Source organism: Eretmochelys imbricata, chromosome 10 (assembly GCF_965152235.1).
Source record: "Eretmochelys imbricata isolate rEreImb1 chromosome 10, rEreImb1.hap1, whole genome shotgun sequence".
Lineage (NCBI taxonomy): Eukaryota > Metazoa > Chordata > Testudines > Cheloniidae > Eretmochelys > Eretmochelys imbricata.
Genome location: NC_135581.1, coordinates 37,550,401 through 37,622,279, shown reverse-complemented (window position 1 = coordinate 37,622,279; position 71,879 = coordinate 37,550,401). Strand labels below are relative to the sequence as shown.

Here is a 71,879-nt window from a genome sequence, read left to right as displayed (position 1 = left end):
CATGCTCCCTCCCCCTGACCATTGCTTCCGCTCCAGCCTCCGAGGAGCCCCTGGACTCGTCCATCAACCCGGCCGCAGAAGGCACCCCGCTGATGGCTGCTGAGCCTGTTCAGGCAATGGCCAGTGCCATGCAGCCGGGACCTGAGCCACCAGGGGCATCCCTCTTTGGTGTGGAGCCATCAACCTCCTTCCCGGTCGGGGGCTCTACAGAAGACAGTCCACCTCCTGATGCTGTGGCTGCCAACCCCACCATAGAGCCTGCGCTCGGCATTGCTGAGTGCCCTCTCCCCACCCCCCAAACCCTTGAGCCTGACGGGGAGGTGCCACCACCCAGACTTTCACCTCTGTCCCTGCCCTTGTCCTTGATCCCAACCCTACCCTCTCCCTATCCCCTCCACTTCGCTCAATGTTATTGCCGCCCCGGGGCTGTCTCCTTCCCTTTTCCAGCAAATGACCCCCAGGGAGTGGCCTTTGTGTTTCCCTGTCCCAACCCTCTAGGTGCTGCTATCTTCCCTCTGCCGCCCACTATTGCCCCAGGGTTTGAGACAGGCTGCGTGGCACCAGCCCATCGGGCGCCCTGTCGGGGGTCTGCACCTTGCCTGCCCATCTCGGTGGGCCACAGGGCTGTGCCAGGGGCCCTGTCATGGGATGACCAGGAGACAGTAACCCCACCCCTCCAAGTGCTGCAAGAGGAGCTGTGGGAGTTTTTAGAAGACGTCCATGGCTCCCGCACAAGGTACAGCTTGCTCTGCAGCAATGGGGGGACTTTCATCAGATCCTCTGGGCCGCAAGGGCCCTTATGGGGGAGGGTAAAAAGACCGGGAAGCAGGCCGCCGCAGACTACTAGCTGGTCCGCGGCTTCTATGACTCGTTACTCACCTACGGGGTAGGTCACGGTTTGCTGCATGGCCCAATGGGGGCCGCGAGTGTCCCTACTGGCGAGGATCCCCCCCAGCCCTCCTCATGGCACCCATCATCATCGCACCATTGAACACCCGGGGCTGTAGGATGGGTCTCTGCAGGTCCCAGGTGCTCTCCTTTCTTCAGGGGGCGGTACTCTGTGGTTTTCCTGCAGGAGACCCATACGAATCTGGCAGCCGAAGACAGCTGGCAGCTGGACTGGGGGGACAGGGTGTCCTTTAGCCATCTCACAGTTCATATAGCTGGAGTGGGGACCCTGTTGGCCTATGGACCGAGGTGCTGGGGGTCGCCAAGGCTGTGCCGGGCCACCTGCTGCACCTCTGGGTCTGTATGGAGGGGCTCGTGGTCAACCTCGTTAACGTCTCTGCCCTGACATTGGGCCCGGAGTGGCTGCGATTCTATCAGTAGGCGTTTACCTTCCTCAGCACCTTGGATCTTCACGAGTGCCTGGTCCTGGGCGGGGACTTTAACACCACCCTCGAGGAGCTGGACCACTCGGGGACCGAGCAGTGCCGGACCGCCGCAGACGTCCTCCGGGAGATAGTCGAACATCACTCCCTGGTGGACGTCTCGCGCGACCACCACCAGGATGACATTTCAACTTTCAACGCGCCACTCCTGGTTGGACCACATTTATTTATCACGCTTCCACCTTTCATGAGCCCACTCCTCCAGCATCCGGCTGGCCCCATTTTTTGACCATCATTTAGCCACCGTGACGGCCTCCCTCTGTGCGGAGAGGCCGGGGCCGGCCTATTGGCATTTCAGCAACGGCTTGTTAGAGGATGTGGGTTTTGTGATGTCCTTACAGGAGTTCTGGCTGGTCTGGTGAGGGCCTTTCCCTCAGCGCAGCAGCGTGCCTTTCCCTCAGCGCAGCGGTGGTGGGACCTGGGGAAGGTGCATGCCCGGCTGTTCTGCTGTAACTACACCCAGGGCGCCAGTTGACGGAGGGATGCGGCGATAGAGCAGTTGGAACAGGAGGTTTTAGAGCTGGAGAGGCATCTGGCCACCAGCCCAGAGGATCCGCCCCTCTGCAGAGCGTGCCGGGAGAAGCGGGAGGAGCTCCGGGCCCTCGAGGACCATCGGGCCAAGGGTGCCTTTGTTCGATACTGCATCCACCTCCTTTGGGAGATGGATCGCGGCTCCCACTTCTTCTACGCCCTGGAGAAAAAGAGGGGGACCAAGAAACATGTCACCCGCCTTCTGGCAGAAGACGGCACCCCCCTCACGGATCCGGTGGAGATGTGCGGGAGAGCGAAAATCTTCTATGCAAGCCTTTTCTCCCCGGATCCGACCGATCCTAATGCTTGCAGAGTGCTCTGGGAGGAGCTCCCTATGGTCAGCACGGGCGACTGAGACCGGCGAGAGCTGCCTCTCACTCTGGCTGAGTTCTCAGAAGCCCTCTGTCGCACGCCCACCAATAAATCTCCAGGCATGGATGGGGTGACCGTGGAGTTCTACCGCGTGTTCTGGGATGTCCTCAGCCCAGACCTAGTCACTGTCTGGGCCGAGTCTTTGCAGAGCGGGGTCCTCCCTCTTTCGTGCAGGCGAGCCGTGCTTGCCTTATTGCCAAAGAAGGGGGACCTCCAAGATTTACGAAATTGGTATCCCATCTCGCTCCTCAGCATGGACTACAAAGTCGTAGCAAAAGCCATCTCGCTGCGGCTAGGGTCCGTGCTGGTGGACGTGGTCCACCCAGACCAGACCTACACCGTCCCCGGGCCACAGCATCTTTGACAACCTACATCTGGTCCAGGACCATTTGAAACTTGGGTATAGGGATGGTCTGTTGTTCACCCTCCTGTCCTTGGATCAGGAGAAGGCGTTTGACAGGGTGGATCACGGGTATCTCCTGAGCACTCTGTGAGAGTTTGGCTTCGGATCCCAGTTTGTGGATTTTCTCCTGGTGCTGTACGCCTCCACAGAGTGTGTGGTCAGGCTCAACTGGACCCTGACCGAACCAGTCAGCTTCGGGCGAGGAGTATGGCAGGGGTGCCCCCTCTTGGGCCAGCTGTATGCTCTGGCGATCAAGCCCTTTCTCTGTCTCCTCCGCAGGAGGTTGACGGGGTTGGTGTTGCGGGAGCCAGAGCTGCGGCTGGTCGTGTCGGCATACGCTGATGATGTGCTCCTCTTGGTCCAGGACCTGGGCGACTTGGCGCGGGTGGAGGCTTGCCAGGCCATTTATTCGGCAGCCTCCTCCGCCCGGGTCAAGAGCTCTGGCCTGGTGGTCGGGGACGGCTGGCAGGTGAGCTCCCTCCCACCCGCGCTTCAAGCCATCCGATGGAGCGCGGGTCCGCTGCTCTATCTCGGCGTTTACCTTTCTGCCATGCATCCCTCTCCACCAGAGAACTGGCATGATTTAGAGGGCAGGGTGATAGAGTGGCTCCGGAAACGGACAGGACTACTCTGATGCCTCTCCCTTCGAGGGAGAGCACTGGTGCTTAATCAGCTAGTCCTGCCCATGCTCTGGTACCAGCTCAACACCCTAGTTCCGGCCCCGGGTTTCCTGGCCAACCTCCGGACATTGATTGTGCAGTTCTTTTGGTTAGGACTGCACTGGGTCCCTGCAGGGGTTCTCCATCTACCCCTGGAGGAGGGAGGGCAGGCCCTGAAGTTTCTGCACACTCAAGTCCATGTCTTCCGCCTCCAGGCCCTGCAGAGGCTCTTTTATGGTGCAGGTAGTCCGGCGTGGAGCATACTGGTGCACGCCTTCCTGCACCACTTCCGAGGGCTGCGATACGAGTGGCAGCTCCTTTATCTCCATCTGAGAGGTCTTCCGCGAGACCTCTCCAGGCTGCCGGTCTTTTACCAGGACATCCTACGGACCTGGAAACTGCTTTCAACGACCAGGTCCATGGTGGCCACCGAAGGGGCAGATCTCCTCACGGAGCCCCTGCTACACAACCCCCAGCTTTGCGTGCAGGTGGTGGAGTCCCCCTTGGTGCACCAAAGGTTGGTCCTGGGAGAAATCACAAGAGTCGGAGACCTCCTGGACTACGACCGGGGAGACTGGCTGGATCCCCTGATGCTTGCTCAGCGCGTGGGGCTCTCCAGACCTCGTACTCACTGGCACGTACTTCAGGAGGTGAGAGCCGCTTTACCGCCCACTGCTCGGGTTTACCTCGACCTCCTGCCCCTCCCACCCTCCACCCCAGGCTCGCCATACGTTTTCATTGGGCCCCTGCCCTGTGGACCCAACCAACCCCTCCCCCCCTTCACCGTGAACAAGCTTCACGAGCTGCAGCCAGTCTGCTTCCAGACTGCGCTAAGGAAACATCTATACACTCTTGTGCGCCACACCCTTCATGCCCTCATCCTCGTGTCCCGCCCCGATACAAAATGGCGGGAACTTCTGCCACCTTTGGAGGGCGAGGAGCCCCAGTGGGCCAGCCTATATTCCACATTGGTCCCGAGGCCTGCCAGAGATATCAGTTGGTGGCTCCTTCACCCCTACCCCAGACACCTGCCCCTTTTGAGGCGTAAGGGAAACCCTGGCACACATATATTTGGAGTGTGCCAGGCTGCAGCCCCTATTCTGGCTCCTCATGAATATTTTATTATGTTTTTGGTTGCACTTTACCCCTCACCTTCTTCTTTATGCACTCCCTATCCGTGACCCCACAAAGTCATGGGATCTCCTGGTCAACCTCCTCCTGGCCCTACCTAAAATGGCCATCTATAAAACCAGAGTGAGGAGGTTGGCCGATGGAGTCTCCTGTGACTGTGTGGCCTATTTCCAATCCTCCATGTGTTCACGTATGTGGGCAGAGTTCCTCTGGACGGCATCCACTGACTCCCTTGATGCCTTTGAGGAGCAGTGGACACAGTCTGGGGTTCTCTGCTCAGTGTCCCCATCCGGTTCCCTTCGTTTGACCCTTTGACCAAACTCCTGTCCCTGTTATTTCATTAGTTGTCCCCCGGATTTATTTGGTGTCCAGGTCCTGTGGATCCCGCTCTTAGGTGGGCGGGGGGGAACTTTAGCAGTGGATCCCAATAGGATCACTCTCCTGTAGCCATCTGGCCTGACCCTGTCACACCTGATATTCTATGATTCTATGAAAACAATGAGCTCAGCGATCATTCCTATTGCAGAGAAGCACTGTAAGCATTACACAGTCAGTAGAGCATCAGGGGTATTGAACGAGGGCCTGGTCTACACTACACAGCGTTGTTAGTAAAAGGCAGCTTTTTCAGCAAAACAGTGGAGGTGTACACACTGCAATGCCATTTTTGGTGACAAAACTTTTCAGTTTTGGCAACAAAATAAAACCATCTCGACGACAGACATACAGCTTTTTGTGCAAAAGTTTTGTCAACAAAGTGCCAGTGTAGCCACCGTGCTTGATTTTATCGCTTTAATTGGCCTCCGGAAGGTGTCCCACAATGCCCATCCTGACCGTTCTGGTCAGAAATTCTAACTCTGCTGCCCTGCAGCCAGGTAAACAACCTTCCGCCTCTCCCCTTTTAAAGCCCCAGGAATTTTTGAAATTCTACTTCCTGTTTGCTCGGTGTAGAGAACTCACTTTGCATCTTCCCAGCTGACCAAGGCGGCTCCATGCAGCAGATGCTCTCCAGCTTGGACCACTGCAGAGCTCTTGGATCTGCTCAGTATTTGGGGAGAGGAAGCTGTGCAGTCCCAGCTGCACTCCAGCCAGAGGAATTTCAATACCTACAGGCAGATTTCTCAAGGCTTGTGTGAAAAGGGCTATGATCAGGACACGGTGCAGTGCAGAGAAAAGGAGCTGCAGAAGGTCTACCAGAAGGCAAGGGAGGCCAACCATCGCTCTAGTGCTGTGCTGAAGACCTGCTGTTTCTATAAGGAATTGGATGCTATCCTCGGCAGTGACTCCACCTCCATTGCCAAAAGCCCTGTGCATACTTCAGCAGGGCTGGAGCTGGTGGAAAGCAAACATAACTCAGAGACCGAAGTCCTTGACAAAGAGGTAGAGTTAGGGGATGATGTGGAGGCCATGGCAGGATTGCCTGGTGGTGTGTCCAGTCAAGAGCTGTTCTCCACTCCAGGGGTGTCTACCCAGTCTTGGCAGTTGCACTCTGGCAAGCGAGAAGCAGGAGAGGATACCCCTGGTACATGGTTTTGCTTTGTGAAGTGCAGAGGTGGGTTGAAGGCGTAGAAATGTACAAGGCTGGCTGTGTTTCTGTGTGTTGGACATTTCCCTGTGCGGGTAACCAGTACGAGATTTTACAGGAATCCTACAGAGAGATCTCTAGGAAACTTTCCTGGAGGTACTTGGCAATCCTCTACTGAAGGGTCGGGTCTCTGGCAGAGCTGCTTTGTTCCTTCCCTTATTGAAAGAAACTTTACCACACCATTCTGCAATCACTTGTGCAGGGACCAAAGCAGCACACAGTTGAGCAGCATAGGGACAGGGTTGGAAGTGAAAATGCATCCTTGCTTACTCTCAGGAGTGACATAGCTGCTACAATGACCCCCGCCTGTGGAAAAGGGTGGGAAAATTTAGAATATTGTCCCACTGCCCCGCAATGCTTTCATATTGCTTTTCTCCCCATGTAGAATGCCTCCCGCCTTGAGGTAAACTCACCATGCTTGGGGTGTTCGCTGACATGTGTGCTTGTCAAGGGTCAGTGAGAAAGTGAATGGTATGTTATTAGAGGTGTTTTTTACTGTACTGTTTCAATGCTGTGTATGTACTTAATCATACTTCTGTGTATTGTTCCTTGTGATTCTGCAGATGTGGCCTTCAGAGACACCCTCTACACACTGTGGGAGCACCTCTTCCAGCTAAGAAAATGCCTGAGTCAGAGCAAGGAGGACATGTTCTGGGAGCTGCTGCAATACTCAGATGCAGAAAAGAGGGAACACATGGAATGAAGGGAAATTGAAAGGCAAGACAGAAAAGAAAATGAGGCCTTTGTTAAGAATGCCACTGAGAGGATGATTAAAGTTATGGAGGAGCAAACTCAAATGCTGAAGTCCCTCATAACATTCTAGACTGAGCAGATCTGTGCCCGCTCTCCCCTTCAGCACATTCAGAACTCTTTCCCATGTGACCCCCCCAAACTTGATGCATTCCTTTCTCCTTTCCAGGACTTCTCGCTTTCCTGTTCACTCCACCCCCATGGACACCTTTTCAAATGATAGCTGGACTTACGCACAGCTCTGAAAGTGAGCCCTTTCCTGGTACCTCAAGCATATGCATGTGTGTGGTGATGCAATAAAAGCAGTTTTTGAATGATAAGTAATCTTTATTTGTTTCCTACAAATTGTGATAGCAGGTGGCAGAAAGACATACACAAGCAGTTTAATCATTTGCTTACTGGAATCCTAGATCACAAAAATCACAAGTGCTTCCTAGCAAAATTTGATTTCATTAAGCACTGCAGTCCCAAGCATAGTAATATAAAATACTGGTTTTCATTTTCAAAGTGTTGCCTCAAAACCTCCTTGATTTGAATTGACCCCTGTTGTGCCCCTCTAATAGCTCTGGTATCTGTCTGCTCAAAATCAGCAGCCAGGTGGTCTGTCTCAGCAATCCACCCCTGAGCAAAGTTTTCACCCTTACCTTCATAAATATTGTGCAATATACAACATGCAGCTATGACCACAGAAATATTAGCCTAACTGAGGTCTAACCTGTCATAAAAGCATTGCCAGCATGCCTTTAATCTGCCAAACACACATTTCAGGGTCATCCTGAACCTATTCAGCCTATTGTTGAAGTGCTCCCTACTGCTATCCAGGTTTCCTATGCAAGCCATGGAATTCATGAGCCATGGAATTAAGGGGTATGTCAGGTCTCCCAGGATCACTATGGGCATTTCAACATCCCCGACTTTAATCTTCTGGTTTGGAAAGAAAGTCCCTGCTTCCAGCTTTCTGTACAGGCCGGTGTTCCTGAAGATGCGTGCATCATGCATGTTCCTGGACCACCCCGCATTGACATCAGTGAAACGCCTACAGTGATCCACAAGTGCCTGCAACACCATGGAGAATTACCCCTTCCTATTGATGTACTCCGTTGCAAGGTGGTCCGATGCCAAAATTGCAATGTGTGTGCCATCTACCACCCCTCCACAGTTCGGGAAGCCCATTTCTAAAAAGCCATCCACTATTTCATGCACATTTCCCAGAGTCACGGTCCTTCATAGCAGGATGTGATTATTGGTCCTGAACACTTGCATTAAAGCGGCCCCAACGGTTGCCTTCCCGACTTCAAACTGATTCGCAACCGACCAGTAGCAATCTGGAGTTGCCAGCTTCCACACAGTGATTGCCAAGTGCTTCTCCACCAAGAGGGCAGCTCTCATTTTGGTGTCCTTGTGCCGCAGTGCTCGGGCAAGCTCCACAGAGTTTCAGGAAGGTGGCTTTCCTCATTTGAAAGTTCTGTAGCCACTGCTCATCATCCTATACCTGCATGATGATATGATCCCACCGCTCAGTGCTAGTTTCCCAAGCCCAAAAGTGACAGTCCACCATGTGCAGCTGTTCTATGAATCCAAAAAGTAATCTAATGTTGCTCTTATTCATGTCAGACAGCATATCAGGCAACCGTGAATACTGTTGAGTTAGGAATGTCATAATTAACTGCACTGCCATCTGTGATGTGTTAATGAGAGTTAGAAATGGAGAGCAATGCAGGATCCATCCTTTCACATAGAGAAGACAGGGCAAACAGAAAACAAGGACCGTTGAAAATGCAGGAAATTGAAGATGGAAAAACATGGAATGCTGGGATGGAAAGCAATGCATCATGGGACATTGAGCCCGGACCCATGATGTGCTGCAATCCACTCTGCCTTCCCACAAGACCTAGCCACAGAAGGTGGTAAACTGAAGTGTGGGATAGCTTCTCACGGTGCACTGCTCTCACTGTCGATGCTAGTGCCCCAAGTGTGGACACGCTCTGCCGACAGAAGGAGCATAGTATGAACATGCAATACCGATTTGCTTATAGTGCTTTTTGATCGTTGACAAAACTTTTACTGACAAAACTCTGTAGTGTAGACAAGGCCTAGGATGCAGGGATGAGACACAATGCTAATGTTGGGAATGGCATTGGAGCTTGGGTGTTAGTGAGAACTCACAGCTCCCCCAATGCCTCTCTCAGTGGGCCAGTATCCACTCCCGCCACTGTTAGTATCTATAATTGTCAGGGTAGCTGCAGCCTGGAAAGCTTTTGTGGGTTCTGTGATATGGGGAATAAGTGATTAATAGACACCCTGTTGTCTGAATCATCTCAGAGTCAGCTGACTGCCATGATTTAAATTGACAGAGGCAATCTTTCTAGCGAAGGAACGAACCACACACTCCTTTACTGTGTTTAGTGTGCTGTAGCATTGCTCCTGACAAACACTCTGAAGTTACAGTGGCTCTGCTAAGGAACACAAGGGAGCACACATCAGCTCCAGCTCTTATCCAGCAGGAGGCAGTGTGAAGGTTGGTAAGTAGCACTGATTGTGCTACAGTCCACAATTACTCCAGGCTCCCCCCTAGGAGTAATTCTTGGGAATCGGGTAGGACAGCTGGGTCTGGAGCAATTCTGATGCTCAGTTGGCAAGAGCAAATGGGACAAATGCCCAGTTTTGGAAAAAGAAAAAAGAAAAAAAAAAAGGACAGGGCTTAAAAAGGGGACTGTCCCAGCCAACACGGAACGTATGGTCATCCTACTTTTTAAAGATCTCGTCAGTTGGGTCAGATATCATTATTACCTGAATTACAAGCGTGAAGATCTCTTAAAAGAAGCAGGTAATCAGAGTCTGACTTTAAAGCGCACTATACTCTCTCTTCAGGCAAAGTGTTTGCTACATGGAGTTAACACCCTGAAATGCACGCACGCAGCAGTGATAAGGAAGTACGGAGTCCCCTGTTCCACTGTCTTCGAATGGCTCCTCCTCCTATACATTTTTAGTGTGGGGGAGAGGCTGTTTCTCTTTAAAACACATCTGAGGATGAAGCCGGTATAAGGAAGAGCTTTTGTGGGCTCCGTGATATGGGGAATAAGTGATTAATATACTCCCTGTTGTCTGAATCACCTCAGAGTCAGCCGATTGCCATGACTCAAATTGACAGAGGCGATCTTTCAATGAAGGAACAAACCACACTATCCTTTACTATGTGTTGGGTGTGCTGTAACATTGCTCCTATCTAACACTCTGAAGTTACGGTGTCTCTGTTGAGGAGTCACACGCATCTGGAGTACTGTATCCAATTTTGGGCCCCACACTACAAGAAGGATGTGGAAAAATTGGGAGAAGTCCAGCAGAAGGCAACAAAAATGATTAGGGGGCTGGAGCACATGATTTATGAGCAGAGGCGGAGGGAATTTGGGGGGGAAGGGATAGCTCAGTGGTTTGAGCATTGGCCTGCTAAACCCAGAGTTTTGAGTTCAATCCTTGAGGGGGTCATTTAGGGATCTGGGGCAAAAATTGGGGATGGTTCCTGCTTTGAGCAGGGGGTTGGACTAGATGACCTCCTGCAGTCCCTTCCAACTCTGATATTCTATGATTCTATGAACTGGGATTATTTAGTCTGCAGAAGAGAAGAATGAGGGGGGATTTGATAGCTGCTTTCAACTACCTGAAAGGGGGTTCCAAAGAGGATGGAGCTAGACTGTTCTCAGTGGTACCAGATGATAGAACAAGGAGTAATGGTTTCAAGCTGCAGTGGGGGAGTGTGACTGTGCGAGACTCACCCCTGCGGTGCCTCCTGCTGGTATCTCAGGGCATTAGCTCTTCCAGCCTCCAGAGCGCCCTCTCGTGGCCGGTGTCTCGCTGCTGCTGGCCCCCATGTCCCTCCTGGACCCCAGTGCCCTTTTCCCTGGGATGCTGCCCCCTGGCAGTGCCCCCACAGTCTCTGGGTCTCCCCCTCCCAGGGGAACTCCCAACCCCCTATTCCCACCTCGCCTCAATCTTTGGGCAACTACCAGTCACCATCTAGCCCCCGTTCACTGGGGCAGACTGCAGTATATAAGCCACTCATCACCAGCAAGGGGGGTTTGGACCTGCTGCGTCTGCCTACCCATGGACTGCGCCCTGCAACCCCAATACCCCTTTTGACCTTCCACTAGGCCTGCAGCCTAGGGGGTTTCCAGGCTGGAGCTCCCCAGCTCCTCTGGCCTTCCCCCAGCCCTGCTCTACCTTAGGTACCCAGGTACGCTCCCCACCAGCCAGGCCTTTCTCCCTCTAAAGGCAGAGAGAGAGAGAGACTCTGCTCCTGGCCCACTGCCCTCTTATAAGGGCCAGCTGAGTGCTGATTGGGGCATGGCCACAGCTGAGGCTGCTTCCCCCCCATCAGCCTGGGAGCTGCTTGCCCCCAGCCACAGCCCTCTCCTGGGCTGTTTTAAGCCCCTCAGGGCAGGAGCAGGGTGACCACCCCACTACAGGGAGGTTGAGGTTGGATATTAGGAAAAACTTTTTCACTAGAAGGGTGGTGAAGCATTGGAATGGGTTACCTAGGGAGGTGGTGGAATTTCCTTCGTCAGAGGTTTTTAAGATCAGGCTTGACAAAGCCCTGGCTGGGATGATTTAGTTGGGGATTGGTCCTGCTTTGAGCAGGTGGTTGGACTAGATGACCTGAGGTCCCGTCCAACCCTAATATTCTATATTGTATAACTTCCCAACTGTGTAAATTTCAGTGACCATGACAAGATCACCCAGGCAGGTGCTGAGTAAATGGCTCCGCCTACTCCTGCCAATGGATCTCAAAACCTGACCTGAGACATGCCAGCGATTTTTGTCCTGGGGTCTCCCTTGAGCAGAGTCTGACAAACATGTCCATTTTGCAGTATGGGTGGGCCATGCTGAGGTTAAACTCATTCCACTTGTGATCTAAACAGGATTCCAATGCAGATGTCCAGTAAGTTCAGTTCATTACCACACTGCATAGCCAGACCTCAGGTGAGTATAAGTAGAGATTTACAAGCCTGCATCTCACAGTGGTGGAATGAGACACGTTTGATGCATTTTGTATGCTGTAGCAACTAGTTCCAGGGAGAAGGGGTTAACACATGAGAGGACAAGGACAGGTCTTTGCTACAGAGGCCATTGTGCAGCAGCCGTGAGAGGCTGACCTACAGGAGAAATGCACTGTACCTGAGCAGCAGCCAGCAGGGAAGCACTGCCATCAGCTCCTTCTGCCAAGTTGATCAAAATGACACTGGTACTGGCTGGACGAGAGCAGACCCAGCTCTGAAGGTTTGGAGTTTGATTTGTTTATGGTGTGGAGGGCCCAAGTACACATAGGAAGGAAGAACACCGTGATCCCAGGCACACTGGGCTGCTGTCTGGCTTCATGAAGTCAGCTTCACCACCCCACCCCACTCACGTGAGAGAGCAAGTCAGGGCCAGTTGGAATTACCCTCTTGTTCTCTAGCAGGGAGGAGAGGGAGGAGTGGCGGGTGCTGTTAAGCTTGAGAGGATGATTCAGACAGAGAAAATGAGCAGGAAAAGCCAAGAAGAAGAGAGCAGCAGTGCCATGAACTGCACCTAGCACCACTAGTGTTTACACTTTCAAGGACCAGGTACTGGAATATGAGGAAGCCCCTGTGGCTAAGCCTTGTTTAGATTGTAATAGCACTACAGTTCCACCAGTAGTAGCCAGGGTGGGAGCGCCAGCACACATCAGGTGCTAGCCTGCGTCACGGACCTGCTCTGGCCGAGTTCAGGTGGCATGGCACATCTGCTGCCTTGGCTAGGCTAGGGCTCCCACACTGGGTTAGCCATGATGGGACTTATCCAGGAAAAGGACTAGTGTACAGACAGCGTTGGAGCCTTGTCTACATTAGCAGAACTAACCCGAGCAATGGGCACTGAGCAGTTTGGTCCTGGGTTACATTTGCAATTAGTGTTCAGAGCTGGTTCAAATTTCTCCCACTGAGGACATCAGTTGTCAGCAACCAGTAATTCTGCACATGAAGCCAAGGTCCTAGAGTCCTGGTTGGCACCGCTGTGAGGAAGTGCAGACTAATGCACCCAGTTCAGCCCTCTGCATGGTTTGAAAACTTGCTAAGAGCCAGCTGCAGGGGGAAGAAACAAGCAAAGAACTGTCAACAGCCACCCACCTGCTAGCTCACCTAGAAAAGATACGGAGAGGGAGTGAGCTCTGGAATGGGACTAAAACCCCGGCTGGGATGTGTACAAAGGCAAACAGCTTTTCTGCCGCCCTTTAGAAGAGCCTACCATAACCCTTGATTTGCCAGTGGGAAGATTAGTTTTTGTTAGCTGATATTATGAAATGGTGCCAGAATCAATGTCCTACCGCTGTGTGTGACAGAGCTCGCAGCTTCCAAGGACAGTGGGTGTGGGGTGGACGAAGGTGGGTACAACTAGCATGAAATCTGCATGTGCCCTTCTAAAAGCTATCCTGTTACTGCACATCCAACCTAACACAGAGGACCTCTTGTCTCTTCAGGAGAGCTCGTTCATCTCCATTATACTCAGTTACATGTTAGCATTCCTTGGAGACATCACACTTGCCTTCCACAGCACAGGGCTTCTTCCATGAACCCCTACAGGCACAGGCAAGTACAGATCCATCATAGGAGAGCGAACTTCCAATTTCTGACACTACCAGTCAAGCATGCAACCTCCTCCCAGCTCCCAAACAGTACAGCTTTAACTCTTACAGCTACTTGCACATAAAGCTCTGTAGCACTCTCAGTTGCTCCAAAGCCCAAGATTAGACTTTCTGGGCAAGTTGACCCCAGGTCACTGATCTGTAAAAGCCCCAGCCCTAAAGGACTTTAGGTTTGGGACATTTCCTGCTACCCAGCACTAGCTTCTTGTGATACCAGAATGACACTTACCTCCTTAGCTAACCTCAGAGAAACCCCTATTCCTACTGAGACCTCATTAGCCACTGATACATTTACAGTAGCATTACTGTTTACTAAATAGGGCTTTTTGGCTAGTAGAAGCAGTTTTTCTTTTAGCTGGTATCTGTCACAGGTAACTTGCTCATCTAATTTGAGATCAGCTGAAGAGTAGCCTCTAGTGGCCAGACCCTACCTTTACAGTAAACATTCTCCATAGCATTCTTACTCATCGCTGAACAGAGATAGGCAGGAGCAGGGCGCTACAGAGACGCTTGTTTCAGTGATCCCTTACAGTCAGACAGTCCCACTCCTGCTCTTCACAATACATTTAAAGTGCAGCTTTACTCTAAGAAATGACTGTGTAAAAATGGCACTCTAAGGCTCCATGCTGTCTCTAATCGCTATATAAAATGCACTGTGAGCACTGTTTTTTCTAACTGCCAGCTCCAGAGACTCACCCTTAGTTCAGAGTTTCAAGTGAGCTTTCTCTGTCTCATGCATCAGCACCAGTGACTGGAGGTTCTGCAAGCCAAATTATGTCATAAGTGACACCGGTGCAAAACACTATCCAGTGATTCCAGTTGCACCTGTGCAAACAGACTGAAGACTAAAAGCTCTAGATGGCACTGATTGAGAACAATCTGAAGACAATGGGGCTGCCCAGGTGTTAATGAGGGCACAATGTGTTGTGTAGATCATCACTTAGTGGTGATGACACGAGATACTCAGAGGGCAGCTGGACTCAAACCTCATCCAGGAAATGTAACTGAACTGGCAACTGGTGCTGAACACTGTTTAACCACAAGTGCAGCCAAGGATAAACCACCTGGAAAGAGGGAGAGGAAGGATGGTCTTGTGATTAACACGCCTGACTGGGACTTGGGAGATCTGGGCTCAATTCTCTGCTCTGCCACAGACTCCCTATGTGACTTGGCCAAGTCACTTAATCTCTGTCCCTCAGTTTCCAATCTGTTAAATGGAGACACCAACTCTTCCTTGTAGCTTTTGAAGGTGGTTATGTCTCATGATGCAGAGCAAGTGCCTACTACAAAATCTGGCTTTAGAACGAGAAATCTGTACCAGACAGCTTTGCTGAAAGCGTAAAGCCAACAGCTTGTATGTTTAAATTTTATTTTAATACTTCAACACAAATTCTGTGCAGTCACATAAACATTCAACACTGACATGAATGGAGGGCATAGTTACATGACCTGGAAAGTCACAATTAGACAGCACTGCAATCACCTGGAGAAAAATGTCACTCAGGATATAATTTGCATTCATATCACCTACAAACAGACTGGTACAAAATTCATCTCAAACCAAGAGTTGGCTAAGAAGACAGAGCTGTTATCACACAGTGATGAGACTGTATCTGAGCCCTCTATGCATTTTGTGCCTGGGGCGGGATTCCAGATGTGGATTGCAGCAGCTAACTTTTCCCTCTGCCCCAGCTTCAGGTGAGGTCTTGGTCCCTGCCCATTTGTGATATCAGAGCATAGCTCTGATGACACAAAGGCAGTGTAAACTCAGATTCCCCAGGATTTAAAACCAAAAATAGAAAGAGGTGAATCAGTAGGTACTGTTTTCAAACATACCAATGCTGGGATTAGCAGCTGATTTGATATGCAAGAAAATTATTTTTTGGGGGCTAAAAGATACTTCTGCTGATATAAGTTTAACCCTTTCAGTAACATTCAGTCTATATTCTCCACAGAAGAGAATGTAACCCTCAAGGAGGCTCCTTGTCTGTCACCTCTCTGGTGAGGGACAGAAGATGGAAGGTGACTATCACAAAAAGTGCATGATTATCAGAGAGCAATTAGCTTTCCAGAGACACAGCCACCCTGGGTAGCGTAACTGTTGGTTTCTGTGCTGTAAGTAGGTCAGAGGCTATTTACAGTGAGTTCAGCCCATTTTCAGATGCCTAGGGGAGGTGGGTGGTTGTTCTAGTCTTCTCTGGCCTTCCCCATCCCCAGAAAGCGTCTGTCTAATAGAAAGTTACAACTCAGAAATGGGTTCCCAGGAAGCTAGAGATGCTCTTAAAGAGCAGCGGCTACATCTCAACAGCCAGAACCGTAGCTCCACACCAACAGCATAAATCGAAGGGCACTGATAACACACAATACCACCACCAAAGGGACATGTCGTCAAAGGCTGTTCAGAGTTACAGTAAAGTAACTCATCATACTACACCCTTCCCAGCTGGAGCCCTGATCTCTGAGAAGCCACCCACTCTAGCAGTCTTCTCAAAAACTGGTCTATGTACCCAACCCCAAGAGTTCTGCATGTAACATATACAACACCGCTCACTGATTTACATGAACCTGGATGGATTTCTCTTTAACATCAATTTTTAATCACAGACAGAAGATGCATCTTTGCCACTGGAGAGGAAGGGACAGGTCCTCAGCTCATAGCACCACAGCTCTGAGCTGCCTTAGGCTCACAAAGAAATATTATACACAAACATTTACATATAAAAGGAGCATTAGTTTTTATGGAATAACTACAAAAGGAGAATACAAAAGACAGCTTTGTATAATACAATTCCTCTTGCATGTTTGTTGTGGCTTCTTGGTCAGGTTGGGTTATCCCGGTGCCGGACCTGCATACACTAAATTGGTCTTCTGGGATTTTATTTCTCAAGTACTCACCCTAATGAGATCTTTTAGCACCACATCCTGGTTAAAAAAACTGCTTCTGCAATACATTCCTCCTAAGAGTCCTATGAACACAGATGGCAGTCAGTAGAGGTGTCACTAGTTTCCCCACCCACCTGGGCAAGGGGAGAAGTTACTTCTAGCACAGCTTCACTGACTCGTCATCCATTGCTTCCAGAAGTGGGATTCAGGCAGTGGAACCCTTTTGCACACGGAACATCCTGTAACATCAATTCCCCTTCCCTGCAACTTCCCCTCCCCCAATTACCCTGGTGAGGTAGTGTTTGTTCCAAGTCTAAGAGTATCCTCCCCTTCTCTCAAATTGCAAGGCTTATGCCTAGACATGGACTGCCTCATGAGAAGCTACTCACCAGACTCCCATTACCCAATGTGGTGAGCTCCTTTAAGAAGGAAGTGAAGACTCTGCTATGGTCACCTGCAGAAACAGGATAACAGGCCATCTGCATAGGTTGTGTGAAGTGTGATCCCCAGCCCAGGCAGACATTTGCACTTGCTCAGCTCCAGTGCATGTGCTAAAAATAGCAGTGTGAACACTGTGGGAGAGGTGACGGCTCGGGGTAGCCACTCAAATCCAAGCCTGCCCGAGCCCGCAGGTCTGAACCTGGGGTAGATAGCCTGACCTGCAGCCACAACATCCACACTGTTATTATCAGTGCACTAGATTGAGCTGAGCTACCCCAAGTCTGTCTACTTGTGCTGGAAATCACCTCCCAGCTGCAGCGTAGAAATACCCTCGGGACTTCTTTGTGGGCCCTCCATGGTGGAAGCATTAAGGGCATCTGCTACTTGTACACAACGCAATCCTGGCAAAGGTCAAAACTGAGTTTTCATTGCTGCTAAGAGGCAGATGCCCAAATGCCAGTGACTTTCAGTAGGATTTGGGTGCCTACCTCCCAGAGGGTTCTTTGAAAAACCAGCCTAGTATTCTAAAGCTGAGTTTGCTGTTGTCTTCTATTCAAGCAGTTTTCTGGGGTTACATTTCCACCCTAGCAGTCTCGGGGGAGGATTCTGTAGATGCTATTTGAGGAGTGGGGCAGGAGTGGGAGAGGTTGGGGAAGGCAAGAAAACCAGAATGTCTCTGGATGTGTTTTGCAGACAGACTTAAGAATTGCTTGAATGTGAAAGTCTCCCACTCTTGCCAACCCAGAGCTCAAGGGACAAGTGATATTTTAATTACATGAAAATTACGGCTAAGAACAAACTGTACACAAGCTGGAAGAATGAGGCAGAGGGGAGAACATATTTGAGAGCCCCCCCTCCCCCCAAGGTACTCAGTGCATTTTCTGAATGAATCCTTTGCCCAAGGAAATTGATAAGATGCCATTAAGCACCAAAAGGGGATGGGAAGTGGGAGGGGGCACAGTCCAGGCTCTTTGGGGAGGCACAGCCTTTCACACCCGGCCCTCCACACAGTTTTGGAACCCTGATGTGGACATCAGGCCAAAAATATTGCCCACCCCTGATCTAGGGCCAGAACCCTGCCTGGAATGGGGAATTAGCTCCTCAGACCAGTTATGTTATAAGCCATCTGGGATGGAAACTCCTGCTGACTGATCTTAAGGGGGCACTGAAATGAACTGTTTTTTACTAGCTGAGCCAGTTGCTAATACTGACATTTAAGAACCTGAATGGTGCAACTATGGGGGTGAACATGCGCCCTAAGGCTAGTGCACACTATCACTTGGAAGATAAAAGGGTCTTAGTTCAATCAATTCAAATCTGGAAACTGATCTTTTAAGCAGAGGCAAACTTCATTCACCTCCCATGTGCTTCCACCATGTGCTGAACACAATATTGCAAAGTCCACAGCATGTCAGACGGTATGGGCTGTCAGTCAATGGCATCTATACTCACAGGCACAGGGAGGCCTTTTCAAGGTGAGCAGCAAAACAAGCTGGAACCAAAGCTGCTTAAGATTCTAACAGAATATTTGTTCAGATTTAACACTGACAAATGCATATTTTTCAGCCAGAATATGAGAGTCTGCTCCTGCAGCCATTACTCAGTAAGGTCAGGGCCCAGGATTCTGGGTTAGCCACATGACAGCTGCCCTCTCCAAACACATTCGACGCACTGCAAGGATACACAGGGCAAGGACAATGAGTGCTTGTGGCGTTACTAGCTCTTGCAGGAGTAAGTGATGTTGCTCTGCACCAACAAGAGAAAGATTCTGATTACAAACAGACTGTTTGATGTTCATCTATCATTTTAAAAGGGTGCATCCACAATCCGTTACTGACCTGGGTTCTTATGGAAGGGCTTCCAACAATGGCATCACAAGAAGCTGTTCATCTTCCAGGCTAACCTTTGCCAGTGGGTTCTTGAGAGGCAGTGCCCTGCCAAAGTCACACAACTGTCTGCCAGTCCCTTTAGATGTGGCCCGGGCAAGTAAGTCTTAGCCAGCCTCATCTGAGCCAGTGGATTCTGAGGAGATCTTGGCCAGCCTAGTTAAGAGTTGGGCCACTGATTTTTCACTGCATATTTTGATCTCCCTTTATAAAAGAAATGCACCTTAAAAAAAGGTAATATTCAAGATTCTCTATTTTAATGCAATTGGTGTCACTATATACCTGGTGAGGAAACAGTGCTCTCTCTTCCCTCCATCTGGCTGCAGAACTCCCCCTCACTAGTGATCACTCTGCTGAAGTACTCAGAGGAATCTCTCTAACACGTGCTCACACTGATCCTCCGTTGAGATGCACAGACTAAGCCAGGAAAGGACAAGTCTCAAAACTGGACTGCTAACTTCGTGTGTCAAGCGATGGGAAATCATTTCCAGTCACGAAGCGTGTCTGCGGAGAAATGCTGCCAGAACTGTCAGGCAAGAAGAAAGGACTATTTAACCTGTCCAACTTATACCATGAGGCATTACTGGCAAAGCATGGCTGCATTTTACACTGAGAGAGCACTAGTCTCTCCAGTCAATAGGCAGATTCAAGTGCTATAGAAACAGCAACCCCTAGAGCCTGTCTGGGGAACTAGTACATTCCCAGACACAAGACTGAATTGATAGATGAGATCATTTTCTATCTCTGTAGGTACTCTCCCCTCCGCCCACCCTTATCTGCTTCTCTTTGGAGAAGGCATTGTGTTTCTGCATCCAATTGCTAATTTTCTGCCTGGCCTGTTATCACTACTGGTGCAAAATCTCATGTCAGCTACCAGGAACCATGAAGAAGGGGAAGAGTTTGTGCCCTGCATATAGCCTGTTGGCTTTTAGCTGCCTGAGTCGTGAGTCATAATATTACAATTGGAAGTCATGATTCTGATATGTAATAGGAATGTAAACAGAAAGTCAGCCTTTGAGGAAGTGCTTTCCCAGACTGGATGCTTCCTACAGAGGGGCAGACTTTGTAAGCAGATTAAGAACACTAGCTTTCAGATGTGGGGAAAGACAACTATTAGTCTTTGTTCCTTTCAGAAGCTTTGCTGACTTGCTCAGGAAAGGGTGCTGAAAATGGATACATGGATCTGCCTGATGGGTGGACCCATATGCAAAGTCTACTTATAGAAAGCCATTGATTTCATAAACCAATATTCTGTGTCAAATATTTTATAAACCAATATTCTTCCCCTGCAAGTGGCAAACTGATGTCATTGGCACAAGCCAGGCATTGTACAAGCCACACACAGCTCTGCCAATATACCTGCATCCTGATGAGCAACACGCTGCTGTTTCAGTCCTGGCCTCAGAGACTGATTGCATATGGATACACATCCACTCAGGACTAGAATGAGATACCCACATTTCCACTTGTTACTTAAATCAGGATTTGAACCCAGTTTGCCAGAGGTAAAAGGAATTAACCAGATGCACCACCTAGCACTTTACATGTTACATATAAGGAGAAACAGTAAACAACTAAGCCCTGCATTTAGCATGCTCCTTAATAGCTAAGCTAGGAGCCTAGTGGAATTTTTGTGCTAGCTTGGCTTTTGCATTAGTATTTGTCTTGAGAATTTTGAGATGTTTGACAGGCTCATTGTTTTGATGATGGTTATCGCCTCAGGCATTCATGGTGTCCTTGAAGCCCCACACCTCCATGGCAGAGATCTGGAAGCTTTCAGAGCACAGTGGCTGATTATTGAAAGTATTGCAGTGGCTGGTTCTCCCATGGTTCAGGTCTGCATCAAGGTAGAGGGCCTGGCCATCACCACCTCCTACAGAGAAAGGAAGAACAAAAATGTTACATTGCTTTTGTGTTTCTCAGGATGTGAAACTTACAGCTACACAGAGAAGGGGTCTGATGGCCTTTACCTCCAGGGACAGCTGGAATATAGGAAGACCCACCACGATGTTCAGCTGCTGTCTTTTAGAACGAAGGACACTTGTTTCTATGCATGGATTCTAATGAAGCTAGCAGAACTGCAAGTGACCATTTTGGCAAATTCATGGAAGACAACCCAGGCAGAAAGAAAAGGAGTACTTGTGGCACCTACTCCTGTTCTTTTTGTGGATACAAACTAGCATGACTGCTACTCTGAACCCAGGCAGACTGACTCCACACCTGCTTGACTTCATTGATTTTTTTATTTTCATGTTTTTAAAAAAGAAGGCTCCAGTAAGTTACTAACTGGTTATCTGAACTTGAATTAAACAGAACAAGTGACAAATCAAGATAGAATCCCTCGGACAACTTAATGAGCAATATCAAACTGGGGAGCGGGACAAAGCAGGGTACTAAAAGGGACTGGTACAATCTTCTAGATCATTGTAAAAGATATCCCAAAGTTTACTGCATGTTGATCAGATCTGTGAGAGACCAGACTGACAGAATATTGCACAGATCTTAGAGGGACAAGAAATTCAGTTAAATTAATTTAGACCAATGAAAAACATACTTGTTGGGATGGAGATGACAAAGACTCCCAGTCAAAACAAAATGAAGGGTGTTGTCTGAAGAGCAGTTACACAAGAAAGGCAGTTAGATAAGGCAAAACACACTTGAGGGGTCACTCCAGTGGAAATCCTGTTCTGTGTCAGAGACCGGACTAGACAGTAATTCCCACATACAAATCTGATGCACTAAGATGGATGTAACTAGTACCGCCTCCCTTAATAACAGAACTTTGTGATGAGCCACAATACACCATCACTGGTCTCCAGTTGTCATGTGCTCTCTAGCTTTCAACTCAGCTCGTGTTGTATTGTGAGCTGGTTGAGTTTGGAGCAGCCCACCCCACAGTGGACTATAATGCACATTACTAAATAGGAATCAGTAGGCACTAGATATTAAAGCTGAAGTCTTGATCTGGTAACCATCAGACTAGATGCTCTCAAAGCAGGTCTCTTTCAACCCTGTTATCAGACTTTAGTAGATGCACTTTAAAACTGTGGCTGTCAGAAAAACTGTTCTGGGGAAAACTTCTCAGTACATAACTGTTGCCTGCATTTCCAATCATAACTGACTACTTTATTAGCCAATAGGCTTTTGCCACAGTTAGCAGCACTGTAGACGCACTCCAGTTGCAGCAGAGCAAGCTGCTGTATTGTAGTTCACCTCGTGCTTCAACACCAGTTCATTGCCAGCTAAGTCCATATTCCAGAATTATTCGCAATCACGTGTGCAGCAGACCATAGGTGAAGCTGTGCCTGCAGCATCTAGTCCTTACAATGTTTTCTCTTTACAAGTGCGATATCCAAGTTTTGATACAAAATTTGGCAGAGCAGGATGTTTTCACAGTCACTTTTCTCATTCTAGCTACAGTAGGAATGACATAAATGCTAAAAACAGCTTGATTGATTTTTTGCTGCGATAGGCAGGAAGACTGGCAGGATAATTGCATGGATCCTGCACAGACTTACCTATGATGATGCATTCATTGCTGCCAGCCATGAACATGGAAGCAGTTTTGGAAGGCAAGTTGAAGTGACGAGCAGCTAGGAAGGGGGAAAGACGATCCGAGGAGTCCGAGGGGATGCTGCTGGAGGACAGGACAGTGGAAACCTGCGTGGACTTAGCCCCTGGCTCAGAAGCAGTCACGGCCAGTTCGGGGTGCTTGATTATCACCCACTCATAGCGTTCCACTTCTGGCTGCAACTAGGTGAGAGGAGAAGAGAAGACAGCCAGGAATCAATTGGTGAGCATCCATTCCACTGAGGGTTCTGAATACGAAGCAGCCCTGGAGCTGCTCAGACACTGCCAGTACCGCTGGTGAGTGATTCAGACTAACCCTTTGGCATAATGGACAGGAATGGTGCCAGAAAGACCTCTGCCTTGTAGAGGATTGAGAATAAGACTTGGTAATACGTGGTGGTTTCTGAATTACCTTACTACATATGGCATGCATCCACGCCCAGGTCTTGTGAGAATCATTCTGTACTCAGGAGAAAGGCCCTCCCCATAAAATTGAATAGGAAATCTCCTACCCTTTCATAAGGAATTCCATAGACTTTAAGGCCAGAAGGGCATGGGCTGGATCACAAGCTTGTCAGCCCATATATTCCACTCTAAATGGAAAAGGGGTGTTACTGATTAGCTATTAAAATCCAGTCATCTCCATTCAATATTGAGGCAAAACTGCGATTACTACTTACCCTGAATACAAAGCACTCTCCAGTCCCAAAGAAACTCAGTTTATTCCCTCCTCGCCTGCGCTCGCTCCAGTCAGTTGACAAATAAGCGCCACAGACCTAGAGCAAAGGTCACAGTCAGGAGGCTTGTCACCAGTTACTACTAATAAGAAACAGGGTATTTTAAATTCACTGATACCAAAAGGTTTTGGAGCCCACAACTCAAGGTCTAATGTAGTTTAATGTTGAAAGTCTCAAGATCAGTGGATTAAGAGGGCACAAGTAATTTAGACCTAAAGCTAGATCTAGATTCTGATCAGCTAGGGAATGGCCTGCAGATTCTAAATTTTAAAAATTATTTTACATCCACCACTTCTGAGAGGAAGGATGGTCCAGTGGATAGGGTGCTAGCCCTGAACTCTGGAGAACAAGGGTCAATTCCCTGCTCTGCCACAGACTTCCTGTGTGACTCACTTAGCCTCTCTGTGCCCCAGTTCCCAATCTGTACAATGGAGATAATAACCCAGCCTAGCCCCACAGGGATGTTGTGAGGTGCTCAGATACTATGGTGATGGTGGGTGGGCATGTAAGTACCACAGGAAGAAGCATCACAGACAGACCTAGTAACAAGAAAATGAAATTGTGGTAGCCAAATAGCCACTTCCTTGTTTTGGTACCAAAAGCATCAACACTCATATCAGAGACATGAGACTGTTGACTATGCAGCAGCTGCGAACAGGCAATAATCCCAGAGAACTACAAGCATGTCTGCTGCCTTCAACAATCTCGTCCACACTAGCAAGATTTCCCACTGCCAACAATGGGCATCAGGGACAGGTGCAGATGAATTGGTGCTGAGCCCAGTTTAACCTCTAAGATAGCCCAGGACATACACCACTCTAGACTGTCAGAAAGCCTGGTTTCACACATTCAGCACAATTCATGCTAGGTTAGGCATGCAGTTACATCTCCTACAGTACCTACTGGTGCTGGAACCCTTTTAGTAGTGGGGGTGCTGACAGCCAGCCCCCTTACCCCTGTCCACACACCCCTAGCTAGGGCTGAGAGCAGTACCGTGTTTCTGGGAGGGGGAGACCCAGACAGGGGTAAGGGGGTAAAGACTGGGGGCAGGCATGGGGCCTGCAGCCAGGACCCCGCATGCGGGGCCAGCAGCAGAGCCCCAGCTGCGGGGCCAGCGGTCAGGACCATGGGAGCAGAGCCTGGGAGCTGGGGGTGTGGGGGGGTGAGGGGCTCCAGGCACGCGGCCAGCACCACATGAGCAGAGGCCCAGATGCAGAGCCCTGGGAGCACGGCCAGTGGCCAGGACCCAAGCCCCAGACGCAGGGCTAGGGAGCGGAGTCCATGGCACGAGGCCCCAGGTGTGGGGCCCTGGTGCGGAGCCCCAGACACGGAGCCCCAGGCACAGGGCCAGCGCCTGGGACCCTGCAGCACCCCCCACATGCCTAGTTCCCGTGCCTATGTCAGCACCAGCAGAACTTCTCCCACTGCTGACACCCATTAGCAATGAGTAGCTTTGCTAGCATAGAAAAGGCTAGGAGATAACAAAAAGGTGGCCTGATACTGGAATTTGCTCCACTAGAAGCAAGAAAAAAAAACAACACAATATCTGAAGGGAAGAGCAGAAATTAGTAAATTATTTTTTCAAGCTTCTAAGAGGCAATTATAAACATGGAAAGTAAAAAACAGAAAATAGACAGTGTTCTTTTAGACTGTTAACATTTCTCCCCTTCCTTCCTCTTCTTCCTTATTTTCTAAGGGATCATACAACAGATCATTATTTGCTCTCTTCATGAAGAGGCCAGCAGCAGCTGCACAACTAGAGTTAATAGCACTCTATAGGCCAAGAGGCAAATAAAGTTTACGATGGCAGATGCACTCTTTCCCCTTCCTCTGGATACCATGGGCACATCAGCCACTTACCTAGCCACTGTGGCCTGAGGATTAGAATCATAGAATATCAGGGTTGGAAGGGACCCCTGAAGGTCATCTAGTCCAACCCCCTGCTCGAAGCAGGACCAATTCCCAGTTAAATCATCCCAGCCAGGGCTTTGTCAAGCCTGACCTTAAAAACTTCCAAGGAAGGAGATTCCACCACCTCCCTAGGCAACGCATTCCAGTGTTTCACCACCCTCTTAGTGAAAAAGTTTTTCCTAATATCCAATCTAAACCTCCCCCGCTGCAACTTGAGGCCATTATTCCTCGTTCTGTCATCTGCTACCATTGAGAACAGTCTAGAGCCATCCTCTTTGGAACCCCCTTTCAGGTAGTTGAAAGCAGCTATCAAATCCCCCCTCATTCTTCTCTTCTGCAGGCTAAACAATCCCAGCTCCCTCAGCCTCTCCTCATAAGTCATGTGTTCTAGACCCCTAATCATTTTTGTTGCCCTTCGCTGGACTCTCTCCAATTTATCCACATCCTTCTTGTAGTGTGGGGCCCAAAACTGGACACAGTACTCCAGATGAGGCCTCACCAATGTGCCAACAATGGGCCAAATTCTGCTTTAATTTACTTGCATACAAACCCAATGAACCCAATGAAACTGACCCCTGCAGGCTGCAATGGCACTATATGTGAGCAACAAAGCACAATGAGGCCTCCACTGCTGCAGGAGTTTGGTGTAGCCACCCAGCAAGGACATAACCAGAGAGAGAAACGCACAGGCTGCCTGCAGCAGGAGCTGAATATTGCAATGGAATTTTAAAAGCCACACAGTATTTAGCAGCAGGCCCTCACTCTCTGTCACCAGAGGACCTCTATTCCTGTGCAGTGGCTCATCTCAGAGCTCTAAGAAATTTCACTGCTATTGTGCATTTGGTTTTATCACAACCACAGGATTAGCACTAATTTTTTTTTTGGTGTAATAGGAAATCCAGTACTGCTTTCCCTTTTGAGCACTGCTACTGTACCAGGTTATCCTTAACCAAAAGGAAAATGCCTTCTCTGGATCACGAATGTCCAGTTCAGCACAATCCCACAGGCTCTCACTTCAGTCCTCATCCTAGCAGGGCATGTACATAATAAAATGGATGTCAGGGGTCTCTGTGGAAGTTACTGCAATCTGGTACCATTGCCACCATTACATATGGACTACAACAAAGGGGATGCCAGACCTGGACCCCGCTTAAAGTATTTAATCTGGTATAAAGTTTACTGGAGGTCCCTCATGGCTAGTGAACACCACACCGAGTACCTAAGTCAAAAGCATATGGCCATAAGAAATGAATTTCTACACCATCCCCTTTTTCATTGTTTCATAAATTGTGTAGGGCAGGATGGATTTTAGGCAATCAGGTGGTATGTGGCATCATCATTTCCTCAGTTACCTTTTACCCTACTTACCTCTTTGGCTGTTGTCTTGATCACAAGGAGAGTTGGTTCATGTCCTTCGCTGTGAGAATAGAACCTGGTATGTGAAGAGATGGCTCCTTAAGCAAACATCGCACTGCTTACATTAACTGTTGTATGTGACCTGCAGTGCCCGCACTACCTTCCAGCCTAAGATTTGTTTGCTGGCATGAGGTACAATGATTGCTCGGCACTGACTGCACCACTGCCAGGGTCTCCAATAATACAAGGCAGAGGATAGCAGCAACCTGAAAAAGACTACGGGCCTGATTCTCCACTGCCTTGCTCCTTGCAGAGACACCTGAGCAGAGAGGGGGGAAGACACTACCGAATCGGAAGAGCATCATTTTACAACCATTTTGCGCAGGGGTAAATGGCTATGCAAGGTACCAGACAGCAGAGAATCAGGTCGTGTGTGTTGGTGTCATGGTGCATGAAGACTTTGCTGCCTCCACAGGCAAATGCTGAGGCTCATTCCTCTCACTGATGTCTGTCACTCTCACAGGCACTCTGTGCTGGGGCAGAAGATGAAGGAACCCACTTATTTGTTTCTCTTGGTAATTCACTCTTGGTAGCTTCACCTCCCATCCCATTTATTTGTCATTTCTGTGAACAATACAGGATCAGATCAAGGATAATGCCTTTCATCTGATGACAAGTTATTGCTATAACAAATTCACTTGTCTTGGGAACAGAGCAAGACTGACATATTTTGACTGTTAATTTTTAGGCTGTACCATTTTAACACATTTCAGGGATAAAAGCAACTTCACAGAAGACAGCTGGGGAAAGTGGTTTTTGCTAGGCTATGTCTCATCCTGCATATTTTTAAGTGTCTCTTTCCTTTTGCAGCAACCTCTGCTTATTGTTATCATGTGAAATGAGAAGCTTTCAGAGACCCAGTGTGCATTGGTCTGAAGGGACTTTCGGGCTCATCTATCAAGGGATTCATTCCAATGAAGTGAGCTGTAGTTCACGAAAGCTTATGCTCAAATAAATTTGTTAGTCTCTAAGATGCCACAAGTACTCCTTTTCTTTTTGCGAATACAGACTAACATGGCTGCTACTCTGAAACCTGTAAGAGCTTTGTGAGTGACTGGTCATCATCAAACCAGCCAGCCACAGCAGTTAAAATTTCACACTAACAGGCTTAACATGATTTAAATATTTTCATTAGGGACATGGATAATGAGTGGAGAGTGGGGCTTATACAATTCGCAGATGATACCAAGCTGAGAGGGGTGGGAAACTCACAGATTAACTCATGATGCCCATGGAGCCTGTGCCCAGGGCCCACAGCCAATTTGGGGGCACTGCAGGAGCATCGTAACCTGTGTAGAACCTGTAACAGAACTATGGCCCTGCCCCTTGCTCCTCCTGTTCCCCCTTGAGGTGGTGTCCCCTGGCCAGTCTAGAAGCCGAAGCTGGGCCATGGTAAGAGCTGCCCAGGGAGCCTAGGCTGCGGTGGGGAGCCCCAGACCCTCCGCCTGCCCTGGGGGGGGTGTCGGGGTGCCCGAGAGCAACCCCTGGCCCTTGTCCCTGCCCCCCAAGGGCCCCAATAAATGTTAATCCACCTTTGGGTGGGAAGCATGTTGGAGGATAGGATTGGAATTCAAAACAACCTTATGAAATTAGATATTTGGTCTGAGATCATAGAACTGGAAGGGACCTCGAGAGATCATCTAGTCCAGGCTCCTGCACTCAAGGCAGGACTAAGTATTATCAACAAGATGAAATTCAATAAAGAGAAGTACAAAGTACTACACTTAGGAAGGGAAAAAAAAAGCAAATGTACGACTACAAAATGGGGAATCATTGGCTAGGAGATAGTATTGCTGAAAAGGATCTGGGGGATATAGTGGATCACAACTGAATACAAGTCAACAACGTGATACAGCTGGGAAAACAGCTAATATTATCCTGGGTTGTATTAACATGAGTGTTGTATATAAGATATGGGAGGTAATTGTCCCACTCTACTTGGCAGGGATGAGGCCTCAGCTGGAGTGCTGTCTCCAGTTCTGGGCACTACACTTTTGGAAAGATGGGGACAAATTGAAGAGAGTCGACAGGAGAGGAACAAAACTAATAAAAGGTTTAGAAAACCTGACTCATGAGGAAAGGTTAAAAACCTGGGCATGTTTAGTCTTAAGAAGAGAAGACTGAGGAGGACTGATAAGAGTCTTCACATATGTTAAGGGCTATTCTAAAGAGGACAGTGATCAATTGTTCTCCATTTCCACTGAAGCTAGAACAGGAAGTAAATTGGCTTAATCTGAAGCAAGGGAGATTTAAATTAAATATTAGGAAGAATATCTAACTACAAGCATACTTAAGCTCTGGAACAGGCCTCCAAGGCAGTGTGTGGAATCCCCATCATTGGAGATTTTTAAAAACAGGTTGGACAAACACCTGTCAGCGTTGGTCTATCAAGGGAGACTATGCTAGGCTGGGGAAGACACTTAAGGAAATAGAGGCTCAGGTGATCTTTAGTGGGATTCTGCCTCTTCCTAGAGAAGGGCAACAAAGGTGTGACAAGATTATGACTATCAACAGATGGCTTAGGCAGCGGTGCTATAAGGAGGGCTTTGGGATGTATGGCCACTGGGAGGTGTTCATGGACAGAGAACAGTTCTCTCGGGATGGACTTCATCTGAGTAGGGAAGGAAATAGACTTCTAGAATGGAGGCTGGCACAACTGATTAAGAGAGCTTTAAACTAGGAATTTGGGGGAGATGTCCAGGTAATCTCCATGCCGGATTTTAGCATTGAGAGGGAAGAAAACAAAGTAAGAAAGGATACAGCTGTGGGTAGGAGAATGGACATAAGGAAGGAAGGGCAGTGTGGATACCAGTCTAATAGGTTATACTGGCTGTAAGATGACCGTGCCTAATCGGGTACAGAATGTGAGCGAGGCCAAACAGCAAAAATTAAAATGTTTGTACACCAATGCAAGGAGCCTAGGTAACAAAATGGAGGAACTAGAGCTACTGGTGCAGGAAGTGAAACCAGATATTATAGGGATAGCAGAAACATGGTGGAATAGTAGTCATGACTGGACTACAGGTATTGAAGGGTATGTGCTGTTTAGGAAAGACAGAAACAAAGGTAAAAGTGGTGGCGCAGCATTGTATATCAATGATGAGGTAGAATGTAAAGAAATAAGAAGCGATGGAATGGATAAGACAGAGTCCGTCTGGGCAAAAATCACATTGGGGAAGAAAACTACTAGAGCTTCCCCTGTGATAGTGCTTGGGGTGTGCTATAGACCACTGGGATCTAATTTGGATATGGATAGAACCCTCTTTAATGTTTTTAATGAAGTAAATACTAATGGAAACTGCGTGATCATGGGAGACTTTAACTTCCCAGATATAGACTGGAGGACAAGTGCTAGTAATAATAATAGGGCTCAGATTTTCCTGGATGTGATAGCTGATGGATTCTTTCATCAAGTAGTTGCTGAACCAATTAGAGAGGATGTCATTTTAGATTTGGTTTTGGTGAGCAGTGAGGATCTCATAGAAGAAATGGTTGTAGGGGACAATCTTGGTTCAAGCGATCATGAGCTAATTCAGTTCAAACTGAACGGAAGGATAAACAAAACTAAACCTGCGACTAGGTTTTTGATTTCAAAAGGGCTGACTTTCAAAAATTAAGGAGATTAGTTAGGGAAGTGGATTGGACTGAAGAATTTATGGATCTAAAGGGAGAGGAGGCCTGGGATTACTTTAAATCAAAGCTGCAGAAGCTATCGGAAGCCTGCATCCCAAGAAAGGGGAAAAAATTCATAGGCAGGACTTGTAGACCAAGCTGGATGAGCAAGCATCTCAGAGAGGTGATTAAGAAAAAGCAGAAAGCATACAGGGAGTGGAAGATGGGAGGGACAAGCAAAGAAAGCTACCTCATTGAGGTCAGAACATGTAAGGATAAAGTGAGACAGGCTAAAAGTCAAGTAGATTTGAACCTTGCAAAGGGAATTAAAACCAATAGTAAAAGGTTCTATAGCCATATAAATAAGAAGAAAACAAAGAAAGAAGAAGTGGGACCGCTAAATACTGAGGATGGAGTGGAGGTTAAGGATGATCTAGGCATGGCCCAATATCTAAACAAATACTTTGCCTCAGTCTTTAATAAAGCTAAAGAGGATCTTAGGGATAATGGTTGCATGACAAATGGCAGTGAGGATATGGAGGTAGATATTACCATATCTGAGGTAGAAGCGAAACTCAAACAGCTTAATGGGACTAAATTGGGGGGCCCAGATAATCTTCATCCAAGAATATTAAAGGAATTGGCACATGAAGTTGCAAGCCCATTAGCAAGAATTTTTAGTGAATCTGTAAACTCAGGGGTTGTACCGTATGATTGGAGAATTGCTAACATAGTTCCTATTTTTAAGAAAGGAAAAAAAAGTGATCCGGGTAACTACAGGCCTGTTAGTTTGACATCTGTAGTATGTAAGGTCTTGGAAAAAATTTTGAAGGAGAAAGTAGTTAAGGACATTGAGGTCAATGGTAAATGGGACAAAATACAACATGGTTTTACAAAAGGTAGATCGTGCCAAACCAACCTGATCTCCTTCTTTGAGAAAGTAACAGATTTTTTAGACAAAGGAAATGCAGTGGATCTAATTTACCTAGATTTCAGTAAGGCGTTTGATACTGTGCCACATGGGGAATTATTAGTTAAATTGGAAAAGATGGGGATCAATATGAAAATTGAAAGGTGGATAAGGAATTGGTTAACAGGGAGATTACAGTGGGTCCTACTGAAAGGTGAACTGTCAGGCTGGAGGGAGGTTACCAGTGGAGTTCCTCAGGCATCAGTTTTGGGACCAATCTTAATCTTTTTATTACTGACCTCGGCACAAAAAGTGGGAGCGTGCTAATAAAGTTTGCGGATGATACAAAGCTGGGAGGTATTGCCAATTTAGAGAGAGACCGGGATATCATACAGGAAGATTTGGATGACCTTGTAAACTGGAGTAATAGTAATAGGATGAAATTTAATAGTGAGAAGTGTAAGGTTATGCATTTAGGGATTAATAACAGGAATTTTAGTTATAAGCTAGGGATGCATCAATTAGAAGTAACGGAGGAGGAGAAGGACCTTGGAGTATTGGTTGATCATAGGATGACTATGAGCCTCCAACATGATATGGCCGTGAAAAAAGTTAATGCGGTCTTGGGATGCACCAGGCGAGGTATTTCCAGTCGAGATAAGGAGGTTTTAGTGCCGTTATACAAGGCACTGGTGAGACCTCACCTGGAATACTGTGTGCAGTTCTGGTCTCCCATGTTTAAAAAGGATGAATTCAAACTGGAACAGGTACAGAGAAGGGCTACTAGGATGATCTGAGGAATGGAAAACCTGTCTTATGAAAGGAGATTCAAGGAGCTTGGCTTGTTTAGGCTAACCAAAAGAAGGTTGAGGGGAGATATGATTGCTTTCTATAAATATATCAGAGGGATAAATACCGGAGCGGAAGAGGAATTATTTAAACTCAGTACCAATGTGGACACAAGAACAAATGGATATAAACTGGTCGTCGGGAAGTTTAGACTTGAAATTAGACAAATAACCATCAGAGGAGTGAAGTTTTGGAATAACCTTCCAAGGGAAGCAGTGGGGACAAAAGACCTATCTGGCTTTAAGATTAAACTTGATAAGTTTATGGAGGAGATGATATGATGGGATAACATGATTTTGACAATTAACTGATCTTTAAATATTCATGGTAAATAGGCACAATGGCCTGTGATGGGATGTTAGGTGGGGTGGGGATCAGAGTTACTACAGAGAATTCTTTCCTGGATATCTGGCTAGTGAATCTTGCCCATATGCTCAGGGTTTAGGTGATCGCCATATTTGGGGTCGGGAAGGAATTTTCCTTCAGGGCAGATTGGAAGAGGCCCTGGAGATTTTTTGCCTTCCTCTCTAGCATGGGGCACGGGTCACTTGCTGGAGGATTCTCTGCTCCTTGAAGTCTTTAAACCATGATTTGAGGACTTCAATAGCTCAGACATAGGTGAGAGGTTTATCGCAGGAGTGGGTGGGTGAGATTCTGTGGCCTGCACTGTGCAGGAGGTCAGACTAGATGATCATAATGGTCCCTTCTGTCCTTAATATCTATGAATCTAGGTTTCCTTGGTCCTGCCTCTGTGCAGGGGGCTGGACTCTATGAGATCTCGAGGTCCCTTCCAGACTGACATTTCTATGATTCTAGGAATTAACTACAATTCCTATGGTTAGCACTCAAACAGGGGAAATTCAGGACTAGCACTCACACTGAGGGCTTGTCTTTACTACAAGGGTAAGCCAATCTAAGTTACGCTACTCCAGCTACGAGAATAACGTAGCTGGGGTCGACGTAGCTTAGGTTTGACTTACCATAGTGTCTTCATGGCGCTGAGGCGACAGGAGATGCTCTCCAGTCAACTTCCCTTACTCTTCTCAGACAGCTGGAGTACCGGGGTCGAGTGGTCTTACTGGGTCTTCATTAGACCTGCTAAATTGATCCCTGCTGCATCGATTGCAGCAGCATTGATCTCCCCGGTAGTGGAGTCCAGCCCTAACTGGAGGCAGGACCATAGCCTCTAATTTTGGAAGCTATCCTTGTGCTAACTGTAACTGAGATGGGGGAGGAGAGATTCAGACTTCCCTGGCACTTGCAATCGGTCACTCCCATAATAGTCTTTGGATGCACATTTTGGTGAGCCATGCTTTGGATGAGGATTTCTGTACCCAGTTAGCATTGTTTGGCTGTTCTTTTCTCCTTGTACAATAGGAAAGACTAGGTTACCTGTTTAGGCTGCAGCCATGCTCCAAGGTGGTGAAAAGCAGTAGGGGCTGGCAAAGTCCAAAGCGCTCTGGGATCCAGGACCAGATGTCTCTCATCTCTTTCACGCTGACAATTTCGGACTTGAAGTTCTCAGCATGCACTGCCAAGTGCACGTTCTGTCTATGAAACATGGGAGACACCGTTGAGAGAGAGAAGATAATCTCACAAACACCACACAAAGGGGACAGCTGAACGTGAGAACATGCCTAAGTGGAAATGCCTCGGTGGGTACCCTGCTCTCTGAAGCTTCAGGCCACGAGGTGAGGACAGCATGGTTTGATGGAGGAAAGAAACACTGCTGCCGTTTGGTGGAATCCATAATTATTAGTGGCTTTACTGGAGAGAACTTTGCAGCTCTTACTCAGCCATGCTATCAATGGCTGGTGCAGAGGAGCTAAATGTTTGAATGAACAGGGGACTATCAGGACCTTAAAAAAAACAAATTCAGTTAGATTTGCAACTCAAGGATAGCCCCACTAGTACCAGCACGAGAGAGATGCACCCCACAGGGGAGAAAATACAGTAGGTCCACACAAATATTCTGGCACTTCCTGGTCTCTCGAGTCCTGTTTGTATTTGTGGAATTTGAGAATTCCTGCAAATATCCCAGTCACACAAGAGTTGCATAGATATCAGAGTTGCCATCCCCCACAATTTTATCATGAGTCTCATGATATTTGGTTTCAGAGTAACAGCCGTGTTAGTCTGTATTCGCAAAAAGAAATGGAGTACTTGTGGCACCTTAGAGACTAACCAATTTATTAGAGCATGAGCTTTCGTGAGCTACAGCTCGCAGTGAGCTGTAGCTCACGAAAGCTCATGCTCTAATAAATTGGTTAGTCTCTAAGGTGCCACAAGTACTCCATTTCTTTTTATGATATTTGGTGTTTTTGGAAAGCCCTGGCTTCTGAAGTCATTGGATTATTGAGAATCTCTGCTTTTGTTAAAAAAGAGTTTTGCATCCTCATGGTTGCAGAGATAAGCTTGAAAACATGATCCGAGTGCACCCTATACGCTCAGAAACCAAAGTAAAAGATCCCAAATGTATTATTTTTTAAAATCTCGTGATTTTAAAATCCAATCTCTTGAGTTGTGGGGGGCTGACTCATGATTTGTGAACCCTTGGGATTGGCAATACAAGGATCAATACATTTACCCATCCTTTATTATTCTGGGTTAAAAGGAGGAATCAATCCACTCAAACCCATGATAACAGAAGATTTAAAAAGTGTTATTGCATCTGCATCTGATGGTGAAGCCAGTTATCAGTACAAGTGCCACAGCCAAGTACATCTGGTGGAAGAGACACAAGGGCTCAAACAAGGTGCTAAAGGATCAGATCACAATCAGCTGAACCAAGCTCTGGAGAATCAATTCTGCATTCCACGAGGGTATACTGAGTGTGGGAAAGGGTCCCAAGTGTTTGATAGGTTTTACAGTATTTTTATTTCAGCCACTGTTGGTTTAGTTCTTTTCTTTCCCCCACAACTTCACAGAATGCAGAGAGGACCTCATAAATAATGCACTGAGTATGTTAGTGTAGCTAGGAGCTCCCTATAGTGTGAGAAATGCTGTATCACTTTATGAAGATTTCTACTTGGGAGTCCTGAGTAGTCACTCATGCACTTGCAGCACACCTTAGTAACTGCTTGCTAAAGACAGATTGGGAGCTGCCCAAAGTTACCAATCCTGTGTCATGTACTATAGCAAGTAGGGCATCTCTAAGCTGCCCCGCCGTCAGCATTCCTAATGGGGAGCCCGAACATGTGTTGGTTTAGGCACAAGTCATTTTATGAAGCTCACTAACCTTCCGATAGAAATGTTGATTGAGGCTTACCACTTGCATGGCAGCCCTGAATTCTCATCTAACCATCAGTGAACTTAGGGCATGGCTACACTTGCAGATGTAGAGCGTTGTGAGTCAAACCAGCCCTCGGAGACCGCTGCAGGGAAAGCGCTGCAGTGTGTTCACACTATCAGCTGCAAGTGCACTGGTGTGGCCACATTTGCAGCACTTGCAATGGCATTGGGAGCGGTGCATTATTGGCTGCTATCCCACAGAGCACCTCTTCCCATTCTGGTGCTGTGGCTTGTGGGAAGTCGGTACGGGGCATTCTGGGTCCTGTCCCAATGCCCCATGATGCACCACTTCGCATCCCAGCAATCCCTGTGCTTCCGTCCACATTTGGCACCATCTTTCAACTTTTTTTTGTACGGCGTGCTCTGTCTTCCCTTTCAGTCTATGGAAATGGATCCTGAAGTGCTGAGGAGTATGCTGATGGGTCTCGCCAGCATGTCCCAAAAGGCAGTTGAGTTACTCCTTAAGCTACAAGCTGACAATGAGGAGTCCGATGATGTTGACTTGCATAACGCACATGACACGAGATTGCTTGGGGCATTCACGGACATGCTCACCGCAGTAGAACACTGCTTTTGGGCTTGGGAAACAAGCATTGAGTGGTGGGATCACATCGTCATGCAAGTCTGGGATGACGAGCAGTGACTGCAGAACTTTCAGATGAGAAAAGCCACTTTCATGGGACTGTGTGCTGAGCTCGACCCCACACCCTGCGGCACAAGGACATGAGATTGAGAGCTGCCCTGACAGTGGAGAAGAGGGTGGCTATTACAGTCTGGAAACTGGCAACTCCAGACAGCTACCAATCGGTTGCTAACCAGTTTGGAGTCGGAAAGTCAACCACTGGAATCGTGTTGATGCAAGTTTGTAGGGCCATTAATTGCATGCTGCTCAGAAGAACCGTGACTCTGGGTAACGTGCATGACATTGTGGCTGGTTTTGCACAAATGGGTTTCCCTAACTACAGAGGGGCGATAGATGGGACGCATATTCCAATTCTGGCACCAGCCCACCTAGCCTCCGAGTACGTTAATTGGAAGGGGTATTTCTCTATGGTTCTCCAGGCACTTGTGGATCACAGCGGGTGTTTCACTGACATTAATGCAGACTGGTTCGGAAAGGTGCATGTCACATGCATCTTTCGGAACACAGGCCTGTTCAGGAAGCTGCAAGTCGGGACTTTCTTCCCAGACCAGAAGATCACTGCAGGGGAAATCAAAATGCCCATTGTGATCCCTGGAGACCCCACTTACCCTTTAATGCCATGGCTCATGAAACCCTGCACAGGGAGCCTCGACAGCAGCAAGGAGTGGTTCAACAACAGGCTGAGTTGGTGCAGAATGACTATGGAGTGTGCTTTTGGACATTTAAAGGGCCGCTGGCGCTGTCTGTATGGGAAGCTGGATCTGGCCGATGACATCATCCCCATGGTTACATCCGCGTGCTGTACCCTCCATAACATTTGTGAAGGGAAGGGTGAAAGATTCACTCAGCATGGACCTCGGAGGTTTAACACCTGGAGGCTGAATTTGAACAGCCAGAGAGCAGGGCTATTAGAGGGGCTTAGCGCAGGGCTGCAAGGATTAGGAATGCCTTGAGGGGACAATTTGAGGCTGAAAGCCACCAGTAACGTTTGGTGCCCTGCATGGGAGTGAAGTGCAGTGGTTCCAATGTTAGTAGGAATCTGTGTTTGCTACACTGACTTGCAGTGCCTGTTTCTTTCCTGGGCTAAGGTATCTTTTACTTAATGCAATAATAAAGAATGTTTTCAAAGCCAAAAAATACATTTATTGAAAAGAAAATTCATTTATTGGAAAGATACACAATTGCTTAGGAAACAGAAAGGCCAAAGGGGTGGGGTGGGGAACAGTACAATCACAGATTTGCGTATGTCCTGTTATCATACTCAGCCTTCCTGTCTGGAGTGCTGTGCAATAAGTGCTGCACTTCAGGATGGCTATACTGCATGGTGATGGGGGGTTGAGTGCAGTGGGTAAAGATCGTAGTTTGCAGGACTGGGTGGTAAAGCTATAGGTGTTGGCGGCAGCTGGTGGCGATCACAACCCGGATGTTGGGGAAAGTGGGTTGGAGGTGACATGGGAGCATAAGGGAAAGAGTTTTGCGACAAGGGCTGCAGGGCGGGGCGGGCACAGAAGTGCTCCCCCTGCATTGCTACGAGCGCTTGTATCGAGTCCGCTTGGTGCTCCATGATGCTTAGCAGCCGCTCCATGCTTTGGTGCCGGCGATTCACATTCTGCTGGCAGATCCTCCTTTCACTCGCCCGCCACTCCTGCATTTTTTGATTTTCATTAAGGGACTGCTGCATTACTTCATACAGCATGTCCTCTTTGATTCTACGTGGCTGCTTCCTAACTCTTTGGAATCTTCTGGTCGCTGATAACAAGGATGGCTGAGATCTCAAGGTTGTATCTGTAAAGCCAAAATGCAACACTTAACAGAGGCAGCATTATTCACAACAGACAGAGCAATGATTCGACTGTACTTAAAGTAGACAAGCACAGTCTACACAATAGCAGAAATTGTCTGCCCCAAAGCGAGCGCACATAACCCACAGGAGCCCCAAAATGGTGAGTAAGTACAGGGGCAAGGGGGACTGATTGTTTCACGGCCGTACTGTCCTCTGGGGTTCTGTGCCTTGGGGAGAGCCAACAGCTGCAGGGGGCCCCTATATGGAACACTGTTCCCACATTTTCCACAGGATGAGTTTGTCCTGGGAGATATCTCGCTGCTGAGGGTGACCTGGGAAGCAAGGGAGGGTCTTCTACTACAATGCGGCTTCCGCTCTGGCCCATATACAGCTTGCCTGTGTGTAGCAATGTTCCTCCCCCGCCATGGCACAGTGGCGTGGATATATTAGCCTTACTGGGACAAGGCGCACAGTAGCTCTGCCAAGGAACCTGCACAAGCGGATTGCCCAGCTTCTACATGAGACCTTTGAAGACATCACTGAGCCCGATTACCATGACGTGAGGGAGCACATCAACCCCCTATTCCACTGCTAGGCATGCATGCAGCCCTAACTCTCCTTGCCCCAAGAGCCCGCAATGAACTTCCTTCCCAAAATAAAAGCCGCTTACCAGGCATCTCCTCTGGCATTTGTTCTTCCCCAAGCACCGAACGGTACAACTGGCTACCTTCCTCCTGACTGCATGCATCTAGGGATGTCGGGCTGTCCCCCTCCTCCTCAGCACCCTCGCTCCCGCTTTCCTTCTCCTCCTGCCTCGTTGAACTGGGCTCTGAAGTGTCCAGGGTGGTCGTCGGAGTGGAGGTGGGGTCTCCCCCAAGTATTGCGTCCAGCCCTTTGTAGAAATAGCAGGTCACGGGCACAGCACCGGAGTGGCAGTTTGCCTCGTGGGCTTTGTGGTAGGCATTCCGCAGCTCCTTCACTTTAACCCTGCACTGCAGTGCGTCCTGGCCATGGCCCCTTTCCATCATATCCCTTGATATTTGCCCAAAGGTATCGTAATTCCTACGGCTGGAGCACAGATGGGACTGGACAGCTTCCTCCCCGCAAACACGGATGAGGTCCAGCACATCGCCATTGCTCCATACTGGGGATCGCCTGGTGTGTGTGGAGGCACGCTCATCTGGAAAGATTCGCCGGGAGCACTCCATGCCTTGCTGAGCAAACCGGAAGGGTATTTTCAAAATTCCCAGAGAATTTAAAGGGCAGGTCTGACTGTTGGACACCTGAAGGCAGGGCAGGAGAGTTCAAAGTCATGACCAGAGTGGCTAGAACAGGCATTGTGGGACACGTCTGGAGGCCGATCAGAGCGCATTAATAGACCAGGGTGTCCACACTGGCGCTGCGGCACTCCAGCCAGGGCGCATCAAGCGTTATGCTTCTCATCGAGGTGGATTACAAGGAGTGCTCCAGCCACGGAGTCCGGGCGCTCTATGTGCCTTGCCAGTGTGGAAGTGTCATGAGTTAGAGCGCCCGGTACTGCATTAATGTACTCTAACTCGCCAGTGTAGCCATACCCTTAGATAGACCCCATTAGGGTGGATTTGATTTAAATCATTAGTCAGGAAGACTTGATTTAATCATGGATTTCTACATAAAAGTGCATTCTTGGTGGTGGTTATAACCTTCATACATATTCTTCACAACTCAGAGATAGATGTAGGTTTCAATTTTAGAAGGTACACACTATATATCTTTTAAGTGATTTATTTTGAAAAAAAATTTTCAGACTAGTTTTACAGCTATATCAGAAAATGAATGAATGATTGGTTATTTCATTTATCAAAGATAATTAAAGCAGATATTTATGAAATCATTGGGAGGTGAATTATCTCCAATTCAACAGGTTAATCATTAATATTTGGAGGATTTTCTTGCCATGCTGTATTAGGAGGAGAACATCACCAGACAGACATTTAAATTGTTTTATTTAACTAAAACAACAACATTATGTATTCTGGATTTTCTTTTCCCCAACAGCAAACATATATTTTAACAAAACAAGCATATGAATTTCCGAATTTAGTTAAACATTCATGTTTTTAAAAATATGGGTTTTTTGTTAAAAATAATTTTAACTAAAATAGTTAAATGACATTTTTAAAAAAATCAACAAAAATTAATTTGACTAGGTCAGCCAGGTCAACATGAGAAACTTAAAATATTGGCTTCTTCAGCTAACTCAGTCATCTTCACCTTCATTTTCCTGTTTGTTCATAATCTGGAAAAGAAAAACAAGCTTTCCTGCTTTTTCAGGTCCCAAACGATTTCTCGATTTGGAATGAATTAGTCCAAAGGAAGAAAATATTCTTTCTACACCAGCTAAAGAAGCTACTGCCGTTAAAAGTGAGATTATCACTTCAAGAGTCTCTGAATCCAAGTGCCTTAGTGACTTCCACCAGCTCACTGGTGTGACTTTCTTTAAAACATCATCAGCAAACATATATTTCTTGAATGGTTCACCCTTAGCTCTGAAGTTTATTATAGTTGGCATTATGGAGGGATGATTGCTGGATGATTGCCAGCAAGTTAAAGTATGAATTGGATGAATGGACTATAAGGTGGATAGAAAACTGGCTACATTGTCAGGCTCAACAGGTAGTGATCAACAGCTCGATGTCAAGCAGAGTGCCCCAAGGGTTAGTCCTGGGGCCAGTTTTGTTCAACATCTTCATTAATGATCTGGATGATGGGAAATTGCACCCTCAGCAAGTTCAAAGATGACACTAAACTGTGGGGAGAGGTAGACACGATGGAGGGTCCAGAGTGACCTAGACAAATTGGAGGATTGGGCCAAAAGAAATCTGATGAGGTTCAACAAGGACAAGGGCAGAGTCCTGCACTTAGGAAGAAAGAATCCCACGCACCGCTACAGGCTGGGGACCGACTGGCTAAGCAGCAGTTCAACAGAAAAGGACCTGGGGATTACAGTGGACAAGAAGCTGGATATGAATCCGCAGTATGCCCTTCTTGCCAAGGCCAATAGCATATTGGTTTGTATTAGTGGGAGCATTGCTAGCAAATCGAGGGAAGTGATTATTCCCCTCTGTTTGGCACTGGTGAGGCCACACCTGGAGTATTGCGTCCAGTTTTGGTCCCCCCACTACAGAAGGCATGTGGACAAATTGGAGAGAGTCCAGCAGAGATCAATGAAAATGATTGGGGCTGGGGCACATGACTTACGAGGAGAGGCTGAGGGAGCTGGGGTTATTTAGTCTGCAGAAGAAAAGAATGGGGGGGATTTGATAGCAGCCTTCAATTACCTGAAGGGGGGTTCCAAAGAGGATGGAGCTAGGCTGTTCTCAGTGGTGGCAGATGACAGAACAAGAAGCAATGGTCTCAAGTTGCAGTGGCGGAGGTCTAGGTTGGCTATTAAGAAACACTAGGAGGGTGGTGAAGCACTGGAATGGGTTACCTAGGGAGCTGCTGGAATCTCCATCCTTTTAAGGCCCGGCTTGACAAAGCCTCGGCTGGGATGATTTAGTTGGTGTTGGTCCTGCTTTGAGCAGGATATTGGACTAGATGACCTCCTGAGGTCTCTTCCAACCCCAATATTTTAGGATTCTATGTCTATGTCATAGCCAACTCCTCTTCTTCAGCAGTTAAGGTTTGACCCTGGTACCGAGTATTGAGAATATTTGCGAGATAATGAGCTGGAGATAGTGCTTTTCCCATTCGTTTTTTTAATGCTTGTAATTTAACTCTGTCATTGCATATTTCTCTTCTTAAGATCTCACTCAGTTCCTTCCAAATTTCAACAGCGTCAGCAATAAAACAGCTGTTTCCCTGCATTTTGTTCAAGGCTACAGAAATAGGCTTCATGATACTCAGCATGTGTTCAACATTTCTCTTAAGCCCAATGTTGAGAACTTTGGCTGTGACAGTGCCATCTATTTTTTTTTTCACGATTTAGTTCACAAACTGTCATCAGATTAGGCCAGTTCTTAATCTAGTGCTCAAAACAGTCCACTACAGAGTTCCATCGCACATCCTGTGGGAGAGTTAGCTTGGTTCCTCCCACTTTTTTCAGAGCAGCTGCTGCAAAGTGGTTGTTATGGAAGTATTTTGCCATTTCAACAACATTAGCTTTTATTTCTGGAACACTGAAGTCTTTGGCTAGAAGGTGAATCAAATGAGCACTGCAACCATATGTTATTAGCTTGGGACTCTCTTCTAAATAATTTCTTTCATCTTGGATACATTTGCAGCATTGTCTGTGACCAAGCTGCGTACTAGACATTTGAATTTTTTTTCCACAGTTTGTTATAGCTTTTACTGCTACTTCTTGGAAGTATTCTGCTGTGTGTGCATTTCCTGATGTATCAATTGTTTCTGTAAGCAAAACATTCCCTTCTTCTGTTGTCACACAAGCACATACAACAGAATCATTGTGGGCATTGCTCCACCCATCAAGACTCAGGTTAACAATTTTACCCTGTAGACCTTTTGCACGCTGCTGAATTTCTCTTTCATATACTTTATCCAGCAATTTGCCTGCGAAATCTGCTCTGTTGGGTGGACTGTATCCTGGTCTTAATGACTGAACCATGTGAATGAAGTGTGGGTTCTCAATCATACGGAAAGGAGCATAAACAAACCGGGCAACATTTTCATCAATTACCTCTTTTTGTAATCTGCTGGTTCTTATCACAAACTTATCTATGGTTGTTTCTGGATGATGGAGATTCTTTTTTTCTTTTGCTACAGGTGATATACTATGGCTATGTGACATACATGATGTGACTGAAACACTATCATTGGCAGATAACTGAAAGTATAGAAAATGATGGTGATCTGAAAGGTGGAGAGTCTTCAGAATCCTGTATGTTGAGGATAGATTCTCCTAAACAAAATAAGTCAATGCAGTTATTTAATTACCATACTGCTCATTTAGTATTACTCATTGCATTCACTGACACTCAGTACTACTTTAAAGGTGAAATTGTAAAAGGAAGATCTGCCTATTTCAGCTATTTATTTATTTTTAATCACAACTGCATCTGAAATGTTAGTACCATAGAGTAACAACTATATTTTTTGGCCAAACATGAGAATTCAAGAATAGTTCAGAAGGAAGACAGGCAGTCCTTAAGGAAGAAGTATGAAATAAAAAAGTTTACCAACCTGAAGATCCTGTGTGTTCAGACATGTTCCTTTCATCATCTTCAACACAGCTTTCTTCTGAGAACGAACACTTCTCATGATGATGTTTCTTTTGGGCAACGAGGCTTTACATTTCTTTGTTGCACTGTTTGCATTTTGCACGCATGCCTGTCTTACCCACAAGTAGAGGGGTATTTCGTTATTTAATTAAAATGTTCCCAAACTGGGTCTCTTTTACAGCCTGCTGCCATTATAGGTTCTCTCTTCTAGTGAGAGAATGGTATGGTAGGTCTCAAATCAATGAAGGCTACACTCAGAAAGACCTCAAAGCTTCTGGAATATGCTGCTCAAACAGTTTCACTTTTGTTTCTACTGCCTGTCCCTCCCTTCTCACATTTATCTCCAGACTTCTTCTCCTTGTCCAGATCTATTCCGCCCCCAACAATCTTCTATTCATTGAACTTTTTGAAACTTTGCACTTTTAGAGAGGTAAGGGATTGAATCTGTGTACACAAATTTGCAGAGGGACAGTAGGGTTGAGGTCTGTTATTTCTCACCTCAATATAGTATTTATTTTAAAACATTTTTGATGTTAACAAGCATGTTATCTCTAGAGACACAAATCCACAGTTTGAGAACTGCAAAACTAAGCATCTCTGATGGTATTTTCTAGACTGAGCACTGAGTCCCATTGGGTAGATAGAAAGATTAACCTAAATAATCTATACAGAAGCCCCTGGAACTCCAGAGATTGGGTCCCTAATCCATGAACTCTTGGAACTCATTTACAAAACTTTTCTTAAACATTACATGAATATATTGTCTCATACTATAGAATTAGAATTTATAATTCCTATTCCATGATGAGATAGTTTTAATTAAGATACATTATAGCTCAAATAGATCTTTAGAGAAAATGCTTTTTGAGGAAAAAAACCTATCCAAAAAATCTGATTTAAATAAAAAATCCAATTTTTATTTTTAAAAAATATAATTGATTTTTAGCCACCCTGGACACCATCACCACAGTACTTGAGTGGCTCACAATTATTAATGGATTTTCTCCTTGCAATACCCCTGTTAAGGTAGGCAAAAAACCCACTTCTTCAGAAGTGCACCTGAAGAAGTGGGTTTTTTACCCACAAAAACCTATGCCCAAATAAATCTGTTAGTCTTTAAGGTGCCACCGGACGCCTCGTTGTTTTTGTGGATACAGACTAACATGGCTACCCCTCTGATACCTGTAAGGTAGGGAAGTATTATGTCCATTCTATAGATAGGAGACAGAGGCACAAGAAAGACTGACCTGTCAAAGGTCAAAAAGGAAATCTGTGTTTGCACCAGGAACTGAATCTAGATCTCTGAAACATCTGTCCACTGACACAGCCTTCTGACTTTACCTACCCTGCAATTAAAAAATGATGGCATCATGGAAGAGAATTGGATAAGTCCTCCATATCCTTCCACAGGTAGCAGAAATTCCTGCTTGCAATACATAAGCATTAAACAGCTTTCTCCACACTCAGGGAAAACTCAAAAATCATTGAAGACTATTGATTGGTTTGTGACAGTACTCCTGGGGAAAAATCGTGGTGAATAGGCTAAGAGTTAGTATGAAGCCCCACACTAAACACTGCTACTCTCACAATTATAGTTATCCATTTAGACCTATGATTCCCTACCTACCACCAAAGGATTGTGAATGTTAAAGAGGGTGCATTGGTGTCTTCTCTATTCCCTTTCCTGGTTATCCTCTACTGTTCTGGGAGAAGCCACCCATCTCCCCAGACTCCAGTCTGATCCTGTGTCCTGCTAGCATTCTTGTTTAACCCTCAATCTTAGCAGCCACTTTGCTTTCCTACAGCTTTTCTCTTAAAGCTTGCAGTGTTTGTATGTACTCCATATTCACCCATCCACCTTATCTCTTGCAAAAGTCCCCAAATGGCCATCATCAGATTTGAAAAAGAAGATTATGCAAAGCATGGAATCTTTGACTCTTGACAATCACCCTTCATCATTTTCCATTTATTGACAGGACACAAACACTAGACTGCAACATTACTGAAGGATTTGGACAAAAGGAGGTGGATCAGAAACTTTAGAAAACAACGACTAACAAGCACTGATGGAATGGAAGGCCAGAAGAGCTAAATTTGTATTTTAGTAATAGCAAAAGTGATACTTTAAAATGCCTGCAAGAGTGGGGCAGGCACCTTTAAAAGTAAAGGTAAAATAAAATGAACAGTTCAGATAGGCTGGGTAGGAGTGGGGGACTCTGGCACGTGTGTTGCTGAAAATAGAATCTATAAGTTAGTACACCACACTGTGACGGGTTCCCTCCAGGGTGCCACCTGGAACTGGGGTACCACTGAGCCCTCTGACATACCCAGTTGCAGTTACATGTAGTCTCTCTAACTACCAGCTTCCCAACCTGGGACCCCAGAGCAGTACTGTTCTGCCCTGGTCAAATCTGGCCAGTATATGGGTTTAATACCTCGTCCACCTCTCTCTCAATGTGAAGAGAACAATGAACACTTGTGGTAACCAAGCAGAGATTTTCCACAACCACTCCAGTCAAAGCTCACTGGTTTAGAATAAAACAAAAACAAGTTTATTAATTACAAAAGATAGATTTTAAGTGATTATAATTAGGGCTCCGTATCTGTCATGCAGCTCGTGGAAGTCATGGGTTACGTGACTTTCCGAGAGCTCCATGATTTCTGCAGGGGCCTGGATGGCTGATCCCAAAGTCGGCTAGAGCAGCTGCCCGGGGCATGGCCCTAGGCAGCCATCCCCAGCTGGCCTGAGCAGCCATGGGGCGAGACCCCAGGCAGCCGTCCCTGGCCGGCTGGAGTAGCCGCGCAGGGTGTGGCCCCAGGCAGACGCCCCCCAGCTGACCGGAGCAGCTGCAGGGCACAGTCCTGGACAGCGCCCCCCACCCCCCAACACCCTTCCTCAGCAGCAGCCCCCCCCACGGCCCTCCAGCGCCGCGCCACCCCACCCACAAGATTTAATCACAGGTAATTTTAGTGTAAGTCATGGACAGGTCACAGGCCGTGAATTTTTGTTTATTGCCCGTGACCTGTCCACGACTTTTACTAAAAATACCCATGACTAAATCATAGCCTTAATTATAAAGGATAGCAAATGGATCAAAGCAGATTAGTAGGATTCCCATCCTGTCTTAAAGAGACAGTTTCCATAAATATATCAGGAACAGCATTTTGCAAAAGTGGGACCTGGATTGGGGTACCTTCTGTCACCCATCTATCTCTATTCCCAAGCGATTAGTTGTGTGACTGCTCCCCTCCAGGAGATCAGTTACACAGCTCCCTCTTAAAGCCTCAAGCACAGATTGCGTGCCTGGGAGCACAGAAGCTGGAACAGCTGTTCTATTCTGAGCAAATCCCACCACGTAATTAGTGAGGAGACATTCCTGTACTCCTATCAATTCTCTCTGAGCTTCCTTCTCTGGGCCCCCTCTAAGACACACACCTCTGTGCTATCTAGAGTGGGATCTATCCCCTGTCCAACTGTGATGAGCTCACAGCAAACAGCTTGAACAGATCTTTCACTGATAGGCGCCGCATACACCTCTCTCTGAGTTGAGTTTACCCCCAGCTACACAATACATGGAACAATCACCCACCTCAGTGGTCTCTAGGATTCTATCACCCTTCTCTGGGCTTTCCTCTAGGACACATCTTCCTATGCACCATAGAGTGAGGTTTGTCTCTCGCTTAGCTGCAACCTGCTGGCAGCCAGCAACCTGGACAGTTTTCTCACTTACAGGCAATACATTTCCCTCCCCATCTGGAGGAGATGCTGCCTTTAGCTACCAGGCAGCAGGAGCTGGTCTCAACTACACCTGTCCCTGGAAGCATAGAGTTTTCCACTGCTACAGAGGAATTAAAGAGACACTCTTCCATTCCTCCAGTAGTTCCTTTCCCTCTGGGGTTCCAGCATAAAATTTCTCCTTGACAGCTACATGGAAGAAATCATTCCCCAGGAACAAAAGCAATCTGGTTATCATTTACCACAGCCACAGACAATACAGCTTCCAAATCCTCAGTTTTTATATGCACTTTAGCCAAAGCCACAAGGATTTTGTAATCTCCCACTAATAAAAGCTCTGCCATCTGCCCTGACGGTAAGTCACTTTCCTTCACAATACTTCTAACCACAGAAATTTCTGTGCCTGTGTCTTCCCACCCCAGGTGTTCTTTGCCATTTATGCTGACAGACTTTATGTGCTTCATGCCTGGCTGGGCAGTGGCTATTTTTACAAACCTTGTATGATAAGTGGTAATTGCCTGAGATGCCTCTGTCCTCAGGGTAGCAGCATTTTCATGAGTTGCTTGCTGCCTGTTCCCAGGGCATTTATTCCTCGAGTGCTCAGTGGAATTACAGTGATAGCACCTTTTGGGCTCCTCTGTTTTTACAGGCGATTTGGGACAAGAACTAGAGGAATAGATTTGGGGAGGTGAGCGCCCAGCCTCCCATCCACCCTCCTTCTTCTCAGGGGTAAAATGGGAACCCTGCTTCTCACAAGGTTTAAACCCCTCTGTCTGTAGTTTTTTTGCAACAGATGCTTGAATTTGCTCAAATTGATCAGCCAGAGTAGCCATCTCCTCCACAATTTACCTTTTTGTCCCATAAACACGGTTTCACATCACCTCTCCCGATACTCAGGAAATGTTCCTGAGCAACAAGATCACATATTCCTCCAAAGCTTATAACACCTTTTCCCTTTACCCACTTATCCATCAGATCTTTCATCTAGTTTACATATGTCACATTACTCATCCCAACAACCCTCTTAAAGCTTCAAAATTTTACTCTATATGTTTCAGTGTAATCTGAATCTGTTTTAAAACCATTTCCTTGAATTTACCATAATCTGAAGCCTCTAGAGATGCTGGCATCTTATTTAATATATCCAGAGCTCTCCCAGACAACTTTGCAACCAAAGTGGGTATCTTTTGGTCCTCAGGAATCTCATGAAGTACCCACAGCCTCTTGAAGGTGATGAAATATTCAACAATGTCCCGTCTTGCGGTATGCAGGACACAACTGTTCCCATTTGTGGATTTTTTGAGCGGTGGGTCTCACTGGAGAAGCAGAACCAGAACCCCCGCACACCAGAAAGTCCAGTTGATGCATTCCTTCTCCTCCATGGCTAATTTCTGGCTTCAATTTCTTTGTCAGTCTCTATCTTTTTCAGTTCTAAGGCTCTCTAGTGTGCAGCTTCCTGCCTGGCATTCTCTGCTTCTATGGCTCTTCGGTATGCAGCTTCTTGCACATCAATTTCCATCTGTTTTAATTCCATAAGTCTTTTGTGTTCTTTTCCCCTCTCTTCTGCCTGCAATCTACACAGCTCCAGCTTCTTACTAGTTTCACTTTTGCTCATTTTCCTGCTTTCCTGACCCTACTTCCCTTTCCCGAAAAAAAGCAAACAGAAAATAACAAACTGAGAACCTCTTTAACCGATCTCTAGTCACCACACTTAAAATCACCACCGGTGTATGAAGGGCAAATCTCACTCAGGATAACAAGCTATGCATTTAATTCTGTACAACTATACCACTGTGACAGGCTCCCCCCGGGGTGCCACCTGGAACTGGGGTACCACTGAGCCCTCTGACTCACCAACTTGGGCTCCCTCTTAATACTGTGCTGCTCTCCAGCCTGCACTTTCACCAGCATTCATACAGGCAGGGAAACACCCAGGTGAAGTTACGCGTAGTCTCTTTTTTTTTTTGCCTCTGTTTTCACTAACAAGGTCAGCTCCCAGACTGCTACGCTGGGCATCACAAAATGGGGAAGAGATGGCCAGCCCTCTGTGGAGATAGAGGTGGTTAGGGACTATTTAGAAAAGCTGGACGTGCACAAGTCCATGGGGCCGGACGAGTTGCATCCGAGAGTGCTGAAGGAATTGGCGGCTGTGATTGCAGAGCCATTGGCCATTATCTTTGAAAACTCGTGGCGAACCGGGGAAGTCCCGGATGACTGGAAAAAGGCTAATGTAGTGCCAATCTTTAAAAAAGGGAAGAAGGAGGATCCTGGGAACTACAGGCCAGTCAGCCTCACCTCAGTCCCTGGAAAAATCATGGAGCAGGTCCTCAAAGAATCAATCTTGAAGTACTTGCATGAAAGGAAAGTGATCAGGAACAGCCAGCATGGATTCACCAAGGGAAGGTCATGCCTGACTAATCTAATCGCCTTTTATCATGAGATTACTGGTTCTGTGGATGAAGGGAAAGCAGTGGATGTATTGTTTCTTGACTTTAGCAAAGCTTTTGACACGGTCTCCCACAGTATTCTTGTCAGCAAGTTAAGGAAGTATGGGCTGGATGAATGCACTATAGGGTGGGTAGAAAGCTGGCTAGATTGTCGGGCTCAACGGGTAGTGATCAATGGCTCCATGTCTAGTTGGCAGCCGGTGTCAAGTGGAGTGCCCCAGGGGTCGGTCCTGGGGCCGGTTTTGTTCAATATCTTCATAAATGATCTGGAGGATGGTGTGGATTGCACTCTCAGCAAATTTGCGGACGATACTAAACTGGGAGGAGTGGTAGATACGCTGGAGGGGAGGGATAGGATACAGAAGGACCTAGACAAATTGGAGGATTGGGCCAAAAGAAATCTGATGAGGTTCAATAAGGATAAGTGCAGGGTCCTGCACTTAGGACGGAAGAATCCAATGCACCGCTACAGACTAGGGACCGAATGGCTAGGCAGCAGTTCTGCGGAAAAGGACCTAGGGGTGACAGTGGACGAGAAGCTGGATATGAGTCAGCAGTGTGCCCTTGTTGCCAAGAAGGCCAATGGCATTTTGGGATGTATACGTAGGGGCATAGCGAGCAGATCGAGGGACGTGATCGTCCCCCTCTATTCGACATTGGTGAGGCCTCATCTGGAGTACTGTGTCCAGTTTTGGGCCCCACACTACAAGAAGGATGTGGATAAATTGGAGAGAGTCCAGCGAAGGGCAACAAAAATGATTAGGGGTCTAGAACACATGACTTATGAGGAGAGGCTGAGGGAGCTGGGATTGTTTAGCCTGCAGAAGAGAAGAATGAGGGGGGATTTGATAGCTGCTTTCAACTACCTGAAAGGGGGTTCCAAAGAGGATGGCTCTAGACTGTTCTCAATGGTAGCAGATGACAGAACGAGGAGTAATGGCCTCAAGTTGCAGTGGGGGAGGTTTAGATTGGATATTAGGAAAAACTTTTTCACTAAGAGGGTGGTGAAACACTGGAATGCGTTGCCTAGGGAGGTGGTGGAATCTCCTTCCTTGGAAGTTTTTAAGGTCAGGCTTGACAAAGCCCTGGCTGGGATGATTTAACTGGGAATTGGTCCTGCTTCGAGCAGGGGGTTGGACTAGATGACCTTCAGGGGTCCCTTCCAACCCTGATATTCTATGATTCTATGATTCTCTAACCATCAGCTTCCCAGCCTAGGACCCCAGAGCAGTACTGTCCTGCCCTGGTCAAATCTGGCCAGTATATGGGTTTAATACCCGGTCCGCCTCTCCCTCAATGTGAAGAGAACAAGCACTCTAGTCAAAACGCACTGGTGTAGATTAAAACAAAACAAGTGTCCTTACTACAGAAGATAGACTCGAAGTGATTATAAGGAATAGCAAACAGATCAAAGCAGATTACCTGGCAAATAAACAAAAAATACAAACTAAACTTAATATACAAAATAGATTGGATATGAATTAGCAGATTCTCACCCTGAGAAATGATACAAGCAGGCTGGAGATTCTTAAAGGACAAGATGCACTTGCTTTACAGTTTGGAATCCCCAGGTGTTTTATACACAGGCTAGAAATCCCGTGAGCCTGGGTCCAGCACTTCCCCCAGTTCAGTCTTTGTTTCTCAGGTGTTTCCAGCAGTCCTCTTGTGTGGGGAGTGAAGAACCCCTGAGGATGTCACTCCCTGCCTTATATAGCTTTTGCATATGGTGGGAACCCTTTGTTCCAAAGCTTGGTTCCTGGACCAGTCTGTGGAAAAATACTGATATCCCAAAATGGAGTCCAGCATCGTGTGGCCTGGTCACATGTCCTTCTAGAGTCATAGCAGCCATCGCTCACAGGCTGTCTGTAGTGTTCTCAGGAAGGCTCACCACCGGGGAGATAAGCTTCTCCTAAGGCCTATTGTTCTCCCTAATGGCTCATTGCCCTGAGTAGTCCCTTCCCAACCAGCTATCTAGACTGAAAGGATCTTGCATGTGGGCATTACCCAGGTGTAACTACATCTGAAATACAGATACATAGTCAATATTCATAAATTCAGACACAAAAATGATACATACATAAAAATAGGATAATCATACTCAGCAAATCATAACTTTTCCAATGACATCTCACATGACCTGTCTTGCATAAAATGCATAATAATTATGTCATAATCATAATAATATCACTATGAAGAATATGGGATGCAGTGTCTCACACACACACACACACACACCACTCAAAGAAGTATGCGTTCTGAGTTAGTACTGCACCATTAGAAGAAGTCTCTCATTGTTATCTAGGAAGAACCAGTAGTTTATTGAGCAAACCTATTGAAGATGAATTAGCCATGCAATTGTAATAGCCATTAGTTGGAGCTCACACTGCAAAGCTGTAGCCATTTACCAATTAAAGATTTCTATCTTTCATTAGTGTTCTTTTTATCCTTCACATTAGTTTGTTTACTGGAATCTGCATTGCAATTTTCTATTTAATGTGTTTAAAATACATCCCATGCATGGAAAGAAGGACTCTTACTTCTTAATTACCATACCAAAAGTGTAGCATACTCTAATATTTACAAATTTGTTTGCTTATTTACTGTTTTGGTGAGAATGTGGGTTCTCATACAGATTCATCACTAAAACTGAAGTGCTTCAAGGCCACCAAAGCTCAGCAAGATCAAGCTAGCTTTCATTTCATGTATCAGCAACAGCCAGTGCAGATACTTTGAATCGTTATGTTCATTAATTGCTTGAAATATATACAAAGTGTAAGTAGCCACTGAATCACCTTTTCTATTTCTCAAGATCTTGAATTGGGTCTGAAATCTCCCAGGACCTGTGCAAGTTTTTAAATCTATGACTTTTTCAAAATCTTCCAGAACCTGGACGCAGATGAAAGTGTACTAAGTGACTCAGCACCTAGTGTAGGCATGGACAAGTCATGTTTTAAAATGTTTACCCTGCTAGGATTAACCATGACCACATAGCGTGTTTTTAAACATGAATGTCTATGACCTTTCTAAGAGGAAAACCAGGTTTATTATGTAAATTATGACAGATTAGTTTAGTTTTATTACTTGTATTGCAGTAGCCCCGGTCAGGGCTAGGCATGGTACAAACACGTTCAGTTAACACATTTTCTAACATGGCGCATTTTTTCCAGTGCAGACAAGGTCTAAGGAGTCCAATCATCAACACTAGAATTTCCATCCCAAGAAGATGACCCACATTTATGAATGAAATCTAGGCCTCCTGTGTGGCTGTGCAGTGCAGAACAATAATGCTAGATCAGTGGAATGGTCTCATGAACTCTCATTTGAACACCTTTATAGGTTACTTTGAACTAGTTTTGCAAGAGCATATTCAGGAACTATTTACCTTGCTGTTTGTTGCTGCAATCAGCACTGCTGCTACTGCCCCAGCATGGCAGGGATGACACACAGCCTTTAAAAAAGCAGCGAAGCAAAGACAGAAGAAATGAGCAAAGCACAAACATTCAAAGTTTTTTAACCTACCTTTTAGGCGATGAAACACTGCAAACAGGAGGAGTGCAGCGGATATGGAATTGACAGAAGGAGAACGCACAAGGAGAAAGACATAAAAAAAAGACAGGAAAAGAGATCAGTGATTTCCTACATCCCAGCAAAATGCATGGAAGGCGCCTAAGGAGAAACACAGAATAAGGTTTGAATCAAACAATGCCCAAAAAAGGAAAAAGAGGAGGACAGGTTAACAATATTCCTCATTTAGCATCAGTTCTCCTGTTCTCCCGTCAACCTTCAGTCCGTTTCCTTCCTGCTGTGTTGTCAAATCTATCAGGATGTTAGGGGAACAATTCATATCCGCTGCGTGGCTCACTCACTATCAAACAAGTTTGGATAAGGGAAAGTGAGTTCTCTCAAAGACTGGAGAGAAAGCTTCTGTTGCACCTACTTTTGCCTACCTAATGTCCTGCATCAAACCTACTCTACGGTCTCTCTTTGAGAGATCATCAGAGATTATGGTATGTTCCAGCAAACGGCACAGAAAGGGTGATAACTTTTCATTAGCCAGTGACTCTGCTTGTTGCTTTCACCTGGTGATGACAGTACTGAACCTTGCTTGGAAGAAATCTAAGACTGCACCTTTGTTGTTCTGGGCTGGCTATTGAGAAATCATTTCTTAGTGTGTTAGGGAGTGAAGAAGCCAGGAGCTGCTACTCAGCTCTCTCTCTCTCTCTCTGATCATACACATTGACTGTCTTAACTCTTTTGCCCTTCCCCAACAGGGAGGAAACCAGTGATATACCAGACTGTCACATACTCAGTGCTTCCAATGTGGTGCATCAAAAACAGTGGTCTGGAGGCCCTGGTAACTACTAAAGCTTCCCTGTTCAAAGTTTCTAACCAACACTCCAGTAGACAGAAGCCTTGAAAGGTATGCTTGGATTGCCTGACAAGGGAAGGTGCTGACTCTTTAGAGGTCTGACCAACATGAAGAAGCCACACATCAAGGTCTGCAGGAGAAATACAGAAAGGATGTTAATAGGATGTAGGATACGGAGAACAAGCAGCTAGAGAGAAAATCTGCCTTATGAAGAGATGAACAGCTGCATATAAGAGCACCATCAAGGCTTGTGTTATTTCATAGGCCAACATATGACATAAGAACATACCAACAGCCATACTGGGTGAGACCAAAAAAGTCCATCTAGCCCAATACCCTGTCTTCCGACAGTGGCCAATGCCAAGTGCCGCAGAGGGAATGAACAGAACAGGCAATCATCAAGTGACCCATCCCCTGTCGCCCATTCCCAGCTTCTGGCTAACAGAGGGTAGGGACATCATCCCCGGCTAATAGCCATTGATGGACCTATCCTCCATGAACTTATCTAGATCTTTTTTGAACTCTGTTATAGTCTTGGCCTTCACAACATCCTCTGGCAAAGAGTTCCACAGGCTGACTGTGCGTGGTGTGAAAAAATACTTCCTTATGTTTGTTTTAAACCTGCTGCCTATTAACTTTGCTGGGTGACCCCTAATTCTTGTGTTATGAGAAGGAGTACATAGCACTTCCTTATTTACTCTCTCTATACCAGTCATGATTTTATAGACCACAGTCATACCCTCCCACCCTCAGTTGTCTCTTTTCCAAACTGAAAAGTCCCAGTCTTATTAATCTCTCCTCATACGGAAGTCGCTCCATACCTGTAATCATTTTTGTTGCCCTTCTCTGAACCCTTTCCAATTCCAATATATCTTTTTTGAGATGCGGTGATCACATCTGCACGCAGTATTCAAGATGTGGGCATACCATGGATTTATAGAGAGGCAATATGATATTTTTTGTCTTATTATCTATCCCTTTCTTAAGGATTCCCAACATTCTGTTTGGTTTTTTCACTGATGTTGCACATTGAGTGGATGTTTTCAGAGAACTATCCACAATGACTCAAAGATTTCTTTCTTGAGTAGTAACAGCTAATTTAGACCCCATTGTTTTATATGTATAGTTGGGATTATGTTTTCCAATGTGCATTACTTTGCATTTATTAACATTAAATTTCATCTGCCATTTGCTGCCCAGTCACCCAGTTCTGAGAGATCTTTTCGTAGCTCTTCGCAGTCTGCCTGCGATATAACTATCTTGAGTAGTTTTGTATTATCTGCAAATTTTGACACCTCACTGTTTACCCCTTTTTCCAGATCATTTATGAATATGTTTAATAGGAGAGGTCCCAGTACAGACCTCTGGCAGACACCACTATTTACCTCTCTCCATTCTGAAAACTGACCATTTATACCTACCTTTTGTTACCTATCTTTGAATCAGTTACCAATCCATGAGAGGACCTTCCCTCTTATCCCACGACAGCTTACTTTGCTTAAGAGCCTTTGGTGAGGGACCTTGTCAAAGACTTTCTGAAAATCTAAGTATATTATATCCACTGGATCCCCCATGTCCACATGCCTGTTGTCCCCGCAAAGAATTCTAGAAGATTAGTGAGGCATGCCTTTACAAAAAACATGTTGACTCTTCCCCAACAAACTATGTTCATCTATATGTCTGACAATATTGTTCTTTCCTATAGTTTCAACCAGTTTGCCCAGTACTGAAGTCAGGCTTACTAGCCTGTAATTGCTGGGATTCACCTTTGGAGCTCTTTTGAAAAATTGGCATCACATTAGCTGGATAGCAGGATTCCAGGCATTTGGTACAGAAGCTGATTTAAATGATAGGTTACAGACTACAGTTAGTAGTTCTGCAATTTCACATTTGAGTTCCTTTAGAACTCTTGGGTGAATACCATCTGGCCCTGGTGACTTATTACTGTTTAATTTATCAATTTGTTCCAAAACCTCCTCTCATGACACCTCAATCTGGGACAGTTCCTCAGATTTGTCACCTAAAAAGAATGGCTCAGATTTGGGAATCTCCCTCACATCCTCTGCCGTGAAGGCTGATGCAGAGAATTCGTTTAGTTTCTCCGCAATGGCCTTATCATCCTTGAGTTCTCCTTTAGCATACTGATCGTCCAGTGGTCCCACTGGTTGTTTAGCAGGCTTCCTGATTCTGATGTTCTTAATTGTTTTGCTATTACTTTGAGTCTTTGGTGAGGTGTTCATCAAATTCTTGTTTGTCCTTCCTAATTATATTTTTACACTTCATTTGCCAGAATTTATGCTCCTTTCTATTTTCCAATAAAATGTTTCAGTAATCACAAATACAGGTCCTTCAAGGGTACTGATTCAAACTCACTGTTCTACATAAGTGGCTGTGAGAAGATACATTAGTTATGTGTACCTCCTGATCCCACAATTTAGAAGAAGAGCGTGGAAGAGCATCTCTCTGGATTACACCATTCCAGATACTATGCTCACAGGTTTCCATGGAGAGTTTTCCTTGTGACGGATAGAAGGGCTAGTTAAGCTATTGCTGAACTCTCCAAACTTTAGATTTGGAAAAAAACAGCATTTAGTAGACATTTCCTCCAAACTGTTGGCCTTGGGAGGAAAATGTTACTGTGTCTGTAGAATTTCAGGATCTGTTTAAAGTTTATCTAAATATGCTTTTATTTCATACACCACTTACCCAAGTCTTATCTTGTTGGGTTTAATATAAATATATAAAACATTGAGATAGCTGCCTAGAAAAGTGAGGCATGAAGCTGTACTCCCAGGAATTCTTTGTTGCACCTGTTGTATATGCACGAGGCGCTTTCTCAGATAAGTAAGCTGGTACTGTTCTGTATTTTTTTCACCATTCTGAAGCAGCGTATCATATAGTCTAGCCTGGTTAGATAGATATCTGATCAGTTTGCAAGTTTCCTGGTTGCCTCTTTCCCGTACCTGATGACAAAGCATGTTCTATAGGTTCATCTTTTGTCCCAGCCTATAGCCATTCTGTCTGTGACTGGTTTATTTCAAATCACTCAGGTGCACATCTGATTACAAATGTCTACCACTAAACAGATTAAGACTCTACCTGTGAACCTTACAAAGTGTCCTTGTATTTGTATAAGAGGCTTTTTGACTGTAAAGCTCCTTTTCAAATATCACTTGTAAATAAAGGTCTATTACAGTTTAATTACTCTCAGCTCTACTGAAAGAAAGAAAAACTAAATATGGCTCAGCTGCACTATTAAGCAGAACATTCCCACTTTCAGATACTCTTTGCTTCTGTTATAATACATTGGTGTTCAATGCTGCAATTTCAAACATACATTGAAATCACAATTTACATAAAAATCACAGTAAAAAACCTAATTTTCACATTTGTTTAGGTGCTGTCCCTCCCAATATAACTTTGTTCTCGGACTGCTTTTTTTGGTTCACTGTGTTTTAGCTTAAAAAAGCCAGAAAAACTTGCACATCTTAATATTTGTAGTGAACATCTGACTACGTCAATAGTTAGAAGTTTGCTCCTGTAGTAGCAAACTGTCAAAATTGCTTCATTTCAGTAATGGCATAACAGATAGATTATATGTCTTGTTAGTATTTCAGCAACATTCAGACAATTTAGTACACAGATGGAAGCCAGGTTTACATGACTACATTTGGGGCTGCAGCTATGTCCCCAGGAGAATGACTCCTCTGGGATAAAGATAACATGACGTGCTACCAGAGCATTCAGCCTCCTAACCGACCTTGCAGAGCTGGCTGTCCCCTTCACTAGAGAGAAAGAGCCTGTTGGGCAGGGCTAAGTAAATAGAGCATCCGGGGGCCTTACCTCTTCTGTTTGACTGTGATGCCTTTCTGCTGAAGGGCCTTCTCATTGGCCATATGCAGAAGCTGGATCTCCTTCCGGGAAAAAAGCCGTATGGCAAAGGCTTTCTCCAGCAGCTTCTCAGGAGACACTGACTTGGCAATGTCCCTAACAAAAGCTCGAATGTCTTGCTGCACATTGTCCGACTCCATGGGTTGCCCTGCTCTCACTTTGTGGAAGACTTTGAGAAGTGCTAGTGCAATCCGATAGAGCACCTTGTAGCCCTCCACCAGGAACACATCGAAGACCCGAGCAACATACACCAAGGGCAGCTCTCCAAAGAGCCACCGCTGCCAGTCAGAGTACACCTCCAGCACGTCCTCAGACACTGCCACCATCAGCTTGTGTGCTGCCTGGCAGTACTTGTTAACCAGGTCACCAAAGGTCATACAGGAGGACTCGAATGCCAGGAATGTCTGATCAATGAGCCGCTTGGATGGATCATTGCAAGCAAGGATGCGACAAACCATCTCAAAGCACTCTGCCTCATCCCTGCTGTAGTGGAGGAGCAGAGCCACCACAGAAGGCAGCGCTGGGCAGAATGATATGTCAGGGAACTGATTTGCGATGCAACAGATTATCTTCCTGACTGCCCCAATGCCCTCAGCATTCAAACAGTAATTGGGAACCAGACTATTATCCACAAACTCTGGCAATGGGAGGGTGCCAGTGTTACGCTTGCCAACGATCTTCACAACAATATCCCGGTACACATTTGCATCTGGTGTCACTGTGCGGCATGGGATGTTGCCAATTAGCTTCAAGTATACTTTGGCTCTCAAAGAGTGGTTCTTGGCCCAAAAGCCCTGTCGGGCAAGCTGTTTGAACTCCTGGAAATCTGTGCAGATTAGCTCTTTTGAGTCCTGGGTCTGGATGGTGGCATCCATCTTGTCCCAATCCACAAAGCAACTATATTCATCCATGGCTGCGGAGAATGTTTTTGCAGAAAGACAGAAGAGTAAAGACCTTATCTGGCCATTAGGGGACTTGTACTTTTTCCTGGAAGAGAAAGAAAAGAATGTTTAGTGGTTTCTCATAACAGACCATTTCCCATCCTCTTCAGGACAAAGAAATTCAGGTTGCTCTGTGTTGCTGTGAAGCTGCTTCCCATTGCAAGCAAGTTCCCAGATGCAGATTTTTGTTTACAATATTTTATTCCATTTTCACACCACAGCATGTTGTTAATCCACATTTAACTAGTACATTCAAATTCAGCCCAAGTGTAGATTCTAAACACATTCCAACGTGCAGTTTCCCTAGAACAGCTGTTCTGGATAGAGACTTCTCTGCACATTTGCACAAGCTCAAGTTATGGTTGCATTAACTGTGTAATGAAGAAGATGCTATCATCCCAATGATTCAAAGGCAGCCATTGTGATGTGTTGTCTAGTACCAGCCTCTCCCCCTTGATCTTAGTGCAAGGTGAAGATTACCTGGACTGCAAGCACCTAGTGTAACGCACTGGCCTGTGGGGTCGTGAGCTTTCATACAGAGACTTGTATGATCAAGTCACCCTCTAGTGGCTGTCCCACAAAGAGACCACCTATTATCAGCACCAGAAGATCTCCTTTAAAAACACAGATCTTTGCCACATGAGCCAGAGCTGAGAGATCATGGGTCTAGGCCCCAACTCCTCAGGGAGGGCACATATGCATGCGTTATCTAGTAATTAAAATTGTGGCCTAAGGCAACTGGACTTGTTACATTTGCCAGGGACAGTCATTGTACCTCTCCATAGTAAAGCACAATGTACAGCTATGATGCTGCACAGCAATGTTAATAAATAAGAGTAAAGATTATCAGTGTTCCAGAAAACAAAAAACTCCCCGCTCCATAAATCAGAGTGTTTTGGGAAATTAACATTTACAGGCAAGTTCACTCTCAACAATAAGTAGCATTAAAAATATTTTGAAATGCCTAAGATAGATATCTTGCCCATGAAAGCTATTCTTTCCCCCATTAAAGGGAAGCAAAAACTTTTCCCTACTCAAGGCAAACATGTTTGCCAATATTCAACCAGTGCTAGCTAGAACAACAATAACTCTGATCCAAATAGCTCTAGATCCTACTTGAATATCATCTGGATATCTTGGAACTGTGTCAACTTTTAAAAGAAAGGAGTTACTTTTGAAAGTAAAGCATGATAAAACAAGTAAAAGCCTCTCTAAAAGATTCTTAGTAAAGGTTTAGTTCAAAAATATATTTTCTCATTTTGAAATCTGCTTCTGCTTTTTGTATTAAAAATATCAATTTTGGGAGGAAAAAAAGACACTGCTTAAGAGTGTGGATTATGCCACCCTCTGTTCTCAGTCCCATCGTTCTGTTCTGATTCTGAGACCAATTTTCAGTGTGTGGTCGAATTGGGTGGGGCCATGTTCCCACCCCTATTCAAACAGGCAGAATTTCTTTCAACATTTGGGAAGGATGAATAATAGAGGTTTGAGTTCTCCTGTGAATTTCTAATTTGGGGTTTCCACCAGCTTATTCCTGGGGGATGACTATAGTATACTGGTCCATTGCAGTGTGAAGTTCATCAGTTACTAGGAGTTCCAGAACAAAGTAATAATACTTTGTACTTCTCTATCACCTTCCAACCAAGGACCCCAGAAAGATGTATGAACATTAATTAACAGGGTGGATTTGATTTAAATCACTAGTCAGGAAGACTCGATTTTATGTTTTTTACATAAAAGTGTATTCTTGTTGGTTGTTATAACCTTCATACATATTCTTCACAACTCAGAGATAGATAGATGTAGGTTTCATTTTTAGAAGGTACACACTATACATTTTTAAACAGTGATTTATTTTGAAAACTTTTCAGATTCATTTTTCTGATATAGCTGTAAAACTAATGATTGTTTGGTTATTTCATTTACCAAAGGTAACTGAAGAAGATATTTATGAAGTCATTGGGAGGTGAACTATCTCCAGTTCAACAGGTTAACCATTAATATTTGGAGGATTTTCTTGCCATGCTGTATTAGGAGGAGAACATCACAAGACAGATATTTAAAATGTTTTAGTAAACTAAAACAACAAAATTAAGTATTCTGGATTTTTTTTCTTCAACAACAAACAAGCATATGTCCCTTGCATCTCACATTTATCTACAGATTTCTTCTCCTTGTCCAGATCTATTCTTCCCCCAACAATCTTTTATTCATTGAACTTTCTAAAAGCGCAAAGTTTCAAAGAGAGGTAAGGGATTGACTGTGTACACAAATTTGCAGAGGGACAAGAGGGTTGAGGTTGGTTATTTCTCACCTCTATATATTATTTATTTATTTTAAAACATTTTTGCTGTTAACAAGCATGTTATCTCTGGAGAGACATATCCATAGTTTGAGAATTGCAAAACTAAGCATCTCTGATGGTACACCTTTACCCCGATATAACGCGCGTTCGCATACAACATGGTAAAGCTCCGACACGCTGCTCTGAGCAGCACGTTAAGGGTGCCGGGCTGGCTGGGCAGTTGGATAAGGGGTAGAGGGTCTCAGGGGCGGTCAGGGGCTCCGCGTCCCCAAGATCTGGAAGGCAGCAGCTGTGGGGGGGCATTTTGGGGGGCTCCACAGTCCCAGAGTGGCCCGGGGGATTAGCAGGGGGCTGGGAGCAGCCCACTCCGCTTCCCTTGCCCCGGCCCCAGCTGTGTCGCTCGGGGGAGGGTGCTTGGGGGAAGGGATCCCCCCCCCACTCACCAGCAGTGGCGGAAGCGGAGCAGCCTGGCACCAGCCCGCTCCACTCCGCCAGCTCCCAGCCGCGGCCTCTGCTTCCCGCCACAGGTGAGTTCAGGGGGCATCCTTTCCCCAACCTCCCCACACTCACCAGCGGTGGGAAATGGAGCTCTGCAGCTGGGAGGTGGCAGAGTGAAGCGGGCTGGGGCCATATTGCTCTGCTTCCCGCCACTACCAGTGAGTGCCTGTCAGGGGGCGGGGGGTGTGGATAGGGGTCGGAGCAGTCAGGGGACAGGGGGTTGGGTACGGGGTGGGGTCCTGGGGGTGAGTAGGGATGGGGGTCTCTGGAGGGGGTGGTCAGGGAACAAGGAACGGATTGGGGGGGGAAGCAAGTTCGATATAACACGGTCTCACCTATAACGCTGTGAGATTTTTTTGTCTCCCAAGGACCGCGTTATATCGGGGTAGAGGTAGCTCTTCTAGACTGAGCACTGAGTCCCGTTGGGTAGGTAGAAAGATTAACCTAAATAATCTATACAGAAGCCCCTGGAACCCCAAAGATTGGGTCCCTAATCCAGGATCTCTTGGAACTCACTTACAAAACTTTTCTTAAACATTACATGAATACATTGTCTCATACTATAGAATTAGAATTTATAATCCCTATTCCATGATGAGATATCTTTGAACTATAATGTATCTTTAGATCGATTTTTTCCCCAAAGAAGTATTTTATCAAAAAAATCTGATTCCCTGCTCCCAGCCAGTGGGAGCTGCAGGGGGTGATGCCTACAGGCGAGGGCAGCACACGGAGCCCTCTGCCCTCCTGCAGGGGCCACAGGGACGTGTGCCGGCCACTTCCGGGAGCGGCGTAGAGCCTGCGGCGCCACTGGGGTGGCAATCCCAGGGGCCGGATCCAAAGTCTTGACGGGCCAGATCTGGCCTGCGGGCCGTAGTTTGCCCACCCCGATCTAGAGTCATAGACCTTTACCTGCTCCACCAGTTCTTCTCCCATCCTACAAATCCAGTGTGGTGACAATCCTAGCTTGGGAAACTCTGGGGCAGAGCCCTGATGGCAAAAGAGCCCCAATCAGATCATTGCTAAGGAGGCTTTTCCAGGAAGGATAACACACGTCTGAACAAAACCATCAGTCTGTAGGTCATTAACATTAGCAAAGGGGTACTGTCAAGCCTGTCCAAAGCATGACCAGCTCACTGAAACAAAATTCTTCAATGCAGTGGTGCCCAGCCAAGTACCTGTGCTGGAACCGGTACCTGAAGCCTCTGTAAGTGACATTCTAGGTTTTTCCCCTGCATCTTAATGAGCCATGGTGCATTGCCACTGCATGTCCTACATTCAAAAAGGCATATTTTATTCTGCCATGGAACTTGGGCTGTTCCAAATTCCAGTCTCAGGAGGTCACAAGCAGGGTATGGATTAGCCCAGAGCTATGGCAGAACAGCTTTCATATAACCACACAGGAGGCATCTCCGTGTCAGAAACTCCGACTCTCAACAACTGCAGCTTTTCTGTACTACCCATCTCTTCCTACTGCTTCCATGTGAAAGGAAGGGGATGGGATCCAGCAGTTGGGGGCAATTCAAAGTAGACTTGGTGGAGAAGAAGGGTGGTGGGGGATTGATGTTCCACCAAGATATAGTGGGGACTGGCTTTAGAGTCCCAGACACACCTCCTGGCAGCCACAAATCTTCCCTCCTGCCACAGCAACCCTGGAGAACCTGACACTCCAACCTAGGAAACTAGTTGGAACTATAGTATAAGACAATGTCCTGAACACCAAAGAACCGGAATGCTTGATACCAGTGAGGACAGGAAAATACGAAGGGTCATAATTTTTTTCTCCTGTCCATACCATAATGATATTCAACCCAGAAAAGAGTGACACAGCCCAATGTGCAGACAGAAACACAAGCCACCTGAGTATTGAATGGAAGAGGAGTACCTGGAAAGCAGTAATGCCAAGAGACACCTATGGATGGTAGCAGACAGCAAACTAGCATTATGGCAAGTGACACCAAAAAAAGCTAATTCTGGGCTGAATATGCAGAAACATGTCATGGAGCCAATAATCCTGATTCATAAAGATTTGACAAGATTGCACCTAGAATACTGTATTAAGTTCTGGGTATCTCAGCAACAGAAAGAGATGGGGTTTAGAAAATAATAAAACTGATAAAGGGGGTAAAGGGAGAAAAGATGAGAAAAGATTAAAAAACTATTCACAGTTTGTTTAAGGGGAGACAATTGTCTCAATTGTGTTTAGAGACTGTGTATGTCAAGAAGGGATAGAATTATTTAGCATGCATCAAGGGCGTACAAGTAGGAGAACAGAATGAAATTAAGAAAAGGATTTTTTTTTGCTGACTCTCAGAAGAGGTTCCTGAGTGAGATCTATTACACAATAAAATAGTCAAAGGGAAGTAATGGAAACTCTGTCAACTACTCTGTCAGGATTATCTGCCCTTGCAATGGCATGGACTAGAGGCTTTTCTAGGGTTAGCTTCTACTATTAAACCGTATAAATAAGACCGAATGAAGAAATCTTATATCCTAAAACCATGCACTGAATGTGGATAGCCTCCAAATTGCCATGTTTTCCGACAATTGACTAGGGGAGAACTGGACAGATCTTTGTCATTAATTAGTTCTGCCACATTTCCTATTCCATGAACAGAATTATCTTTATCTGCTTCCTCTTGTGTGCTTGTCATTTGGGCTACTTTCCTTCCACTATCTTTCTTAAAAACTACATTGAAAGAGACTGTTCTCTCTATACCAACAGAAGAGGTTACTGCAGACAAAAAGAAGATTTTTCCACTGAAACTGTGCACCAAAAATTAAAACGGTTGGGCCAGCAACTGAAGAGGCTCAGCCTTCTATGCTCTTTTGGGAATAAGACGTCAACTGAAATGCACAAGGATATTGATGAATGATTAGCAGATACCCATGGCATAGTAGCACTACCCTTTTCCGCAGAAGTTATTAAAAGAGAAGAGGAGATTTTAACCCAGGTATGCTGGCCAATTCTAATGTGGGTGATCATATTCTGCCTTCTTAGACCTCCCCTCAGATGTTCAACTATAGAAGTTATTCTTCTCTTTTCCTTTAAAAGGTGTTGTGTAATATTATTATAGCTTAATGGTTGTCACATTCTACCCTGCAAATGGCTGCATTTCAATACGATTCCTGTAGCTTACAGTCTCTGTAAAACACTTGGGTCTTGGTCCCAATTCAGCAAATTGCCATTTATCTGACTATAATCTTAACCTATTTCATCAAATTGTAATATATGAAGAATCCGAATAAAATGTACAGTAATTAATCTAACACTTTCACCACTTGAATAGGACTCAAGAATTCTTTGACTGTTACCTGTGATAATTATTTTTTTCCGCTCCTAAAGAAAAGTTAAGTGGCAAAATATTGATTTGAATAATCTTGAGTTAAATCAATCTGTCACTTTAAGGAGACTCTGCCAGGTTAAAGATATTTGTTGGTAATAAATAAAAGGTAAGAGCATTTTTTAAATATTTTAGATTATAAAATCTACAAATTTTAAGCACTAATTTTTTGCATCATCATCAGTCCAGATACTGAACACTGTCTAGTCAGGTGTAATTTTTGCTTATAGCTTATTTCAAGTCAGTTTTACTTTCTGACACTTTGGAACTGGCAAGAATTGAAATATCTGAGTTACATCACTGTAGGAGAACGTTTAAAAATCAAGAAAACACACCTGCGTTCAGTGAATTTTTTAAAAATCATTTAAAAAATTTATCTCCAGTGTTTTTATTGTTTAAAAACTAAATAATCTTATGTTGACCTGATACTGCCTCTTTTAATAAGCCTGACATGCTAAGAGTCACTTGGATAACTTTGTTCCTTATGACAGGTTTCAGAGTAACAGCCGTGTTAGTCTGTATTCGCAAAAAGAAAAGGAGTACTTGTGGCACCTTAGAGACTAACCAATTTATTTGAGCATGAGCTTTCGTGAGCTACAGCTAGCTCACGAAAGCTCATGCTCAAATAAATTGGTTAGTCTCTAAGGTGCCACAAGTACTCCTTTTCTTTTTGTTCCTTATGTTTAAAGATCTTGTCAATTCCCTATTAACTGGTTGGTGATAAAGTAGGGAAGTTTGCCAAAGCTGACACTTCACCTACATTTTGCATACTTGTGACATAACAATGAACCATGGTTCTGAAATCAACATTATTCATCTAAAGTAGCAAAAGTTTCACTGGCTTAACTTGCGAGGGATAGCTCAGTGGTTTGAGCATTGGCCTACTTAACCTAGGGGTTGTGAGTTCAATCCTTGAGGGGTAGCCCTTAGGGATGGGGCAAAAAGTGGGGATTGGTCCTGCTTTGAGCAGGGGGTTGGACTAGATGACCTCCTGAGGTCCCTTCCAACCCTGATATTCTATGGTTCTATGACAATTACCTCCTTTCCCCAAACATCTTCAAGGATCTACAACCTATCCTGAAGGACGATCCCTCACTCTCACAGAGCTTGGGAGACAGGCCAATCCTCACTTACAGACAGCCCCCGAACCTGAAGCAAATACTCACCAGCAACTACTCACCACACAACAAAACACTAATCCAGGAACCTATCCCTGCAATAAAACCCGTTGCCAACTCTGTTCGCGTATCTATTCAAGGGACACCATCATAGGACCTAACCACATCAGCCACACCATCAGGGGCTTGTTCACCTGTACATCTACCAATGTGATATATGCCATCATAGAATATCAGGGTTGGAAGGGACCTCAGGAGCTCATCTAGTCCAATCCCCTGCTCAAAGCAGGACCTAATCCCCAACTAAATCATCCCAGCCAGGGCTTTGTCAAGCATGACCTCAAAAACCTTTAAGGAAGAAGATGTGACAGCAATGCCCCTCTGCCACGTACATTGGCCAAACCGGACAATCTCTATGCAAAAGAATAAATGGACACAAATCAGATGTCAAGAATTATAACATTCAAAAACCAGTAGGAGAACATTTCAATCTTCATGGACACTCAATAACAGACTTGAAAGTGGCAATTCTTCAACAAAAAACCTTCAAAAACAGACTCCAACAAGAAACTGCAGAACTGAAATTAATTTGCAAACTGGACACCATCAAATTAGCCCTGAATAAAGACTGGGAGTGGATGGGTCACTACAAAAACTAATTTCCCCCTACTGTTACTCACACTTTCTTGTCAACCGTTTGAAATGGGCCACCCTATTTACATTGGCCCGATTACCACTACAAAAGTGATTTTTCCTCCCTTAGTATTCTACTATTGAGAATAGCCCACTTCCACTTTAACTGAATTGTCTCGTTAGCACTAACCCCCATTTGGTAAGGCAACTCCCATCTTTTCTTCATGTACTGTGTATATATACACCTGCCTACTGTTTTTTTCTACTCCATGCATCTGATAAAGTGGGGTTTAGACCATGAAATAAATTTGTCAGTCTCTAAGGCGCCACAAGTACTTCTTGTTGATCTTGCATATAGCTACCCTGATTTGTACTCCAGAGGTATTGGCAGACAACTGTCATCAAACTATAAAAATATATGCTGCAATTTAAACATGTTATACAACATGTTAACAGAAAACAGATGGTCTATTTTCCCCTCCATATAAAGACCACTAGCTAACCTCCTGATGCTGCAATGCAGAGCCATTCCCACACTCTTGCTGGTTTCACATTTAGTTGTTTCCTTATCACTTGCTGCAGCATTACTAACCTCTGTCTCCTTTGCATCCCTAGTACACTCATATTTGAGTAGAGTTTACATGTACAGATTATCACATCTACTGCTTCAAAAGTGATTGGCTATTAATTCTCCCCACCCCCAATTAAAAATAAAATAAAAAACCTCCCCCCAACTTTGAGTAGACATAACTTCACATTCTCCAAGAGCACTGAGCCATAACTGAGATGTTGATGTTGTATACACCAAGGGGTCTGTGACTTAAAAGGGAATACAGTAATTTCCTATTGGTACAAAAATACTGTAGAATAAATGAAGGTCAGCTAATACACACTTGTGCTCTTACTCCCTGTGTTCAATCTCTCTTCCAGCTTCTTCTCTACCCCCATGTGGCAGGGCGCTGCTAGGAAAGCCCCGAATCAGCTCCTGCTATCCCGGCCTCCAATCAGGGGGAATGGATTGGGGCTGGGTAAATAGTCAGTGCTTGCCTGGGAACTGCCTGCATCTGCCAGCCTCATTAGCAGGAGCTAAAAGGCTGGGAGGAAGCGGAAGGGAGGTGGAGACAAGGAGGGAAAGGGCAGGCTCAGAGGGAGGAAAGAGCCTACTAGTCTGTTGCTGGTCAGGCCTGTGAGAGGCCAAGCCATGTAAATGGCCTGTAAATAGTGGGAAACTGGTGGTGGGAACGGACACAAAATAGAGAGTACGGGTGTTGCACCAGTTTGGAGCGTCTTTGAGTCTTTAAGGAGTGGGGCCAAGGAGCTGAATCCAACGGGGCGAGGCGTGCACCCCATTATACCCCTACATTTGTAGCAGCTGACTTAATAAATAATACTCCTACTATATTAATTTGGAAACAAGACAGGGACAATAGAAATCAACATACCCTAATAGAAGAGGATTTTCTTTAGTGAACAAGAGATACCTACAACTTTTGCTAGCTTCCCTAAGTATGCAGATATTTGCACCACAGGGAAAACTGAACATACCATGCTAACACTGGAATCAATTTCTATCCACTAGGATGCAATTAGTCCAGTTAATCTAAGAGATTTATTAGAAATGCTTTCTTTCAAGAGCAATGCACTGAGTTCAATGGATTGCCTTAATGAGGTTAAATGCAATTCGATCTCCCTACGAATTGCCCCAGGCTTTGTGTACAGCAGCACCAGCTCTCTCATGGCTTAAATTGGGCTTTTGAGCCAGCTTCATGAGCATAGATCTGAGTAATACCCTAGTACTAATTTATCCAGAGCCACGGAGAACTGGGTGATTGCTTTCTGCTCTAGCTTCCCTTATACCTTGGGGACAAAGTTCTATAAGATCTGGAGGTCCACCATGAACTAAAATTGCTACACTCCATGTCTCACTTTTACAGCTGGAAAAGAGTGCTCAGTAGGATGAGCTGGTTCATGAGTCTTAACCAGGTCCCTTGGAACAGCATGCATGGCTGCACATAGAATCATAGACTATCAGGGCTGGAAGGGACCTCAGGAGGTCATCTAGTCCAACCCCTGCTCAAAGCAGGGCCAATCCCCAATTTCTGCCCCAGATCCCTAAATGGCCCCCCTCAAGGATTGAACTCACAACCTTGGGTTTAGCAGGCCAATGCTCAAACCATTGAGCTATCCCTCCCCTCATGAAGGATAGTGACAGAAAACAGGCATTAGGACCCTATACTTCAATTATTAAGGCTGCATTAATGGCATCTTAATGTGATCCAATCTATAATGCATTTAATTACCATCAAATGCACATGAACAGCAGGAGTTAAGTCTCCAGTGGTCCAGAGAGATAACTGGCGCTAGAGATTTCTTAAAGGAAACTAGATTTCTTTCTTAGAAAGTGTAGGGTCATTTCCAGAATCTCTCAAACTGATGAAGCACAGATGAGCTAAATATACTGTCAAACTGTACATAGAACATGTTCCAAACATAAAGGATTCCAAATGTTCTTGATTCTTAAAACCAGAATCTGCACATAATTTCTGATGCAAGCAATTACATTTACAACAAATGTAAAGTAATGCACACTGGCAGGGAAAATTAAAGCTATTCATATACCTTATGGGGTTCTAAATTAACCATATCAACTCAAGAAATGGACTGGGGAGTCACTGCAGATAGCTGAATAGCGAGCTCCACTCAATGTGCAGTGGAAATCAAAAAAGAAAACAATGTTAGGTTGCATAAAGAATGGGACAGTAAACAATACTGAGAATATTATAATGCCATTATGTAAATCAGTGGTGTGGTCTCATCCGAATACTGTGTGCAGTACTGGTCACCCCATCTCAAACAGGATATTGTAGAACTAGAGGGAATCCACAGAAAGGCAATAAGAATGACCAAGAGCCTGGAAAAACTCCTTTTCAGTCTTTCTTCACAAAGATTGGGATTGTTGTTACTTTAGAAAGAAGACAAAGAAGGGACATGAGAGAAGTATGTCAAATAATGAACTGTGCAGAAAAGGTGGATTAGGATCTTACTGTTCTGTTTGCTCTGTATCTTAAGACAAGAACAAGGGACAGTAAATGAAATTGAAAAAGGAAAACATTTTTCCACTGAATGCATCCTATGAAGTGAGCTGTAACTCATGAAAGCTTATGCTCAAATAAATCTGTTAGTCTCTAAGGTGCCACAAGTCCTCCTTTGCTTTTTTTGAAACAGGAGTGAAATTCAAAACTAATGACAGTGTGTAATTAAATGGTGGAACTCTGCCACATGAAATGGTTGAGGCCAAGAATTTTAAAAGATTCAAAAAGGGACCGGGTGTTTATACAAGTAACAAGAATAATCAGAGTTATAATTAATAATGATAAAAATTTTGTGGAAGGGCTTCAGAGCTTAAGTCAACCTACAACTATTAGAGACCATGTGTGTGTGTGTGTAGGAGGCAGGTGGGAATTACCCCATATGTGCCTATTGCAGGATTCCCACACATTTCTCTGAAGAATCTGGTGCTAGCCACTCCTAGAGATGGGACACTGAGATAGATGGACCATGGGTCTAATCTAGTCTGGCAGATGTTCCTACCCAGAGTTTTATTTTTGCATCTGAAAAACACCCCTACATTCACAGGCACAATAACTCAGTGAAAGTGCTCTGGACTGCTACACAGGTGATTGCTACTGCAGTCCCAGATTTGCCCTCATTTCCTGGGAATGACGGCACAACAAAGGTAGCCTCAAATAAATGTTCTCTGTTGCTAACTACTGGAAAGGTTGCCAAACAAGTAGCACCACTGAGGAGCTTCTTGGTCAGGACAGTGACCATAATACAAGGACTTGAGGTTGAAAAGAAGAGGGATTTCAAGTGTCAAAAATATTTTCAAAATTGTTCTAAGTAGGTTACACTAAAAAAATAGTATGAATTTGATTGACACTTTGTTATAATTTAATACAGTGAACACAAAACAGTACACAATTGTTTTATTCTTTTAGGTTACAGCGGCTGTGAGCTATGGAGCTGTAACACACTGGCAGCAGTTGGAGCACCTCTTTCTAATGAGTAGGCCACACTGGATGACAGCCTTCTATTGCTATCTGCCAATAGAGTTACTCCTTTAGCTCAGGTGGGGTCTGTACTGTGATATTAAGGGTTCCGGTTTCCAACTCTACTGAAAACCTGCATGTGTATAGGATTGTTCGAGCAGCTCAGTTAATTTGCACCCTGGGTCGCAGGTTTAGTCTTTGTCTAACAGCTTTTCAAGCATTGTTCTTCATTACAAAGGATCACAAAGCACTTTCTAAACAATACACAGACATCACTCACCAAACACTGAGATACAGCCACCGCTCAGGTAGAATGAGGCAGGCATTTTGTACCAACAACCTTTTTTTTTTTTTTTTTTTAAAAGGAAGGAAAGAGCAAAAAATAACTTCTGAGGTCAGAGAGAAGAGGAGTCAAGCTGTAATTTTGCCAGAAAACAAGAGTTAATGGTTCTATTCTTGCTGGGAGTCCCATTACTAATGAGATAGATGGACGCTGCTATAATATCAGCATCTACTAATCACTGAGGACGGTTAGCACAGTTAATGAACTTCACAGCTGTAGCTAAACCATTCCAAATGTGCATGTTTGATGCCAAAGTTGAACCACTGAACTCATGGAAGTTGCTGGGCAGTTACCTAGGGGCAACTTTGCTGAGGTGGCATTTCCAATTTTTGTCTGCAGATGTAGGGAATACTTTCTTCTATGTGACTAGTTCCAATTTCAGAAAGCCATTAGGAGTAGGAAAGCTAAACTTCCTGCTCCAAGAAATGAATACAAAAGCAGCAGATGAAAATATTCCATTCATAAAATCACTATCTACCAAACAGAAAAGGAGTACTTGTGGCACCTTAGAGACTAACCAATTTATTTGAGCATAAGCTTTCGTGAGCTACAGGTCACTGCATCGCATGCATAAAAGTGGAAAATGCAGTGAGGATGTTTTTATGCTGGTACTATTACCAGCAGGAGAATGGGGTGGGGGGGAGAGAAAACCTTTTGAAGTGATAAAAACACCCAATTTTTCATGGTCTGTGTGTATAAAAACATCCTCACTGCATTTTCCACTTTTATGCATCCGATGCAGTAAGCTGTAGCTCACGAAAGCTTATGCTCAAATAAATTGGTTAGTCTCTAAGGTGCCACAAGTACTCCTTTTCTTTTTGCGAATACAGACTAACACGGCTGCTACTCTGAAACCTATCTACCAAACCAAGAGGAATCAGTGAATTATAATAATCTTTTCAGTTCTCCCATTAAGTGAAAGCACTGAGATTTAGAGAATACCAGCATTCCCTTCAGTCAATGCTTTAAAACTTGTTTAGTAATATTTAATACTATTTAAGCATAGAATCAAAAGGTGGAAAATACTCAAATCATCTAGTCCATCCCAACTTTGACAAAGGAGAATCTCCAGGTTACTCTGTAATGTCCAGAGAAATGAGGCTTTCACAACTTTCCTTGAGAGGCTGCCAAAAGTAGAGGTCAGTAAATTTTTTCTAATCTGTAGCCCAAATTTTCCCTTCCTTAATTTTGCACATTTACTCCCTTATGTCATGCTCAACTGCCCTTTCCCTCCTTGGTGTTCCCAGACAGGTATGTCTTCATCAGCTAAGCAATACCTATTCAGGCTTTAATGTTTCCTTACCACAGAGTCAGTGTCTTCAATCTTTAAAATAATTTTATTTCTTTCCCAAACACCTCTAGTTTGTCTACATCTTTCTGACATTGAAATGCCCAGAAAGGAATATTGTATTCTAGATGCAGTAGAGCTTAACTGTCTGCACAAAGCTATATGATGTAATGGCATATTCATCTTGAAATAAAAATGAATAATTTTACAACTGTATCGTATAGCAAGCTCATCTTCAATTTCCTCTCCACTATCATCCTTAGGTCTCCTTTTCCATTACTAATTTTAAAAA

At 45.5% G+C, this 71,879-nt stretch overlaps 2 protein-coding genes across 3 annotated transcripts; both read right to left on the bottom strand.

The window, feature by feature from the left end:
• Positions 1-19,933: 19,933 nt before the first annotated feature.
• TBC1D24 (TBC1 domain family member 24) lies at positions 19,934-58,043 on the bottom strand. Its single transcript, XM_077827417.1, has 6 exons — positions 57,021-58,043; positions 33,082-33,240; positions 26,271-26,334; positions 22,935-23,030; positions 22,203-22,437; positions 19,934-20,557 (listed from the first exon to the last, which is right to left on the bottom strand). Exons 1-6 carry the CDS (start codon positions 57,977-57,979, stop codon positions 20,403-20,405), a joined length of 1,668 nt encoding a protein of 555 aa, XP_077683543.1. The 5' UTR covers positions 57,980-58,043; the 3' UTR covers positions 19,934-20,402.
• On the bottom strand, positions 34,886-43,497 carry LOC144270756 (uncharacterized). 2 transcript variants are annotated; one of them, XM_077827419.1, is made up of 3 exons: positions 42,588-43,497; positions 38,077-42,306; positions 34,886-37,408 (listed from the first exon to the last, which is right to left on the bottom strand). In XM_077827419.1, the coding sequence occupies exons 2-3, from the start codon at positions 38,612-38,614 to the stop codon at positions 36,936-36,938; spliced, it is 1,011 nt and encodes a 336-aa protein (XP_077683545.1). In that variant the 5' UTR covers positions 38,615-42,306; positions 42,588-43,497; the 3' UTR covers positions 34,886-36,935. The 2 variants fall into 2 exon arrangements, with proteins under 2 accessions (XP_077683545.1, XP_077683544.1); XM_077827418.1 differs by having other exon boundaries at positions 38,077-43,497.
• Positions 58,044-71,879: the final 13,836 nt, after the last annotated feature.

Bases quoted from the DNA above. Each gene is read 5' to 3' on its own strand.
- LOC144270756 (XM_077827418.1), bottom strand. From the start codon at position 38,614: ATGGAGTGCTCCCGGCGAATCTTTCCAGATGAGCGTGCCTCCACACAC. The intron at 37,409-38,076 runs GTAAGCGGCTTT...TTGGCTTTACAG, and splicing joins AATGCCAGAGGAGATGCCTG to ATACAACCTTGAGATCTCAG.
- TBC1D24 (XM_077827417.1), bottom strand. From the start codon at position 57,979: ATGGATGAATATAGTTGCTTTGTGGATTGGGACAAGATGGATGCCACC. The intron at 23,031-26,270 runs GTAAGTAGGGTA...CCTTTGCTCTAG, and splicing joins TCAAGACAACAGCCAAAGAG to GTCTGTGGCGCTTATTTGTC. The intron at 20,558-22,202 runs GTAAGTCTGTGC...CTTTCTCTGTAG, and splicing joins CAATGAATGCATCATCATAG to GAGGTGGTGATGGCCAGGCC.